Source organism: Phyllobates terribilis, unplaced genomic scaffold (genome assembly GCF_046119375.1).
Source record: "Phyllobates terribilis strain yellow unplaced genomic scaffold, ASM4611937v1 Scaffold_1__5_contigs__length_1240528914, whole genome shotgun sequence".
Classification (NCBI taxonomy): Eukaryota; Metazoa; Chordata; class Amphibia; order Anura; family Dendrobatidae; genus Phyllobates; species Phyllobates terribilis.
Window position 1 is genome coordinate 381,223,849 of NW_027362761.1, and position 72,089 is coordinate 381,295,937.

At 47.0% G+C, this 72,089-nt stretch overlaps 1 protein-coding gene and 1 long non-coding RNA gene across 2 annotated transcripts; both read left to right on the forward strand.

Annotated features, from left to right (window-relative positions):
* Positions 1-16,940: 16,940 nt before the first annotated feature.
* XBP1 (X-box binding protein 1) lies at positions 16,941-28,058 on the forward strand. The gene is given in 6 exon segments (XM_073676404.1): positions 16,941-17,266; positions 21,337-21,433; positions 22,649-22,774; positions 24,831-24,884; positions 24,887-24,994; positions 26,388-28,058. Coding segments are annotated over 6 exon segments (1,206 nt in total). The 5' UTR covers positions 16,941-17,072; the 3' UTR covers positions 27,015-28,058.
* A 2,724-nt stretch (positions 28,059-30,782) lies between these two features.
* On the forward strand, positions 30,783-35,968 carry LOC141167388 (uncharacterized). The gene is made up of 3 exons (XR_012251419.1): positions 30,783-31,971; positions 32,930-32,983; positions 35,424-35,968. It is a non-coding gene; the product is annotated as an uncharacterized lncRNA (long non-coding RNA).
* Positions 35,969-72,089: the final 36,121 nt, after the last annotated feature.

Consider the following 72,089-nt stretch of genomic DNA (forward strand, 5'->3'; position numbering starts at 1 on the left):
GGCTCACTATAAGCAGAGGGTGGATTCTCCTGTTCCGCTTGGGTGGAGTCTTCTGCCTCCTGGACCGGCTGCTCTTCCAGCTCTACCCGTTGCTCCGTAGGTTCTTGGGATGATGGTTGGAGGAAGGTGAGTACGGGTACCACAACTGCACCATTGACTTGAGTCCAAGACCGAGGGAAGTCCCCGAGCACGGTACTAACCATATCTTCCCTTTCTTCCACGGGTCGATGGTCTTCCTGTTCCTCCTCAGGGTTCCTCAGTTGTTCGGGGCACTTCTTCAGGTGGTCCCGGGATACAATGGCTGTGGTTTCCCCTCCGTCTTTACTGATGGTACAGACCTTCGGGTTCTCGTGGCTTGAGGGCAGTACGGTGTACGGGTCCTTCTCCCACTGGTCGTCCAACTTGTGGAGCCGTCTCTTCCTCTTCAAGACCTGCTCTCCGGGTACCAGGGGAACAGCGGGAGCATACTGGTTGTAAGTCTTCTCTTGTCTTTCCCTAGCCTGACAGAGACTTCGCTCCACGCTCTCCTGTACTTTCCGGTACTGCTGCTGCCTCTCTGTGTCCCAGTCCGTTTCTGGTGAAGTGTCCTCGGGCGTCAGGACTCCCATTTCCAGGTCAACAGGTAACTTACCAGGTCTTGCCCTCATTAGGTAAGCCGGGGTACAGTTGGTGGAACCTACCGGGATGTGGTTGTATAGGTCCACCAGATCGGGCAACTTCTCAGGCCACAGACTGCGTTCTTCCAGGGGCAACGTTTTTAGAAGATCCATTACCACCTGGTTCATTTTCTCACAAAGTCCATTAGTTTGCGGATGGTAGGGTGTCGTCCTTATCTTCCGGCAGCCATACAGATTGCAGAATTCCTGGAAGACCTCCGCTTCAAAGGCAGGTCCCTGGTCCGTCAGCACTTGGTCCGGGTACCCGTGTGGATGGCAAAAGTGCTGCTGGAAGGCTCTAGCTGCTGTTCGAGCCGTTAAGTCCTTGACGGGGACGACAACCAGAAACCGGGAGTAATGATCCACGATGGTTAACGCGTAGACGTAGCCACTTCTGCTGGGGGTCAGTTTTACATGATCCAAGGCTACCAGTTCCAACGGTTGCCGGGTGACGATGGACTGCAGGGGAGTCTTCTGGCTGGCCCGGTCCTTCCTTCTCAGATTGCACGGGCCACAGTCTCTGCACCACTTCTCGATGGTTCCCCTCATGCCTACCCAGTGGAACCGCTCGCGCAGCAGGAACTCCAGCTTTTTCCACCCGAAGTGTCCAGCTCCGTCGTGGTATGCCTCCATCACCATGGCTGCGTCTCTTCGTGGCACCACTACTTGCCAGAGTAGTTCATGCGTCCTGGAGTTAACCATTCTGCGGCACAACTTCCCCTTGTAAAGGAACAGTCGACTCTTCTCTGCCCATAGTTGTTTGGCTTCCTCTGGAGCGTCTGATTCCAGGCTAGCCTCCGGGCGAGTCAGCATCTCCTTCACCAGTCGGACGGCAGGGTCGCTGTCTTGCGTTTCCGCCCAGTTGTAGTGAGGTAAGGGGTTCAACGTAGCAGCCTGCTTACTCCTTACCCGGTGGGAATACTGGATAGTCCCATGACGGTGGAACGCAGGGAGTTCAACTTCTTCCAGTCCCTCCGGATCTTCTCCTCCGTCCGGCAGGTTGGGCATCCTGGACAGGGCGTCCGCGTTGGTATTGGAGCGCCCTGCCCGGTATTTAATTGTGAACTCGTAGTTGGACAGACGGGCCATCCACCTCTGCTCCAGGGCACCGAGTCTTGCCGTGTCCAGGTGTGTCAGCGGGTTGTTATCCGTGTATACGGTGAACCGGGAAGAAGCGAGGTAATGCCTAAAGCGCTCGGTGACTGCCCATACCACGGCCAGGAACTCTAGCTTAAATGAGCTGTAATTTTCGGGGTTCCTTTCGGTGGGTCGCAGTTTTCGGCTGGCATAGGAGATTACTCGTTCTCTCCCCTGCTGAATCTGGGACAGTACGGCTCCTAGCCCGATGTTACTGGCGTCGGTGTAGAGGATGAAGGGCTGGCTATAGTCCGGGTACGCCAAGATTTCATCCCCCGTGAGGGCCATCTTCAGCTGGCGGAAGGACTCTTCTTCTAGCTTTTCCCATTTGAAGGGCGGCTTCTGGTTCTTGGCCTTCCGGGACTGGCCTATCAGGAGGTCCTGCATAGGTGCTGCCTTTTTGGTGAAACCGGGAATAAACCTTCGGTAGTAGCCTACCAACCCTAGGAACTGCCGCACTTCTTTTACGCTGGAGGGGCTTGGCCATCCCTTAATTGCGGTGATCTTATCGGGGTCGGGAGCCACTCCGTCAGCGCTCACCACGTGTCCCAGGTATTGCACCTTTGGTTTCAGGAGGTGACACTTGGAGGGTTTCACCTTTAGGCCGTAACTCGCCAGAGCTTCGAACACCTCCGCCAGGTGTTTCAGGTGGTCCTCATAAGTTTTGGAGTATACGATGACATCGTCCAGGTACAACAGGACCGTCTCGAAGTTTCTGTGGCCCAGACAGCACTCCATTAATCGTTGGAAGGTTCCTGGGGCGTTGCAGAGTCCGAACGGCATGCAGGTGAACTCGCTAAGTCCCATCGGGGTGGTGAATGCGGTCTTCTCCCGGTCCGCCTCTGCTACAGGAACCTGCCAGTACCCGCTAGTGAGATCCAAGGTAGAGAAGAAGTTAGCAGATCTTAAAGCAGCCAATGACTCCTCTATCCTTGGTAAGGGGTACGCATCCTTGTGTGTGATACGGTTGATTTTCCGGTAATCTACACACATCCTCATGGTGTTGTCTTTCTTTTTGACTAAAACTAGTGGGGCTGCCCAGGGGCTACAGCTATCCCGGATTACCCCAGCCTCCTTCATGTCTCTAAGCATCCCCTTGGCGTGTTGGTAATGTGCAGGGGGTACGGGTCGATACCTCTCTTTTATGGGAGGATGATCTCCCGTGGGGATGCGGTGTTCTACCCCCTTGACTCGCCCGAAGTCTAACGGGTGTTTACTAAACACTCTCTCATACTCTTGAACCACCCGATAGACTCCTTGTTTCTGGTGTGAGGGAGTGGAGTCAGTACCCAGATGTAGTTGCTGACACCAGTCCTCCATGTCTTTCTTAGAGCCGTTACCTTCCTCCGGGTGAGATGGAGGCAAGGGTTCCACAGATTGTATAGAATTTTGATTAGTGGTATATAATTTGGCTAGCGTGGCATACCGGGGCAGGTACACTTCCCTCTCCCCGATATTTATTATGCGAACGGGCACCCTCCCATGGCGTACATTGACCACCCCCCGTGCTGTCAAAATGGTGGGCCTACTGTCTGAGTAAACTGGTTCTACCATTGCCTGGTAATCTCTACCTCTCAGACCAATAGCTGCCCGGCACCAAATCATCATTTCACTTTTTGGGGGCATGGCAATAGGAAAAGGGTCACACATTCTTACGCTACCAATCTCACCGCCGGAGAGTTCCACTTGTTGCCGTTGCATCAGTGCCCGGATCTCTTTCTGGAGCACCCGCTGCTCGCCGGAGCTGGCATTCTTGGCAACCTGCTGTAAAAGGAAAATCACCTCTGCAAGACAATTTTCAATTACATTAGTTCCTAGAGTTATTTTTGGGTGACTCTCATGTTTGTCAATATCTACAATGATCAGTCCCTGTGCGGCCAGTTCGACTCTACCAATTTTGATGGTCACCTCTTTAAATCCGATCTGTGGCACGGGCTGACCATTGCTGGCGATGATACTCAAGTCGTCGTCAGGGTAGCGGGTAATATCCGAGTCATTCCAGTACTGCTTGAAGAGCACGTACGGGATGGTGGTGACCTGTGACCCGGTGTCCAGTAGGGCACTCATGGGAATGCCATCCAGTACCACAGGCAAGACTGGACGTCCTCCCACATATCTGTCGCGCCAGTTCGATGGGCCTGGTGATCTTTTTCCTGGGGGTTGGCCCTCTACCCCAGGTTGTGCCCGTTTAAAGAACAGTACCTTTCCATATGTCCGGGTTGATTGCAGCGGCGGCAGATGGGTCGTCCGTCCTCGCTGTATCGGTCACTGGGTCTTCCTCTGGCCGGTGGGGTCCTCCTTGGTCGACGCCACGGGATGTCCTCCGGTCCGGATGCCAGCTGGATCTTCCCTGGAGTGGAAACCTGTAAAGACTGCACAGTTCGGGTTAGCGCAGCAACGCTTTTAGCTAGCTCTTGGACCTGATGGTGTAGGTCTGGAGCCGGGTCATTGTCCAAAGCCTGCGCATCAGCTCCCACAGGCCCTGCTGACAAGGGCGCCGCCTCCTGGTAGTAAGTGGTAGTGGGGCGTCTGTGGGTCACAACGCCACCTGGTGCCGGTTCTCGGAGCACCCGGATGGCTCTGTCCTTGAACTGTGCAAATTCTAGATGAGGGTCCTGTAAGGCCATTGCCCGCAACTGGGTGCGGTGGGCATTGCAATATAAACCCTCTATAAATTGTTCGGTCAACAGCCTGTCCTCGTTTCCCACTCCATTAGGGTCGGTCTGCTTAATGGCCCTCAGGGCCTCTTGTAGGTTGAGTGCATAGTCCCTTATACTCTCATGCGCTCGCTGCTTGCACCCGTAGAATCTAAGTTTAATCTCGGCTGAGGTGCGGGTATCAAAGGTGTCCTTCAGCCGGGTTAGTATCCCTGCGACAGTCTTCCTCCCAGGTGGCCAGGATTTTACTTCCCTTTTGGCTGCCCCAGTTAGTTGGGCCACCAGGATGCTCACTTTTTGCTCTTCTGTGAGGGGGTACACCTGGAAGAGGCTATCCAGCTTTTCTCTAAAGTCATGCAGGGTATGTGACTCCCCTGAGTACTGGGGTAGCCAAGCTGCTCCCGGGATATAGGGCATGGTGAAGGGCATAACTGCAACAGCGGTAGCGCTGGCGGGGGTTGAGGCAGTGGAGCTCTCCTCCGTATCCGACATCTTCCTCCCCCCTAGTGGACCGTGGCCTACCTTGCGATGATCCTGTTCCGTAGGCCGCGGCTCCGCAGTGGATCGTCAGGGTTGAGGACCTTCCGTCGCGCTCCTGTGACGTCGGCGTCTGCTGGGCTCCTTCCAGGACCTTACGCAACGTCCGGACGTGAGGCGGGGCTTCAGTTCTCGCGCGCTTTCGGAGTCCACGCCCCTCTTCTTCCCGCGCGGCGTCCTCAAGATGGCGTCCAATGGCGGGAAAACTCCACGGATGGCGGGAAGAAGGCTGAAGATGGCGCCGGATGGCGGGAAACTTCACCGATGGCGGGAAGAAGGCTGAAGATGGCGCCGGATGGCGGGAATCTTCACCGATGGCGGGAATCTTCACCACTGGTAAGTTTGAACAGTCTTTGCTTTTCAGGCACGCAGTACCCGGTGGTTGCGGGCACGTGATCCTGCCGACTACGCCAAAGTTGACGCGCCCCTGGGCCTGTGTCGCGCTGCGTTGCGCACGCGGGAGCTTACCCGGAGCCGGATCTGTTTAGGGTTGTAGTCTCGTGGCGGTGACCCGGTCCGTGCCCAGGGAGTCAAACTGGACGGCAGTCTGTTAGCGGTAGAAAATGGTTGATGACTACGCCACCCGTTGAATGCAGCCAGGGGGCTGCTGCTGCAGGGCAGACCGCTGAGGCCGGTGGAAGGATGGTGCAGCGTGATAGTATAACCCCCAACGGGAGGGGTATGGCCTCAGGGCAGCCGACGTGGATGATGGGGGTAGCAGGAACCACTCAGAGACGGTATGGTAGCGTTTAGGGTCTTTACTGGTAACAACGATAGACCCTCCCGGAGTACTTGCTAGCGAACGGGGCCTGGTCAGTCCTTGAGCAGATGGGATCTCCCCTGGCCAGGCGTAGTTGTAGGCCTCCCAAGCTGACTGTACTCTTCTGGCTACCTTGCTAGAAGCTGATGTAAGTAGCCCACGTCCCTGAGTGTACCGTGTGGTGCTCACCCGTATGGCCGGTGACTCGGGGCCTTCTAATGGCTTCCGCTCCACGATGGCGGTGCTGGTCCCACGCGTGTGACCGGGCCTTCGGGCTTCTGGGCCAGGGGACCTGAAATCCCCTGCCTGACGGATTCTGCTGCTGGGTAGAAGTTAGTCCCCACAGCCTCGGACTCCGGGTCCGGTAAAGAATCTTCTTAGTCAGGGCGAGCTCTTTAGCTGCCAGCCCCTGACTCCTTGTGACTCTGCTGCTTCCTATGCTGCTTTTGTCTCTACTCTTCCTGGACTCACTAACCCTGCCTCAGCCCCGGGTTTATACAGGGGAAGTTCTTCCCCTCCCAAGGCTGGGCAGGAGGTGTGGCATGCACAGGATCCCTGACCAAAGGACCTCCCACCTGCTCTCAGACGTAATATCTCTATCACTGTGACAACCAGACCCCTGGGGTGTCACATTGGTAATATCAGCTTCCTGTTTGTGGCACATTAGTATATGGGAGGGGGAAAACTCTGAAACAACAGATACTGGAAGCCTGTTCTAGCATTTCTTCTGCGGTGTTGCTATCAGTGTGTCAAGAGTGGGTGAAGAGGGTTGCATTGACAATCCAACACAATGGGCAGCACTTTGAACACATTTTATAAGTGGTCATAAACTTGTAAGAAACTCATGAAAGAATAAAGTTATGTTAAAACCAAGCACACCATTGTTTTTCTTTTGAAATTCTCAATAAGTTTGATGTGTCACATGACCCTCTTCCCATTGAAAAAAATAAAGTTGGATCCAAAATGGCCGACTTCAAAATGGCCACCATGGTCACCTCCCATCTGGAAAAGTTTTCCCCCTCCCATATACTAATGTGCTACAAACAGGAAGTTGATATCACCAATCATTCCCATTTAATTTAGGTGTATCCATATAAATGGCCCACCCTGTATATATGCACAGCCCATAGTCCTCCATATATAATACACAGTCCATATCCTTCATATAATATAATGCACAGCCCATAGTCATCCATGTAGTATAATTCACAGCCCATAGTCCTTCATATAGTATAATGTACCTCCATATATAATGCACAGCCCATAGTCATCCATGTAGTATAATGCACAGCCCATATTCCTCCATATAGTATAATGTACCTCCATATAAAAATGCACAACCCATAGTCATCCATGTAGTATAATGGAATATACTCTTTCTGTGGGGCTATGTCAATGACTCAGTATTTCCCCGCCAACCTCCTTCCCAACCACAAGATTTGAATGACCTGAGACAACATCACTGAAATAATAGTGTCCATATACCAATATGTGCTGGCACTTGTCTGGACACAACTGGACTACACATCTGCCATGTCATCAATGGAAATCACATTGAACATTTGTAGTGTAAAGATAAAACTTGGTTAGATAGTGTGTCTTTTCACTGTAATAAATTTGATAGGTTTCCTCGGATCTGAATACTGGGGCTATAATTTTGCTTTATCCTTTATGAATCACCCTGTAGCCTAAAGGTACATTCAGATAAGATGATCTTGGCCCATTAATGAGCGCCGATAGATTATTACTATTGATGGGAATAGAATGGTGGTTAATATGAATGTTCCGTCCCCAGACAGTATCGTGTTATTAGCATCACATCGCCTTTTTACATGGGATGATGTGATGCCAACAACAATGATTTTTAATGCTGTATAATAAATGATCTAATCACCTGATTACTGAGCATTTTTCTATTTTTTTGGGCGATTGATGCATGTTTACCCAGGCAAATAATCGGGAACACCTTTACGAACACTCATTCATGTTCTTACCCCTCTAAATGCTTCTTAAGACACCACCAGGAATTTCTAATATCAGTTTGTCAACTGTCAGAAGATAACATCCGGCATAATGAAAAATTACTTGACACATCCCTGTTTCTAAAATGAGGATAGCTAGGAGACCCTTATGGTGCTTTCACTTCGCATTTCGTGGACCCCTTTGGAACATACGTCCAAATCCCCACCCCGCAAAACAGGATTCAGACGTATGGGCCGACGAGGCCATAGACTGTAATGATGACGGCAGGGCGAACGTGCGCTTTGACGTGCATAATTTTCGGGAGTGTACGCCTACACTAGACGGACACTCAGATGTAGTAGACTGCGTCTCAGTGTCCACATCCTGTAGGCGTACACTCTCGTCGGGGAATACTGCACATCCGAATTCCGTTTTGTGGGGAGGTTCAGATATACCCCGACGGGGTCTCTAAACGCCCTTAAATACAGTATATTAGAAAACTAAAGTCTCCAGTGACAGGAAACAAATGGATAGCTTTAACCCAATCAATCTCCCATTAACCAGAGGCATTAGACTCAGCTCACAAGTGTTATAATCAAATTTCAGATTTGCTGCCATAAATGCTTCAAAATTACTTAATATTAGATAATATCTTTACCACTTTGATTGTAAGGCAAGTGTATAAATGATGCTGTTCCGGTGATATTTCATTGCCTATTTAAAAAAGTCAAAATGCCAGTCATGTACAAATAGGGCGGTCAGCAGCGCTCACATCAGGATGCCAGTCATGTAAAAATAGGGCGGTCAGCAGCGCTCACATCAGGATGCCAGTCATGTACAAATAGGGCGGTCAGCAGCGCTCACATCAGGATGCCAGTCATGTACAAATAGGGCGGTCAGCAAAGCTCACATCAGGATGCCAGTCATGTACAAATAGGGCGGTCAGCAGCGCTCACATCAGGATGCCAGTCATGTACAAATAGGGCGGTCAGCAGCGCTCACATCATGATGCCAGTCATGTACAAATAGGGAGGTCAGCAGCGCTCACATCAGGATGCCAGTCATGTACAAATAGGGCGGTCAGCAGCTCTCACATTAGGATGCCAGTCATGTACAAATAGGGCGGTCAGCAGGGCTCACATCAGGATGCCAGTTATGTACAAATAGGGCTGTCAGCAGCGCTCACATCAGGATGCCAGTCATATACAAATAGGGCGGTCAGCAGTGCTCACATCAGGATGCCAGTCATGTACAAATAGGGCGGTCAGCAGCGCTCACATCAGGATGCCAGTTATGTACAAATAGGGCGGTCAGCAACGCTCACATCAGGATGCCAGTTATGTACAAATAGAGCGGTCAGCAGCGCTCACATCAGGATGCCAGTCATGTACAAATAGGGAGGTCAAAATTGCTCACATCAGGATGCCAGTCATATACAAATAGGGCGGTCAGCAGTGCTCACATTAGGATGCCAGTCATGTACAAATAGGGCGGTCAGAAGCGCTCACATCAGGATGCCAGTCATGTACAAATAGGGCGGTCAGCAGCACTCAAATCAGGATGCCAGTCATGTACAAATAGGGCGGTGTTACGTACACACCCGGACTGACTGGCGTGAGCGTGGTTAGTGATCCCACTGGACCATGAACCGAGGAGTGCCTGGAGAGGCGTGACTAAGTATCAACTCGGTCCGACCAAGGTAGCACGGCGGCTCAATCGACTCTGTGAACCAGGGAGGAACCGAGCAGAGGGACCAGGTGCTACTCCAGGTCACAGCTGTTGACCCACACCGGGGAATGCAGGAACAGACAGGTCAGGCTGGCATACTGACAGGTGGGTACTGGCAGGCAGGGCTAGTATGCAGACAGGTGGATACTGGCAGGCACGGCTGGTATGCAGACAGGTGGGTACTGGCAGGTACGGCTGGTATGCAGACAGGTGGGTACTGGCAGGTAGGAACACAGGCAGAATAGGGACCGGTACAGAGTGGGATACAGGAACAGAGCTTCAGGTGCGGTAGACGAGCAGAGCAGAGCAAAACCTGCAGGTGCGGTAGACAAGCAGAGCAAAACCCGCAGGTGCAGTAGACAAGCAGAGCAGAGCAAAACCCGCAGGCGCGGTAGACAAGCAAAGCAAAACCCGCTGGCGCGGTAGACAAGCAGAGCAGAGCAAAACCCGCAGGCGCGGTAGACAAGCAAAGCAAAACCCGCAGGTGCGCTAGACAAGCAGAGCAGAGCAAAACTCACAGGCGCGGTAGACAAGTAGAGCAGAGCAAAACCAGCAGGCGAGGTAGACAAGCGGAGCAGAGCAAAACCCGCAGGTGCGGTAGACAAGCAGAGCAGAGCAAAACCCGCAGGCGCGGTAGACAAGCAGAGCAAAACCCGCAGGTGCGGTAGACAAGCAGAGCAGAGCAAAACCCGCAGGCGCGGTAGACAAGTAGAGCAGAGCAAAACCCGCAGGCGCGGTAGACAAGCAGAGCAGAGCAAAACCCGCAGGCGCGGTAGACAAGCAGAGCAAAACCCGCAGGCGCGGTAGATAAGCAGAGCAGAGCAAAACCCGCAGGCGCGGTAGACAAGCAGAGCAGAGCAAAACCTGCAGGCGTGGGAAAACAAGCAGAGCAGAGCAAAACCTGCAGGCACGGTAGACAAGCAGAGCAGAGCAAAACCCGCAGGCGCGGTAGACAAGCAGAGCAGAGCAAAACCCGCAGGCGCGGTAGACAAGCAGAGCAAAACCCGCAGGTGCGGTAGACGAGCAGAGCAGAGCAAAACCCGAAGATGCGGTAGACAAGCAGAGCAGAGCAAAACCCGCAGGTGCAGTAGACAAGCAGAGCAGAGCAAAACCGCAGGTGCGGTAGACAAGCAGAGCAGATACACACAAGGTACTTACAATGAAGTAGCGAGTGGACACTAAACTCACAAACAGAAGTACAGAGACAACGAGTTGGAGTTAGGTGCAGGTTCAGACACTGCAGGAAAAGGGAAGATACGAACATAGAGACAAACAAGTAACGGGCTAGGACACTGTTCAGACAGGAACTGAACCAAAAACAAGATACAGGAACGAGCCTGGGAATTCAGCCCCCAGGGTGGCGGAAACAGACTAGAAGTCACAGATACAGGTAACGGGCCTGGGTATACAGCCCCCAGGGTGGCGGAACAGACTAGAAGTCACAGACACAGGTAACTGGCCTGGGTATACAGCCCCCAGGGTGGCGGAACAGACTAGAAGTCACAGATACAGGTAACAGGCCTGGGTATACAGCCCCCAGGGTGGTGGAAACAGACAAGATACAGGACAGGACCTGGCAACTGAGTTGCACAGAACACACTGAAAGAAAGTGTTGGTCAGGCACCTCCTACTGGGTGGAGGGGGTTTATGTATCCAGTGACTCACAGCAATAGGCTGGGGAGGCAATAGGACTGCTCACACTGTAAGTTTAAGAATCAGGCAGTAACAGCGCCGCCGCCCTAAGCAATCAGACAAGACACATGCACACAGCAGGTACTGGAGCAAAGTGTGCAGCCTGGACTGATAGGTAAGATGGCGGTCTTGCATGGTGAGAGGTGGTAAGCCATGCCAGCACGCCGCCAGGGATGTTACAGGCGGTCAGCAGCGCTCACATCAGGATGCCAGTCATGTACAAATAGGGAGGTCAACAGCGCTCATATCAGGATGCCAGTCATGTACAAATATGGCGGTCAGCAGCTCTCACATCAGGATGCCAGTCATGTACAAATATGGCGGTCTGCAGCTCTCACATTAGGATGCCAGTCATGTACAACTAGGGAGGTCAGCAGCATTCACATCAGGATGCCAGTCATGTACAAATAGGGCGGTCAGCAGCGCTCACATCAGGATGCCAGTCATGTACAAATAGGACGGTCAGCAGCTCTCACATTAGGATGCCAGTCATGTACAAATAGGGCGGTCTGCAGCGCTCACATCAGGATGCCAGTCATGTACAAATAGGGCGGTCAGCAGCTCTCACATTAGGATGCCAGTCATCTACAAATAGGGCGGTCAGCAGTGCTCACATCAGGATGCCAGTCATGTACAAATAGAGCGGTCAGCAGCTCTCACATTAGGATGCCAGTCATCTACAAATAGGGCGGTCAGCAGTGCTCACATCAGGATGCCAGTCATGTAAAAATAGGGCGGTCAGCAGCTCTCACATTAGGATGCCAGTCATGTACAAATAGGGCGGTCAGCTGCGCTCACATCAGGATGCCAGTTATGTACAAATATGGCGGTCAGCAGCGCTCACATCAGGATGCCAGTCATGTCATTTCAAGTTATAAAACACTTTTTATGTTGTTATTCTAGAAATTTTTGCATTCTTTAAACTTCATCAATACTTAGAATGATCAATGCTTCATTGCCCCCCCCTCACATCCTGAAGAACTGAGTGCTGCTTGGGTTAATTCTGCACTTTCTTGCTTTGTTTTATTTTTGCAAATTGATTTCTCAGGTTACTGAGGTAATAGGCTTATAGTTAAACTCATAACCATAACTGAATTATCACTTCAAGTGTATAAGAGACACAGCCAGACAGCAGTGTTCTGCACACTACTTTTATGAAATGATGCAACAGCTCAGCAACGTTTCGCACAGGCTCAATAACAAGCAGCAGCCCTGGGTAACTGTGCATCAGTTATTTTATTTGCCATCTTCTTGACATCCCATTTATTTACACTTATGTTTTGCTAAAAAATCCCACTTGCTTTCATATTACATCAGAAACTAAATGCAAAGAAGAAAATCACAATGTGACCATGAACAATGGATTTTCCCAGCAAATCCTGTTGATTTGATAAGATCTGTAAGCAATCTCCATTAACTGATCTACAGGCAGCAGGTATCAGGCACTGGCTGTGCGATTTCAGCCAGGTATGTCTGACTGAAGCACTGCAGAGTTTCAGAGAAAAGCCTACTTTAAAAGCCACCAGGAACCGAGCCACGTGGGAGACTAGTCGGACAGGCAGGTCCACGGCAGCTTCTCCCTGCCCTATCACCCATCACTCCAGGGGAGCTGGCGGGGAGAAACTGCCGGGGACCTGCCTGTCCGACTAGTCCACATCGCGGCTCGGTCTCTGGCGGCTTTTAAAGTAGGCTTTTCTCTGAAACTCTGAAGCGCTTCACAGTCAAACATACCTGGCTGAGATCATACAGCCAGTGCTGGATACCTAGTGTCTGTAGCTGGGGCAGCATGTATCAGCTGTCAGGTTCCCTTGGCTTTTCATTGTTTAAAGCTTGAATTTCAGGGAAACATGAATCAAGCTGGATTTTTCTATACTTCCTCGATTATAAATGCACATTAACCCTGTCTTTACAGCCCTACCATGATTTATCAAGGCAAAAATGTGCAAATAATGTCTTCTCATATCTGTGTTCATTTTGCATCTGCAAAAAAAAAATACTATTTTTCATCTGTGTTGTGGTAATTTTTTATCCATTCTTTCTTTTCTTTTTGTTGACCCATTTACTGACCCCTGTGTATGGAGAAGCCGACGGAAATATGGGGAGCTGGTTATCGGCTAAACGATTGTTCAGCTGGCAGCTATCAAATGTGTATGAGGGGCTTTACTGTTTCGATTCCACATTTAACACATAAAAAGAATTTCATATCAATCCACTGTATGATAGAAGGGATCTAATAACAATGACTCTGGTCCGGAGTTAACTTTGAATCAAGTGCTCTTGCCTGGGTTAGGTGCATTATTTCCTTTTACCTTATGCTGTGAAGCTATTGCATAGCCAGTGTGCAAAAATACACAAACCACATTGGTATACAGGTAATTATTGTACATTATTTCCACTGGTAAAGGCCTCAGAACCGGTGTGAATAGATCTGAGGATACAATATGGGGCAGGACCACATGCTCTTACTATCTGCCACATCATAAGTAAGTACTTTACTAACCTCATTTCTTAGACACTTCTATACCCCACTAGGCGCGACATATACAGGTAATCTTACATTGGTATTCATTTGTTACCTTTAAAGAGGGACTTTACAATATATATATATATATATATATATATATATATATATATATATACAGTACAGACCAAAAGTTTGGACACACCTCATTTAAAGATTTTTCTGCATTTTCATGACTATGAAAATTGTACATTCACACTGAAGGCATCAAAACTATGAATTAACACATGTGGAATTATATACTTAACAAAAAAGTGTGAAACAACTGAAAATATGTCTTATATTCTAGGTTCTTCAAAGTAGTCACCTTTTGCTTTGATGACTGCTTTGCACACTCTTGGCATTCTCTTGATGAGCTTCAAGAGGTAGTCAACGGAAATGGTTTTCACTTCACAGGTGTCCCCTGTCAGGTTTAATAAGTGGAATTTCTTGCCTTATAAATGAGGTTGGGACCATCAGTTGTGTTGTGCAGAAGTCTGGTGGAAACACAGCTGATAGTCCTACTGAATAGACTGTTAGCTGCTTTTTTCTTGCCATAATACAAATTCTAAGTAAACAAAAACGAGTGGTCATCATTACTTTAAGAAATGAAGATCAGCCAGTGCGAAAAATTGGGAAAACTTTGAAAGTGTCCCCAAGTGAAGTTGCAAAAACCATCAAGCGCTACAAAGAAACTGGCTCACATGAGGACCGCCCCAGGAAAGGAAGACCAAGAGTCACCTCTGCTTCTGAGGCTAAGTTTATCCGAGTCACCAGCCTCAGAAATCGCAGGTTAACAGCAGCTCAGATTAGAGACCAGGTCAATGCCACACAGAGTTCTAGCAGCAGACACATCTCTTCAACAACTGTTAAGAGGAGACTTTGTGCAGCAGACCTTCATGGTAAAATAGCTGCTAGGAAACCACTGCTAAGGACAGGCAACAAGCAGAAGAGACTTGTTTGGACTAATGAACACAAGGAATGGACATTAGACCAGTGAAAATCTGCTTTGGTCTGATGAGTCCAAATTTGAGATCTTTGGTTCCAACCACAGTGTCTTTGGGCGACGCAGAAAAGGTGAACGGATGGACTCTACATGCCTGGTTCCCACCGTGAAGCATGGAGGAGGAGGTGTGATGGTGTGGGGGTGCTTTACTGGTGACACTGTTGGGAATTTATTCAAAATTGAAGGCATACTGAACCAGCATGGCTACCACAGCATCTTGCAGCGGCATGCTATTCCGTCCGGTTTGCGTTTAGTTGGACCATCATTTATTTTTCAACAGGACAATGACCCCAAACACACCTGCAGGCTGTGTAAGGGCTATTTGATCAAGAGAATGCCGAGAGTGTGCAAAGCAGTCATCAAAGCAAAAGGTGGCTACTTTGAAGAACCTAGAATATAAGACATATTTTCAGGTTTTTCACACTTTTTTGTTAAGTATATAATTCCACATGTGTTAATTCATAGTTTTGATGCCTTCAGTGTGAATGTACAATTTTCATAGTCATGAAAATACAGAAAAATCTTTAAATGAGAAGGTGTGTCCAAACTTTTGGTCTGTACTGTATATATATATATATATATATATATATATATATATATATATATATATATATATATATATAATCTCACCAGCATACTCTACATATTGAAATCTGTATAGTCCTATCTTGCTCCGACAGTATAATAGCCATCTCGTTAGCACTTTGCCCTGGGAAGGCTAACTATTTAGCTGTATATTAATCTACAGCATATGCATTTATTTATGTGGTCCTCCATTGGGGCTTTCCCTGTTTTATTATTTATTCCTGTTTTTATTGTGTATTTATTACTTAATAAAAGTTATATTTTATGAGATTCATATGCACCATCAGGATCTTGTGTTGGTAGTCAATATATACAAAATGGCTTGGAAATTGTCAGCCTCACCAAGACACGTCCATCATTAGTTAGGCCGGTTCAACATATCCAACTTTCATGGTCTGAGTGCAAACTGCCTGCAGGTCTCCTGAAAATTGAGCTGCCTCATATACTGTATGTTTAGGTGGCTGTTTAAGTCGGGTCAGGAGATTCATGGTTGGCATGGACATTGCGGTCAGTACTCGGTCCATAAAAGCCTCTTGTGTAAGACGAATATATGGGCTCTTTCCAGTCCAAGAACTCATCATAATGTACCATTTGGAGATGGTATTGGGCCCCCATTACGTTTTGGGCCCTGTGCGGCTGCATAGGTTGCACCAATGATATGTGTGCCCCTGCGCCTAACGATGGACATGTCTTTTGGTGAAGTTGACAAGTTCCAGCCCTTGTTGCTTATATTAGATTGTATTCTGTCCGTGAAAGATGAATACATGAAGGTGGCCTCACCGTGATAATAATCGGAGGTAATATTAATATAATATGTAGAATATTGTCTAAGATCATTGTCTGCATTATACTCCCACTTATAAACAGGCACCGGCTGGACACTGGTAGGCGATACAGAAGGAAAGACGAGCGACCTCAAAAGTGATCGAAATTACATATACAGACACGTCCTTCCATTGTTAATGACCCACCGTATCGTGCAGCATTGCTTCTTGTGTAAACAGGTGCTTGGCTTCAAATTGCATGAACAACTCCTAGCAAAGTTATACTAAAAATCATGGCAAGTTAATGCCACAAAATAATAAAATATTTACAGGATACAATACATTTTGTACAAGACAGAGCAGATTGTTTGCTGTTGATCTCTTCGTATGGGAGTGACTGAAAAGTTATTGCCTAAACTAATTTTTGGAGTTGGTGCAAATCGATTCGCACGTTCCATTCCATCGGTGACGGCAGGGGTCTGTGGGTGAGGCACAGGAGAGGGGGCATCACATCTTATCTCCGACCTACGCGGCTCTTTTTTTTGATTAGTCGGCCTGGTGCAACGTCATCGTTGCGGTGTGACGGACATGTGACATCGTGCCAGCCTTACTAATCAAAAGAATAGTGGTACCCCCTCTTCTGTGCCGCAGACCACTGCCGTGACAGATGGAATGGGACATGTGAATCAATTCACAGCAGCTCTACTAATTATAGGTTCTTATCTATGACCAGCCCTTGTCACATTTCATGGCTACAATGCAACTAAAAGGATAAGGACAAGGATGCTATAACTAATTGGCTCTGCAGCACAGTCCTTAATAGCAGCACTCATAATGCTAGTCCTGAAGAGGGAAGGGCCAGGGTAAAGGTCGCACCCCCACAGAAGGAGTGAGCCGTCCTGTTCTGCAGCGGCTCCTCCATAGAGCTGCATTATGCTTATCACGTGACATCACTGGGCTTGCCCAATAGGGAGGGGACACGCACTGTAGATATGAATGGCTGCAGTGCTCAGTTCAGTGTATAAGGTTCTGCCGGCTTGTTGTTCCCGGTCCTTCTCCCGTCCCCGGTCCTCCCCCAGCACCCAGACATGGTTGTCATGGGAGCCCCCAAAGTCATCTTTATCCCTGGAAACCAGTCGGAGCAAAGTGACTGCAACTCTCTGGCGTCCATCATGTTACCCATCCACAGTCCGTCCAGCCCGGAGTCAGCGAGCGGCGACGTCCCTCCGAGGAAAAGGCAGCGGCTGACACATCTGACGCCGGAGGAGAAGGCGCTGAGGAGGTGCGGCTACCCCTGACACTGTGTGTGTGTATAGTGTATATATACTGTGTGTATATATATAAAATGTGTGTGTGTATATATAATTATTAGTGTATGTAGTCTGTGCATATAGTGTGTGTGTGTGTAGTGTAAATACTGGGTATACTATGATGATATAGTGTGTACTGGGGAGAGGCTATCATACAGTGAGCATCCCCCATCACTGTATATAGTGTGTGTATACTGTGGGTATATAGCCTCTCCCCAGTGCACACTATCATACAGGGTGCATCGGCCCATTTGTGTCATCAGGTCTGGCAGACAGTGTGTGATGATTGTATTGAGCCTTCCACAAATAGCAGCTTCTCCTCATAGAAGTCTTATCTGTTGTGTCACGATTACATGATCTGTCCTTGTACTCTGAGCTGCGATCTCCCCCCTGAGCTGTGATCTCTCCCCTGGGCTGGGATCTCTCCCCTGAGCTGCGATCTCACCCTTGGGCTGTTATCTCCCATGACTTGCGATCTCCCCCCTGGGCTGCGATCTCCCCCCTGAGCTGTCACCCAGACATATGGTGATATGATCCAACTCATGATGCCTCCTGATTGTCATTAACTGCAATGTCTGGAAACTTATTAGCCCACAACTGGAATTTTGCTGGTATCTTGGTGGAAATAGTGACATTTTTAGATACATTGGTCCTTATCCCGCAGGGTAGGGGTTAAACAACTTCCCCTGTAATCCTGATCTTGTTACATTGTAACTTTTGTTTACATTTGAACCTTTCTACAGTTTATCCCACTGCCTGTGTGTCCTGGGGCAATGTAATCCCCCCTGCTTTATCCTGACTTCTGGACAGAGTAGAACTCCTCTCCCCTGTATCCTCTCCCCTGTATCCTGGCTTATGGGGGCTGCCGACATTCCAGTAAATGGCCTGCTGAGTGGGAGGGTGTTAGCTGATCTTGCCTGCGTGGCATGTAGGGGAGCTGGCTGGTTTGACGTCACTGAGAGCCATGAATAAATATCTGTATATCTACTGAGTTTAAGCCAATTATCTCTTCCTGGAACTTTTCACTTGCGCAATATGTGAAATTTCTTCACCATGTCCGGCCGCAGCACTGCAGGCTGTGCTGTACATAATACAATATTAATTTCTGGCCAAATGAGGATAAAGCTGAGACATCAGGGACCTTTTCTAGCGACTCCAGTTAAATGTCCCACTCCCACTTGATTGTCATGTCCGCCCTTTCATTTGCTGGAGTTTAACCTGTTTTTTTCCCCAGGATAATTACTATGTGAAGGTGTGCTTTTTACAAGTAGCTACATGTAGATTGTGTACCATGCCGAAGTGCCCTGTGATACCCTCATAGGTTTGTCAGTTACTTTTCTTTAATCCCCTGAAGACGAAAATAAACTTGCCGGCGTGGAGAATGCCCGGCTCCTGGGCCCAGAATAGCAGCATGGAACTGGCCGATCACGAGAATGAGGAAACGAGGCAAAGATTTTACAACCATTCCCCACCCTGAATGTATCTAGGTTCTTCCTTATGGTCAGGGCAGTTATCACTTAAGTCACATTGCATGCTCTGCTTACACAGAAACTGTTCAGTCATCCTGTATATTTTCATTTATGGGGTCCTTTCTGGGATTTCCTGTCCCTTGGGTTTCTGATAGCCGCCATTTCTAAATCTAAAGAATTCATTCGAAGTGTTCCAGGGCATAAATCACATGGATCATGGCCACAAAGTGCATAGACATCTGCAGAACCATCAGCTTGGTGACTGTCCTGTGTTTTGGAAACACAGATGTGTTAATATAAAAGAAGACAACAAATAGTATCACTGATGCTGTGAACATAATGGGGAGATATCCGCATGGTGCAGTAGCCCATAGCATCCTGTATGAATGCTACTTTTACCTTTAAAAGTACCTCTGTATAGTAAAAGTGAGAATCTGGTTTCCCATTGTACCAGTTTTGTAATGCGCCCCTGTATGATTTGCTTTTGCCATGTCAGCAGTTGAGTATCCTTAATTGGTTTTTATAACGCTGGTAACTCTTGAGTCTTGTGGTACAGTCATTTTGTTTTTTTCCCTTGACAATCTGTGGATGGAAAAGAAAAATATTCCAAAAATTGTTGTCAATTCTCTCACTAAACCTCCACTGTTTGTCTATCAGAAGCTTGAACTCGTCTCTTATGTTATAAAATAACCATTCCCGTCTATTGTTCATAGACATTAGTCACATCCATACTCAACTTTGTCAGTGACTTGACCTCTTCCTCAGCTGTACTTTGGTTTAAAAAAATAAAAAGCAAAAATATGTGCTGTATTCACTCTTCCTGGGTCCAGCGCTGAGTCTACTCCTGGTGTCCTTATTGTCTTCAGTGCTGATGTCACATCGACAGCGTCGCAGCCCTTAACTGTGGTCAACGGCTTGTGCCTTCAACTCCGGGCAGAGCCAGTGAGCTCAATTGTTGACCAGAGCGAAATTGACGCCAGCGCTGAAGACAATAACAGACACTGGGAGAAGTGGTCAATACTCCATGCTGGACCTGTGTAGAGCAAGTACAGCACTTTCTTTTTTTTTTACGAACTGCAGCTAGGGCAGAGGGGTTTTGCAAAACTAGAATACCCTTTTTAAGGATCATTTAAAATGGACCCTCAGAATGATACATGGAGAATGTCAGTAGTAAAGCACCTCTGGAAGAAGTCTTCATACGGCTGTTAATACTTCGTCATTAGAGTTTGGACCCTATAGTGGAACCCAGACGAGCCCCCATTATAGTTGGTGAGATGCTGTTAGGGTCCATCATGTAACGGTTCTTACACCTCTTCTTACGGAGAAGAAATGTGGGCATGAAAGGAGCTTAGCGTACAGATCCTACTAGGCCCATTGGTGTCTTATGTAAGGTTCCACTTCATATTGTCTCCTCAACAGTGAAATTGCAACACCGAGAAGGCAAAGTTGTGTAATTATGAAAACCGCAGGATGAATGACATGTTAATAATGTGTAATGATGAAAAAATGGAAACAACATTTCTTGGTTTCTTTAGTATATATAGTGTGAACGCCACACACAGAAATACCACACACAGAAATACATACACTTACATGCCTGGACTGCTATAAATTAGGTTATTAATGGTTGTATGAGGAAAGTTCACCCTGAATGCACTTAGCAAAATCATCAAGCTCCACTGCTGGCAGCTCCCTTTGCAATTCTGCGTATGTCGCTCATATTCAATACTGAATAAATCGAGATGTTTTGAAAATGTTGTTTCCATTTTTTTATCATTTGCGTATCATTAACATGTCTATTGATCCTATGATTTTCACAGTTCCACAACTTTTCTTTCTTGGTCTTTCAGTGTTGTAGAGCGTAGATAGGAAGAAACTGGAGCGTAGTGTTTCCTGTAAGTGAGTGGATATTCTCTCATGATCAACTACTTTATTTGGCCATCTTTTTCTGGAGACTCTGGATGACAGGCCATATGGCTGGTGTTGCAGTTCTGATTGATGTTTCAGCTTGGCTTTCCCATAGTCCTGAATGGTTAATCTGTACAGATACTCCGCATTGGGAAAGGAGGGATGTATTACTAAGCTAGTATACCACTTATTTATTGTAAGGTTGTGTAATAATATCCATGTTGGGAGGGGGAGGCACTGCTCTTAGCATTGATAAAGATTATATAAAAATACAATGTTGTTCCCTGGAAAACTCTTCCAGCTGTTCATAGCATTGCGTGAGGACCTTGTCCTTGAGCCTTTCTGTACGGTGCGGCCCCTGACTGGGTATATGCCATCTGTTTTCCTCTTACTCAGCAGTATCATTAAGCTGATGCAATACTATGTAATTTTACTATTAGACATGAAGGTACTTGCTCCTGGGATTGCACGTTGTGCGCAGGAATTGAGGCCTGTGTATTTCCTATCCTTGTAGCCTGCTAGATATTCCCCTGTTAGCTGTAACTACACGTATCCCATATGTAAACCTACACACCACAGCCGTCTTATCCTTATGTGGATAGCTTTTCATTGTCTGAACGTTCAGCTCCTTATCACAGACTTAATATATATTTGTATTTTAATAGGAAATTAAAGAACAGAGTAGCAGCTCAAACAGCACGTGACAGAAAAAAAGCCAGAATGAGCGAACTGGAGCAGCAAGTGTTGGATCTGGAGCTGGAGGTAATATAATGCATGTCTTGTCAGTCTTTAAAGGGATTTTCCATTTACAGAAAACTATTGTCTAAAAAAAAAAAATTGCTTTACCCACCCGCCCCGGGTCCAGCTGCTACACCCAGTGTCTATTATTGTCTGCAGCGCTGATATCACTTTGACAGCGTGGTAGAAAATCATTGAGCAGCTTGTGCAGTCTTCAAAGGCAGAGCCACTAAGCTCACCGATTGGCTGCAGTGCTGTCAACGTTGCAGACAATAACAATTACCCTGAGAACAGCGGCAGGTACTCCGCGCCGGATCCATGGAGGGTGAGTAAAGGACAGTTTGTTTGTTTTAAAACAAAAGCCTATAAGGAACGTTCGGCTTTTTAAAAACTCACCACCATTTATCAGCAGGTACTACTGAACAATAGATACATAGTTCATTTTTCAATTTTTTGCATATGTGGTTCAATTTCTGTGCATTTGCATGCATCTAGCCACACAGCCCTTCTTCACACACATGTTAAATAACCCTGTTTGATATGTTAAAGGGGTTGTTTGGCCTTAAGATACAAGTCTGCAGGGACTCTGTGACTGTAGACGTGTGAGTCCTCACACCGCACTGCAGGCTGTGAGGATTTTCTGGGAGCGGGCGGGAGGTCATTTGACCTCACATATGTGATATGCATACTTCCAGCTACATTCCGACTAGACTTTATCCGGCAAGTGCATTCAGCGATGACCGCATATATGCAAATCACATACTTCCAGTCACGCTCCTATCACTGGCACTGGAGAAATCATTGCAGTGCGTGAGATGTGAGGATTTACAAGTCTGCAGTCACATAGAGTGACTGCAGACTTCTATTTTAAGGATGGATTACCCCTTTAAGGTACATATGCCACTCTGCCTTCAGCCACCCTATAGAAAATATTTAGAATTTCACCTCTTGGTCTCCATCTTTTTTTTTACATGTAATATTACTTTCTCAGCATTCACATATTAATGCCTTGCACATGTCACCTGGAAAACTCTAGAGGGCCCCACTGAACCTCCCCTCCATATGCCTTCTATTCCAAATGGAGATTTATATGAATAGTACAGAAAAAACTATGATATTCTTCATCAGTCACCTTTTTACAGAGCTATTCTTCCCCTACAACCATTGCTCTGTAATATGGTGCCATATGGGGCACTATAGGTAAAATAAATTTAATGTTTATTTTTTTTGTTTTTCTAGAATGAGAAACTCCTGATCGAAAATAAGCTTTTACGAGAAAAGTCGCATGGCTTGTTAACGGAAAACCAAGAACTACGACAGAGATTGGGCCTTGAAGCCCTGGAGGTGAAAGATGAAGAAGTTGAGGTGATTATCTAGATCACACATGTCAAACTCTGGCCCTTGGGCCAAATTTGGCACTTATGGTGATTATATTTGGCCCGCAACTCCATATGGAGGACTATGTGGAGCCCATTATTCTGTATGGAGGACAATGTGGGGCCCATTATTCTGTATGGAGGATTATGTGGGGCCCATTATTCTGTATGGAGGACGATGTGGGGCCCATTATTCTGTATGGAGGACGATGTGGGGCCCATTATTCTGTATGGAGGACGATGTGGGGCCATTATTCTGTATGGAAGATTATGTGGGGCCCATTATTCTGTATGGAGGACGATGTGGGGCCCATTATTCTGTATAGAGGGCTATGTGGGGCCCATTATTCTGTATGTGGGACCATTATTCTGTATGGAGGATTTTGTGGGGTCATTATTCTGAATGGAGGACTATGTGGGGTTCATTATACTGTATGGGGATCACAGTTGGGACATCATACTGTGTGGGGGTCCCCATTCATTTCCTGGTGAATTGAGGGGGGGGGGTAGGGTCATGATACCATATTTGTGGAGGAATTCACTGTGGGGGTATCATACTGCGCTCGGGGGCACTTTTGTTGGCATCATAATTTATGGGGGCAATGAAAGGGCAATCTAGGGGCTTCAATAGGAGGCAAATTACTCTGTAAGGGCTGCAAAGTTCTGAGATCTGCTCCTTTGTGACCCAACTGAATATTATGTTTTATGGTTTTTTTTAATAAATCTCAAGGTTGCCTCGCGACTTTGTCCAAGTTTTTAATTTTGGCCTTCTGTGTATTTGAGTTTGACATCCCTGATCTAGACCATGAATGGAAGCTTTTTTTCCCATTTCTGTCGAGGAAGTATAGACCACAGACTCAGCCCTTTATCCAGATCCTGTGCCCTTATGAAAAGAATGTGACTATTCCTCCCACAGGAAGGCTTTTAATAAGAACACTGCTGGGTTTAGAGAGATATCCTAATCTGGTTCTAGGGAATCTTAAGGCCCCGTCACACTAAGCGAGATCGCTAGCGAGATCGCTGCTGAGTCACAAGTTTTGTGACGCAACAGCGACCTCAGTAGCGATATCGCTACGTTTGACATGTAGCAACGACCAGGCCCCTGCTGTGGGATCGCTGGTCGTGTCGGAATGGTCTGGACCTTTTTTTGATCGTTGAGGTCCCGCTGGGTAGCATGCATCGGTGTGTTTGACACCTTACCAACGACCTTGTTAACTACTCAGACACAGAAACACATAGGCGTGCATCGTTATACAGATCGTTACGGGTTTCCGCATCGTTGCTGCGTCGTTGGGAAGATCTGACTGTTTGACATCTCACCAGCGACCACATAGCGACGCAGCAACGATCCCTGACAGGTCGTATCGTTGTCGAAATCGCTGTAGCGTCGCTTAGTGTGACGGGGCCTTTAGACTCTTAGTCTGTTGCTAGGAGTAGAAGAGATTGGGTTGTTTTCTGCAGTGGATTTCACTATGTGAAACCAGTAGAACTGGCTGTAGGTTTGTCTCTAATTTGCAGAGGACGGGGAAAATGTTCACACGTCAGTCTCGCTTACAACATATTGTGCAAAGGTGGAGCGTTAAAATTAAGTCAATCTTTCATCATTTGAGAACAGCCCCCAGGCAATCATCTGCTTTATTTGCTCTCCTCCTTTGTCACACAAGCTGTACGTCTAGATTCCTCTTGCTTCCTTGAATTAGCAGGAAGTCGATTTCTTTGTACATGAAGTTACTCCAGTCACCAAGTCCAGTCATTCATTAGTTTTGCATACAATGCAAGGTGTGAGGAAGTTCTCCTAAAAAAACATGCACGATTTCATAACATGTCAAAGCAAAAACTTGGGCATATGCCAGGGTGGTCCTTTCTTCATTCAGTAAGCTTCCCACAGTCCAAAACTAGAGGCACAATGCTATTTTCCACTTTGTGGTTTCTTTGGATTTTAAAATACTATTTCTCCAGGGGAAACGTGTAGCTTATAACCTGTGTCCTGTCGGTTTTGCTGCATAGAGTCATTGTGTGGCTAAAATGTGTCTACTCTTCCATAGGTTCTGACACAGTCCAGAGAAGATGAGGTCAGGCCGGTGACCGGGTCCGCTGAGTCCGCAGCACTCAGACTATGTGCACCTCTGCAGCAGGAGCAGGCCCAGATGTCTCCGAACTTGACCATGTCTGCATGGATTCTGACAGCCCTGATTCTTCAGACTGTGAGGTGAGGACTCATTTGTAAAATATACTGTACATGTCTTAAATGCCTTTATTTTTTATAAAGTTGCGGTATCTATAAAATGACCGGACTAATATAATGCAATAGGGCCAGATGCCCTCTAAATAACAGTTTAAGCCTTTGCCAGATTCGTCTCCTTTTGATCGAGTCAAAAACACAGATTTCACCACTAACATATGTTGCCAAGACATTTTCACAACAGGTACCCTCTGTAATTTATGTTAGAGCCACAGCTTTAAGGGCTGATTGTACGATTTAGCATATAAATGAGTTGCATATAGGAAATTAAAATTTAAGGGGTATTCCTATCTCCAAAATCCTATCCCAGTATAATAATAATATTAGCAAATACCTCCAATTAGTAATGTAGTATAGTTTTTCTGATTCACTATGTCTCTTTCCTTGTGTGCAGGCATTGCAGGACCTTAGGTATCCATGGTTACGACCACTAGCAACTAGCTAACTAACTATCACTATATGGATACCTAAGGTCCTGCAATGCTTGCACATGAGGAAAGAGACATGTATTAGGTGTAATAATAATAATATTAACAAATACCTCCAATTAGAAATGTAGTATAGTTTTTCTGATTCACTATGTCTCTTTCCTCATGTGCAGGCATTGCAGGACCTTAGGTATCCATATAGTGACAGTTAGTTAGCTAGTTGCTAGTGGTCGTAACCATGGATACCTAAGGTCCAGCAATGACTGCACATAAGGAAAGAGACATAGTGAATCAGAAAAACTATACTACATTTCTAATTGGAGGTATTTGTTAATATTATTATTACATCTACTACATATTTGGATAGGATCTTGGAAATGGGAATAACCCTTTAAGGGTTTCTTTGCTGTCAGTAGCACATTCACTTGCTTTATTCATTTTTCCAATATTTCTGCATATTTTGACCTTACTATTTTCCTGTGAAGGGTAGTGATTAGTGTGACTGCATTTCCCCCTTGTATAATGGCCACTATTTCCTATGTGTGGCTATAACACTCACAACTGTCATGGGACTTCCTCATTGATTGCATTAACAGCCCCCGACCTTGCCATGATCCAACTGGTCAGCTTTTGCTAACAGGTTCTTTTTGTGGAAGGATACACATGGGTTATCAAGCAAGAACAACAAACAGACTGCTAAATCAATAAAAGGATTAAAACAATAAAGCATTTAGAAGGTCACATAATCTGCTACTGAACAATTGAATGACCTTTTAAAATGCTAGAAAATGCAGAATATTGAAGTAATGCCAAATATAACATGAGAATATTTTTCACAGATCCAGAACAAATGTGTTAATGGTCAACAATTGGGACATTGTCTTGGACGTTTTATCATTTTTAAATTTAATGATTTAATTTTTGTTTTTCAGTCTGATATCTTGCTGGGCTTATTGGAAAGCCTGGACTCAGACATGTTGCTTACCTATGAAGAAAACATGTCTTGGAACCAGCAAGAAATTAAAGAAGTCGAATCAGATTCCATACCCTCCGCCCCATCTTCTCCTATGGGGACCCCATCAATCAAGCTGGAGGCCATTAATGAACTGATCAAGTTTGATCACGTCTACACAAAACCTGTTTGCTCAGAGCAAGACTCCGAGCTAGGAATTGAGACCAACATTGTTATTAAAACGGAGGAAGCATCTTTAAATCCTTCCTGTATTGCCCCCATCAATGTGAAGCAGGAATCCCAAGAAGATGAAGTCCCACCTGTCGTTGACACACAGAGCTTTTTGCTGTCTGCTGAAGACATTGTGGAGAAACCAGCATGCCTTCTGGAGACAGGCAGTGACTCTGGATATGAGGGCTGCACATCACCCTTAAGTGATATGTCCTCTCCTTTGAACTCTGATCAGACATGGGAGGACTCTTTTGCCACCGAACTTTTCCCTCAGCTTCTCAATGTCCACATGCACCAGTCCTGTTCTCCTTCCCCTCTTGGTGACCCCAGTCTTTTCTGGAACCCCAGTCCAGACTTTGACAATGAATCCTTCTGAATGTTTTTCTCTGTTCTCCAACTGCCACAAATGGACTATTATTTATCTCCATATCAAAGTTTGTATTTTTATGATAAAGATTATATTACTAAAGTATTGTAAGGTCAAAACTCTAAAAGCAACAAGTATGTGCCATCCAACTGCTAATGAACTGGGCTTACGTTGCTTGTAAAACCCATTTTAACCTCTCGCCATGATGTGCGACCCCAGGAAATTCATGAAAATGTAATATGTAGTAGTAGACTTTGTGCACCAAGTGCTTGCTCTAGAGGGTTTATTGATGGATGGTCACTTCTGGCCAGGTTTTTCCACTAGTTGTAATACAAGAACAACCTGCTACCAAATATGAGGGTTTATCTGAATATCTAAGCCACATGTAATCAGTGAAAAGTACAGCACTTGCAGTTCTGTCTCTGCTTCCTGATAGCAGCCTGATAGGGCAGCCGGCTAGATGCCAGAGTTATCTTAGTTTCCTGTTCAGAGTTAAGCCTGCTGACATCTTTGTCATCCAGCGTATTCAGGATAATATACAAATATTGCATTATTATTGCCTGACAATGGAGGAAATATGACCTGTGGTCATCAAGTCAATATAAAACCTTGGACCTAACCTGTCAGCATGTTGCGTGGCTCAACAGGGAAATGTTTTGGATGTAATTTCAAATGTATACATTTCATACAGGTATAATATCCACACAACATCCCAAAACTTTCTATGACTTTTTTAACCTTGTTTACCATTTGTTGCCTTCTTGTTAAAGGCAGTTTTTCTTTTTTTTTCCTTTTTTACTTTGTATGACTTTATTCTTTGTATATAGATTAGTCCTGCAATAGGGGTAGCAAGCTTTTTAATGAAAGTCAGCAATTTAAAGAAGTTCAATTACCCCTTCCCAGCTCAAATCTATATTTTGTGAAATTTACTGTGTAAATGAATCCATCAAGTTTATACTTCCCTTATCCCTCCTGCCCCCCTGCTTATCTTAGATTTAAGTTGCTTCCTCCATTTTAATATTTAAAAATATATTAAAGAAAACAGAATACTTATTTTGTGTTTTGTCTTTTACGCTCTTTTCATGTGGCCTTTTTTGTGTAATTATGGTTCTGTTTCCTTGCTATCAAAAAATGGTGATTATCTTAAAGTGAGCTTGACATCTGATACATGCTGCCTGATCTACGGCAGCTTTATCAGATACTATCCACATGATTTCAGACAGGTATGTCTGACTCTGAGATGCTTTGGTGTTTCAGAGAAAAACCCTACTTTAAAAGCCACAGGGGATCAAGCCGCTCGGGAGACTAGTAGGACAGGCGGATCACCGGAGACTTCTCCTCGTCCACTCTAGGGAAGCAGGAAGGAAGAAGCCACTGGGGACTTACCTGTCAGACTATTTTCCCAGGCAGCTGTGTCCCTGGCAGCTCTTAAAGTATGTTTTTGTCTAAAACGCATCAGCGTCTCAGAGTTAAACATGTATGGCAGAAGTCATACAGTCAGTGTCTGATACTGCCCGATCCACAGATAGCATGTATGTGTCTACTGTCAGGTTCACTTTAAGTTAAAGCGCCTAAAAGCCTGTCAAATCACTACTGTTATCCTCAAATATCAGATCAGGTTCCACATGGCCATAATACAGTCACATTTTATCATCAGTATAGCAAATGAAATACTTAGCAAAGTACTCACCCAGCTTGCATCAGAGCTTACTTGATAATCCTTGGAGGGCACTGGCTTCTCAGTGGCTTTGAGGCATCTTCAGAAACACATGGGTTAGCAGTCCAGTACATCCATAAAATCCAAACTCTAGTATAGGTTGATCTATTAAAAATTGATGCAAAGTCATTGATCGATATGAAAGAAATGCCATCGTGCGACGCATTATAAACTATTGTAGTTCTTTGTCACTCTGACCCCACAGTTTTACTTTACTGAAATTCGAAGAAGCCAAAAAGTTCAGCCATACCTGGTGGGAGTAACGTGGGTTGGTCATCCAACTAAAATGCTAGTAGTGTCTAATTGTTTGAATCGCCATTAACACTGATGACTCCCTAGACACAAGCACTGCAACATGCACCCTCAGCAGAAGTGAAGTCTTTAGGGGTACAGAAATTAATAGCTATCAAGCATTGCAGACAGTTTAAGACACAACCCTCCGACTGTCATTCTCCACAAGTCAAACAATTAGTGGGTTCATAAAATGGGAACTGAGCAAGAATCCCAAAACTAAAGAAGTTAAAATTTTCCATGATAGCTGTTCTGAGTTGAATCTCCTCCTTGCGCCTAAAAGATTGAGCTTCTACCTGGCCCCTACCAGAGTATTCATTCCACCACTGGTTAGCCATGCTCATATCAAGTCCTGCAAACCACATCACTCCAATGAAATATAGTCCTGAAGTTCATGGGACACTTTTAGACATGTCCTAGTGTGTTGGTCGAAGTGGGGTCGTTAAGCACTTAGGTGAAGAGCATGGCCGCCCCTGCTCCAACCACTGTCTTGTCAGCTACCCCATAATGCTAAAATATTTATTAAGGGAGTGTTTTGCTGAGGAATGGCAACCAACTGGAAGCAGCTCAGAAACCGATGCATCTAATGTGCAAACTTGCTATTTACTGGGAACTTACCGATCTTTGCACATTAAACAAGAACAGACCTGCAATCTTGATCACTTGGGTGGAGAATATGATAATTCAGGCTACGTATAAGCTGAATCATCTAATCAGAGGCTGAAGACTTTGACTATCAATTAAAAATAAAATCATTTACATTCTTCATACCAATTCAGGTTTCTCATAATTGTAAGAAAACTGATTTAATAAGACACCAAAATATCTTGTTCATTCCTAATTAAGGCGTTTTTATGGTTCCTATTTAGTGTTTACCTTAAAGGGGTTAATCAACCAGAGCATAGATAAACTCCTCAAATCCCACCAAGGACAACATCTACAAGGAGTTTGTATGTTCTCCCTGTGTTTGTGTGGGTTTCCTCCGAGTTCTCCGGTTTCCTCCCACACTCCAAAGACATACTGATAGGGAATGTAGATTGTGAGCCCCAATTGGGACAGTGCCCATAATGTCTGAATTGTAAAGCGCTGTGGAATATGTTGGCGCTATATAAATAAAAAGATTATTATTATTATTATTATTATTAACTTCTAGAAAGGCAACCATCTACAGTTTTGGAGAGAACTTGCTCACAGCATGGAATAAGTTATATTTGGCTATACTGATTGAATTTAATAGTGTTCCACCATGTTCATACAGACATATTAGAACTGGCTGACACCATCCTTAGTTTATGTACTTACAGAATATTGTTTTATTTTGGATCAGCTTCTTCTCCAAAATCCATATTAAAAACCTCTTTATTCTTTGAATAAACTTCCTATTGATATTAATAGATAAACACACATAGTATTTTTGAAGGGAATTTTGGAGTGGATTCTGTTCTAAAGTAAAAATCCAAAAACCAAATCAAATACTATTTGACTAGGCTTCCCATTCATTTATAGAGGACCTTTCACCACTTTTTAGAAGTTGAACTGGATACCTCATGGTAAAGTGGCCGAAGAGCTGAATAAAACTTTAGTTTTCATTTTTGTATTTCTCCTCTACCTTACAGAGATATTGGCTTCTACACTTTAAGGCGCCTAATATTCTAATTTCCCCTTCAAGCGAGGGGGCCTTAATAGAGATTCTTCTCTGGGGGTGTTTACTTTTCCCCTGTATGATGTTGCCCAAACATAAGAAAGCAGCATCACACAGGGGAAAAAATGCAAATGCCCCCAGAGAAGGTGAGAACAGGTTTTTTAGTGTGATGTGAGACTGATGAGTCTAAACCTGATCACGCGGAGATCTCCTCACTACCCTCACTCGCTCTTATTACATGCGCCAGCTGTGGAGAAGAGCTGCACTGTGCATCACATAAAATGCTCTGGATCTGTCCCAGGTATCGGGGAATAATGCCTCGATACCTGGGATAGATCCAGGGCATTGTATGTATTGACAATACAGGACAGATCTCATCTTGTAATCAGAGTAATTACTGGGAGTGAGAAGATCCCAGATAAGGTTAGATACAGCCATCTCATAAGATCACAACGAAAAAGCCGGTTCTGTCCTTCTCTGGGGGCGTTTTTCTCCTTTATTTATGATTAAGCATGTCATATAAGGGAAAAAGTAAATGTCCCAGAGAAAAATCTCTTTTCCCCCCCATATTATTTGAAGGGGAAATTAGCATATTAGGCACCCCCAAACTTTATAAACCAATATCTCCACAATGGTGAGGAAAAAAAGAAAAAGTACATTTTATTCACCTCTTTAGCTACTGTATCATAAGGTAGCCAGTTTATTATGCAAAAAGTGGTGAAAGGTCTTTAAATAGGAAAACAGGCTCATAGTGCACATCGTGCTGTTTTTCTCCTTGTCGACAAGAGTTTTTTTCTGCTGAAAAAACACTCAGAATTTGACTACTAAATCAATTGAAGCAGAAAAACATCACATACTCAAAAACATCATCAATAACCACACTAAAAACTTTTATTTGGAAGCTTTTTTATATATATTTGTAGATTTTTCAGCTAGAAAAACCCATGTGTAAAAAAACTTACTGTGAATCCAGCCCTATAGTACACAGGATGCTGTTTTGTTTTTTTTTCAAGTGTTTTTTAAGCATGGAAAATGGAGCAATATGTCAATTATTGAGGCATGTAATCTGAGAACAGCATGATATAGGGGCTGAGACCCTGATTCCAGCAATGTGTCACTTGCTCATCTGCATGCTATAATTTTGATACAATCACTGTTTTCTCTGTTGCAGATCCAGCAGTGCTCAGAATGCTGAGCTGTATAATATCACCCACACCACTCATTGGCAGTTTTCTGTGTGCACTGCACATTGACAGAAAGCTGTTAGTCAGTGGAGGGGGCAGGGTTACACTGAGAAGATGACTAGGAGGCACGAGGTAGGTAGTCCAGTATTGATAATCTGTTGATAAAACACTAATTTTATTGAAACAGCAACACACAGCCCAGTAAGTGACACATCACTGGAATCAGGGTATCTTCCCCTACGTCATGCTGTTCTCAGATTACATTGCAAAAACCTGTTGACAGATAAAAAGCACCAGTACAAGTCTATGGGTCTAAGTAAATCACATACAGCACACAGATGGCAGCAGAATGCAATCCATGTGCTGTCTGTGATTAAAGGAAATCTGTCACCAGAATTTTCTACCCTCCCTGAGAAGAGCATAATGTAGGGGCAGATACCCTGATTCCAGTGATGTGTCACTTATATAACGTTATCATGCAAAACGTGGTGAAATGTCTTTAAATACCCTCATTCCAATGATGTGTCACTTATATAACTGGCTGCTGCAGTTTTGATTAAAAACTGTTTTCTCTCCTGCATATCTACCAGTTCTGGGAATGCTGAGCTCTGTATAACCCTGTCCACACCACTGATTGACAGCTTTCTGTGTACACTGTGCATAGGCAGAAAGATGCCAATCAGTGGTGGGTATGGGGTTGGACTTCCTGAATGATCTCCTGCTAATAAAACTAATTTTATAAAAACTACACTACGAAGATCAGTAAGTGACAACGCTGGAATCAGGGTTTCTGCATCTAGATCATGCTGCTATCAGATTAGGTAGCAAAAACCTGATAACAGATTCCCTTTAACATTGCAAAGAATGCAGAGAATCTTTGTAATTTATTTATCCATATATGAAAATCACTGATGAAACACTGATGATAAAAACTGATACACTGACCAAATACTAATGAAACTCACACCATTTTTTTACGTATGTGAAAAATCACGGATATCTGTACGAGGCCTAATACGTTTTACCATACTCAAGATTTTCATACTGTGTTGTATGTTTTTCTAACCAATACTATTATTTTTCACGACAGAGACTTTACACAGCCATGTGCCAATGACTAGCATCATGGAATATCTATTAAAAGGTAAACTTTCCTTTCACTGAGGTTTGCTATAAATTATATTTGTAATTTGCAACAAACTGCAAACTCACCACCATCCTCTCCTAAAGTATATCCGTTGTTTTAATTTTTATTTCATAAATCAACAGCGCACGTGAAAATAAGAAACTTTGTATTATTGTGTTCAGCACCCGGCACTTGGGAACAGCGCTACCTGTAGCGCTGATTCCCAGGCACCAGTCCGTGTCACACTGATGACTCACGGATGTCATCCATGTGTGTTCAGCGTGAGGCACTTTTGCAGACCGTGTATCCGCAAAAAAACGGACTTGTCTCCGTGTGGAGCACATGGACACACGGTCCGTGAAAGCACACTGAGATGTGCATAGTCCCATTCATTTGAATGGGTCTGTGTGTGTCAGTGTCTCGGATACGTGTGGAAACTGTCACCACTCCTACCGAAGATACCTTACTAACCTGTGAAAGAGACCCAAGAAAGATTTTACCATCACTGAGGGAGGAGATGACAATTAGTGCTTTTTTAAATTCTTTGGAGCTAGAAACAGAAGACTTAGACATTCCGCGCTAGTTACATAAAACTTTATGAGCACCAACTGTCATCTCCTTTCTCAGTTTTAGGAAAATCTGACTTTGCTGAATTGAGTATTTTGAGAATGAAAGATCGGTTTATGGGGTTAAAGAAGTGGATTTCTCTGATAAGATATCTTACAAAGTTTCCTATTTTCAATTGTACTATTGATTTCTGAAAAATAAAAAACAGTTAGGGTATGTGCACACGTTAAGTATTTGGTGCAGAAATTTCTGCATCTCTTGGCAGAAAAAATGCAGCAGCAAAAACGTGCGTTTTTGCTGCGTTCTTGGTGCAGATTTTTCTCCACTCATTAGTATGGGTGAAATCTGCAGCAAAAACGCTGAACGAATTGACATGCTGCAGATATGAATCTGCACCAAATCTGTAAATCAAAAATAAGCAACGTGTGCATAAGACTTCAGGATTCTCATTCACTTTGCTGGTATCAGGAAACCCTTTAGGTTTTGTGAGAAATCAGCACTGAAAAAACACAGTAAAAACGCAACGTGTGCACATAGCCTTATGTCCATCGCAGGACTGTATTGCTGTCTGCATTGTTCCATGCGGATGACCTTTTTTTTTGGTAGAGTATACATTTAAATATGTGTGAAGGTAAAGGGAGTATGGGCTCTTTCACACATCAGTGTGTCCGGTAAGTGTGATGACAGTTTACACACGTACTGGAGACACTGACACACGCAGACCCATTCAAATCCATGGGTCTGCGCACATGTCAGTGTGTTTCCACAGACCGTGTGTCAGTGGGTAAAACACGCTGACATATCCATTTTTTACACGATGCACGGTCTGGTCCCCAAAATGTCTCACGCTGAACACACACGAATGACATCTGTGTGTCATCAGTGTGACACGTACCGGGGCCTGGGAATCAGCTGTACAGTTAGCACTGTTCCCAAACGCCGGGTGCTGAATGCAGCCCTCATCATTGTCCCTTGCTCGCGCTGTGATCAGCACGAGCAAGGGACAATGTTGGGAGTAGTAGTCTGCTCCCACAGTGTCCATGTGTAAAAATAAGAATAAAATAATAAAATCTATATACTCACCTGTCCAGAGATGTCCCCCACTGTAATCCATTCGACTGCTCAGCAGAGGAGCCGGGGAGAATGACTCGTGCAGCAAGCGACCCGCACCTCCGCTGCATTCAGTGAGTGACAGGACACCTCTCTCTGAGCACAGCTCCGGGGCCCGCTCGCTGCAGGAGTCATTCTCCCCGACTCCTCGGCATGAGCGGTCACATGGTTTACAGTGGGGGACATGTGGGACAGGTGAGTATATGGATTTTTTTATTTTATTCTTATTTTTACAGGTAGAGACACCAGGAGCAGAATACTACTCTCATCATTAACCCCTGCTGGTGCTGATCGCAGCGTCGGCAGGGGACTATGATGAGGGCAGCGTTCAGCACCCGGCGCTTGGGAACTGCGTGAACTGTATCACTGATTCCCAAATGCCAGTACGTGTGCTCCTGGTGCGGCACTCATGCGGCACACATATACCACACAAGTGCACACGGATACGGATATCTCTGGTACAGGTTTTTCCGGTACCGGAAATATCCGGACGTGTGAAACCGACCGCAGTGTCAGAAAATTACCGATTATTTCAATCAGGTCTTATAACCATCTTCAGGGTTTCAAATATGGCCGTGGTAACAGGCACCCTTAGGGCATATGCACATGGCCATAAAATGGTTCTGTTTTTCTAGAGTTGTAAGAGGCTGTACTGGGCCTCCATAGAACTTTAATTTCATACAGAGGCATGCAATGATTTTATTCGTATTTTCGTAAAATAAAGTTGTGCCATGCACCATCCAACATTGTGTGATTGGTTATATTTTGTATTTTGATGCAGAATATATAAAACATATCAACATACACATAAAGTCGGACAAAGCCTGGACAGCTCTGTTCTAAGGACCCAAAAGGGTGCATGGACGGACTTCTCCACAAGAGGCCCTCATTACAAACAAACACCTCCACCGTTCCACCTCATACCACCAGAGGGAGCCCTATAGGGATATATATATTGAGGGTGGAGTTAGGCAGAGAGCAGAAAGTCAGAGAGTGTGCTGCCACTGAGAGCAGTGAAGACGCAGCACGTCTGCTGCTGAATTGAGGGCCCCGAGTGTGGCCGGAGGCAAGGAGGAGAGGAGAGAGAGTTGAGGGGGCAGAGGAGCATCATAGGCTCACCCCAAGACACAAACCAGACACCGGGTCCGCGCCTACAGGGTCCTTTATACCCAGTAGGGTCGACCTGAAGCTAAACCCTTGACAGGACTAGGAACCACGAAGGCCCCGGCATCCAGGAATAGTGGTTGCCAGAAAAAGGTCCTACTACCAAGCGACAGGTGAAGAACAGCACGACACAGAAGCTAGGCCCAGTTGCAGGCTGGCCAGGAGCTTAAAGAGAGGGAGACACGGACCAGGAGGCCTTATACCCGCTCACTGGGGAGAAGTCCTGAAGTGCACCCTTCCTACCAAGTACCCTGGACCGTACCTGACATCCACACCAGTAAAGATACTGAAGTGAATCCCCTGTCTCTGTCAGTTACTCCTTCTGCGCCATCTCTCCTGCACTGCAAGCCCCAGCATCACCACCATTTGCACCTACACTGCCCCGGGGGCCCGCTCCGCCTGTGGGGAGCAGAAACATCCCAGCTGCCATCCCATCATCCCCCAGAGGTCTGTTGCAGCGCCGGTAACCATTACCGGAAACCACAGGTGGCGTCACGAGAAAAACTGTACACTAAAACCCCTTTTTAAAGAGAGACCAAGAGTACGGGCCCGGGAGCCGACTGCCGTGACCTCCTAAACAAGGTAAAAGGCCCGAGTACCGAGTCCCCTATATTCCCCCGGGGTGACACACGTGCAGGACCCATTTATACACAATAATTCAACAAAATAAAATCTAAACTTCCTTTGCATTTTTCCTGGAAAGACTTCTCTTCTAGTTTTGGCTAAAAACTGCATCCAGATGAGTTCCTATGTTCCTACTTTAAACATATATAACGTAATCAAATACTTTTATTTCCAAGGGAGTCTTGGTCTCCTCATAACAGCCTTGGTCCTTGTCCACATCTGGTTTATTCTTGACACAGGACATTGGTATTTCATCAGTGCTGTCTATGTGTGGAGCAGGCTGGCTGACTGGCTCATTGCAATAGCTAAGCAAAAGCCAAGGGGGCAGGCTAATCTATTGTAAAGAGACAGTTAGCCAGCTCCCTTAACACTTCAGTCATGATGTGTGGACACAGGAAATCCTATCCTGTGTTGACCACAAACCAGAAAAGTGACTGCCTAGACCCAGTACTAAGGCCACTGCCCCATTATCAGTATTCGGTCAGTATTTTTTCTCAGGAGTGGGAGCCAAAACCAGGTGAGGAACAATCAGAGAAAAGGTATAATAGAAACAAGTCACCAATTCTGCATTTATCACCCACTCCTGGTTTTGTCTCACACTCCTGAGAAAAAATACTAACTGAATACTGACCAATCACTGATAGTGGGGCCTTGGCCTAAGGCTGTAATCAGTGACAAATGTGTTGAGCACGTCTATTCTTGAACTACAGGCATTGGTGTTTGACTTTTTTCTTGGAGGTACCCTCTTCTAACATGATCCATGGTATGTTGTTCTATTCCCTGTTTATCATCAGATATGCTGGTAACTTGATCTCAATACATCTACCCATGCTAACACTTTGAGGACTAAACCACATCTACATATGTGGTTGACACTGAAATTGACAGATGTACCCAGTACGCACGTACATCTTTAAAACATCTTTTATGCTGAGGTTTCACTTCCTTTCTTCTGAAAATCCAAAACTGATGTAATTTCAGGTTATTCACAATAACGTTTCATGGCTTTCTACAATGTGGTAGTAAAGGCTGTGGTATGCTTATGTGTGGAGTCATAGAACAAAGTCTACCGACGTCCAGCATTCCGTGTAGCAATAAAAGGGAAATCTCACTGCTGTGTGTAGTGGGTTTTCAATAGGTAATGAAGCCTAGGCTCGCTCCTGCTTAGTTAAAGGGGTTGTCTGGTCCAAATTGATAAATCTGCAGTGGGCTTGGCCTCGCTCTATACACTTGTATGAAGTGAGACTACGCCCTGTCCACTAACGCGTCCGTCCAGTGGGCGTGGCCGACTAGAGGGCGCGGCCTCACTCCATACAAGTGTATGGAGCGAGGCCACGCCCACTAGTAGGGCTCTACCAGGAGTACGTATAACTCATACACACTCTCCGGTCCCAGGTCAGAAACCAGAGAATCCCCCCAGTGCACAGTGCGAACAACCGTGCGAATACAGTGGTCTTTGTAGAGAATGGGATGTAGAGCAATCATTTGTCAGTATTTTATGGTTACTTACATCCACTATATCTCTACAGATCACTCAGTCCTAACCTCCACCTCAAATGGCCGATAGGACTGGATATTTAGGCCACCAAAAGTTGTGTAATATTTTTAAAGAGCAAGAAAAGCTTTCAAAATTCTGTCTTTGTTAAAGAACTGTTGTGGCCGGGTTCTGCACATCCACCACTCCCCTGCCGCAGCCGTTCCTGCGGCCTCGGCACTCTCGTTCCCGGTGCTCATGTGAGGTTGTTACATCAGTCATGTGAGCCCTGTGCCCAATCAGCAGAAAAAATATGACTACAATACAACGTTGGATATACCCTAAGGAGACATTCACACAACCAGGTGAATCAGGTGGAAACGGGCCGTTTTTTTAATTAAGGTGTCATCCCACATGTATGCATGTGGCATCCTAGTTGTATCTGTTTTTTTTTCTCATCCTATTTTTTCAATTATGAGATGTGTTTTTTACCAAGCCAATGAAAAGAACGCTGGAGGTTTTCTTTATTTTTTTTCTTTTATTTTTTTATTCAAATTATATTCAAATCTATCAATAAGCAATTGATGAAATCAATAAGCAATTGATGAAAAAAGCATATACAGAATGGGAGGAATAGAGCTAAGCAACAGTACATGTGAAAAAGACTTAGGTATACTAATAGATCATAGACTGAACATGAGTCAACAGTGTGATGCAGCAGCAAAAAAGGCAAATACAATTCTGGGATGTATTAACAGAAGCATACAGTCTAGATCACGTGAAGTCATTATCGGTCTTTACTCCTCTTTGGTCAGACCTCATCTGGAATACTGTGTACAGTTTTGGGCACCACATTTTAAAAAAGACATAGACAAACTGGAGCAAGTTCAGAGAAGAGCGACCAGAACGGTGACTGGTCTGCAAACCATGTCCTATGAGGAACGGTTGCAGGATTTGGGAATGTTTAGCTTGCAAAAAAGAAGACTGAGAGGAGACTTAATAGCTGTCTACAAATATGTCAAGGGCTGTCACATTGTAGAAGGATCATCTTTATTCTCATTTGCACAAGGAAAGACTAGAAGCAATGGGATGAAACTAAATGGGAGGAGACACAGATTAGATATTAGAAAAAACTTTTTGACAGTTAGGGTGATTAATGAGTGGAACAGGCTGCCACGAGAGGTGGTGAGTTCCCCTTCAATGGACGTCTTCAAACAGAGGCTGGACAGAAATCTGTCTGAGATGATTTAGTGAATCCTGCTTTGAGCAGGGGGTTGGACCAGATGACCCAGGAGGTCCCCTCCAACTCTACCATTCTATGATTCTATGATTCTATGATTCTATGATCCGTAACACATGGAAGCAAAACTGAAGCAATCCAGTTTGCATCCTTGTCACACTGATCCCCATTAACTGGTATGGTGGAGTCTGATCCTCACACATGGATCAGAATAGGACCTGCTCTAAGTCTCATGGATCTCACATGTGAATATGTGTGATGTCTGAGAACAAAATCGGACATTTTACACAGATGTATGAAATTAGACTAAGACATTGTTCATATGATGGATTCTTCTTAGGTCACGTGCACACGTTCAGTTTTTGGTCAGTATTTTATATTATTGTAAGCCAAAATCAGGAGTGGAACAATCAGAGGAAAAGTATAATAGAAACACGTCACCACTTCTGCATTTTACACCCATTCCTGGTTTTGGCTTACAAATACTGATGTAAAATACTGACCAAATACTTAACGTGTGAACGTGTCCTTATGTAAACGTCTGAATTTTCTGCTATACGTCCATTCAATGGGGCTAATCGACATATGGTTACCCTCCACTTTAAGGCTATGTTTACACATCATGTTTTTTCAGCGGTTTTTGATGCGTTTTTTATGCAAATTTTCAGCTGCATTTTACAGTACCAGAAAAGTCTATGAGATTCCAGAAATCTCATGCACACATCATGGTTTTTTTTGTTCTGGATTTTGTGCTTTGCATGTTTTTTTGCAAAATAGAGCATGTCACTTTTTTCAGCGTTTTTTTATGCAAATTTTCAGCTGCGTTTTACAGTATCAGCAAAGTCTATGAGATTCCAGAAATTTCATGCACACAACATGGTTTTTTTAGTTCAGAATTTTGTGCTTTACATGTTTCTTTGCAAAATCGAGCATGTCACTTTTTTTCAGTGTTTTTTTCACACATTGGAAGTAATGGGTATGAAAAAAACACACCAAAAACGCAGGTGTCAGTGTTTTCAACAGTTTTTGTGTCAAAACTAAAATAATGAGATTTTTTTTTCACTAAACTTTATGTACATGCATAAAAGAGACACAAGGACAGTGAAAAAAACGCACCAAAAACTAAGCAAAAAAGCAAGAAAAATCATGAACAACCTCCTGGCAAGAGATCAGGTTTTGCTGCAGAAAAGAAAAACGCTGAAAAAACCATGATGTGTGAACATAGCCTTATACCACAGCACAGCTGAAAATTCGTATGCAGATTCCCCCACTTAAAACAATAGGAAACTAGGAGTCTGTGTCAGACTTCAGTCTGTGTCCCTCAGCTTAAGTGTCCATGAGCTGAAGTGTTTGAAATTTGAATTAATCCTGAATTGAACCTGAAGTGAACTGAAGGTAACAGGATACTAAGTCACAGTAAACAATGTTTGTCTTTGTTTTCACTCTCACCCCCTTAATCCTTCACTTCTTTCAACCACCCCTAATCCCTACACCTAGTAAGGAACTCTTCATCTCTCCCTCCATTCTCCCCACCCATCTCACCTCCTCCTCAGAGCTATTCCACAACATACAATCCTTTGTCTCCAAACACAGACAGCCACCTCATGCCCTCTCCTGCTCCCACCTAATAACGCTTTCTCTGCTCCTCCTTACTGCCGGCGACATCTCTCCAAATCCCGGCCCTCCTCACCACATCCCTACAATCACTTCCACCTCCTACCCACGATCTATCCCAAACTCTCGTAACCCTTCTAACCTTATACCTATACGCCCAGCCCCCGCTTCCCCAGTTCCACTAACAGGAGCTCTATGGAACGCTCGCTCTGTCTGCAATAAACTTTCCTACATTCACGATCTCTTCATCACTAACAAGCTTTCCTTCCTCTGCATCACTGAAACCTGGCTCACCCCCTCCGACACAGCCTCTCATGCTGCACTTTCGTATGGCGGATTCCACCTCTCCCATACCCCCCGCCCCACCGGCAAGCACGGCGGAGGAATAGGTTTCCTCCTCTCAGATAACTGCTCCTTCACCCATATCCCACTGCCGCCCGCAATTACTCTCCCCTCTTTTGAAGTGCACTGCGTGCGCATCTACTCCCCATCCAACCTCCAACTAGCTGTCATTTACCGCCCCCCAGGATCAACCACCACTTTCTTTGACCACTTCACCACTTGGCTACTTCATTTCCTCTCCTTTGACATCCCCACTATCCTCATGGGCGACTTTAACATCCCCATTGACACTTACCTCTCAGCTGCCTCTAAGCTTCTATCCCTCACTTCCTCCTTTGGTCTTACTCAGTGGTCTTCCACACCCACCCACAAAGACGGCCACACACTGGACCTCATCTTCACCCGCCTCTGTTCCCTATCTAACCTCTCTAACTCACCTCTCCCTCTTTCTGACCACAACCTACTCACATTCTCTTCTCTCTCCTCCCCGGGGCAACAATCCCCACTCCACAAACTTGCATACCCTCGTAGAAATCTCAAACACCTTGACCTACACTCTCTCTCTGAATCTCTCCTCCCTCTTACAGACATTAGTTCCTTACATGATGCAGATGCTGCTGCCACTTTATACAACACCACAACAGCTGCAGCTCTCGATTCGGTCGCCCCCCTCACGCATACCAAGGCTCGCACAATCAACAGACAACCCTGGCACACCAGCCTAACTAAAGAACTGCGACGGGCCTCCAGGGTTGCTGAACGTAGATGGAAAAGGTCTCACTCCCATGAGCACTTCATCGCATTCAAACAGTCCCTCACTACCTTCAAGTCCACACTCACTGCAGCAAAACAAACATACTTTGCATCTCTCATATCCTCCCTGTCTCACAACCCTAAACAACTATTCAACACCTTCAATTATCTCCTCCGTCCCCCAGTGCCTCCTCCCTCTCCTCTTATTTCAACTGAAGACTTTGCCTCATTCTTCAAGCAGAAGATTGACACCATCAGACAAAGTTTTTGCCTAAAACCCCCACCACCCCTCCCCACACCTACTTAACCCTCCTCCTCCAAAACTACATTCTCCACCATTTCTGAAGATCAACTTTCCTCCTTACTCTCCAAATCACACCTCACCACCTGTAAACTTGACCCAATCCCGTCCCACCTCATCCCAAACGTTACCACTATCTTCATCCCAGCCCTAGCCCACCTCTTCAACCTGTCACTAACAACTGGTGTCTTCCCCTCATGCTTCAAACATGCCTCAATCATACCCATCCTCAAAAAGCCCTCCCTTGACCCATCCTCCGTGTCTAGCTATCGCCCCATATCACTTCTCCCCTATGCCTCAAAACTACTGGAACAACATGTCCATTCTGAACTGTCCTCCCACCTCTCCTCCTGTTCCCTCTTTGACCGCCTACAATCTGGTTTCCGACCGCACCATTCTACTGAAACTGCACTGACTAAAGTCACAAACGACCTACTAACCGCCAAATCTAATCGACACTACTCTGTCCTACTCCTCCTAGACCTGTCATCTGCCTTTGACACAGTGGACCATTCCCTCTTACTCCAGTCTCTCTCTTCTCTCGGCATCACAGACTTGGCCCTATCCTGGATCTCCTCATACCTAACAGACCGGACATTCAGTGTCTCCCACTCACAGACCACCTCCTCATCTCGCCCCCTATCCGTCGGTGTCCCCCAAGGTTCAGTTCTAGGACCCCTGCTCTTCTCCATCTACACCTTAGGCCTGGGACAGCTCATAGAGTCTCATGGCTTTCATTATCACCTCTATGCTGATGACACACAGATCTACCTCTCTGGACCCCATATCACCTCCTTATTAACCAAAATCCCACAATGTCTGTCTACTATTTCAGCATTCTTCTCTGCCAGATTTCTAAAACTTAACATGGACAAAACAGAATTCATCATCTTTCCGCCATCTCATTCAACCCTCCCAACTGACCTATCTATCAACGTCAATGGCTGCCCATTCTCCCCAGTCCCTCAAGCTCGCTGCCTTGGGGTAACCGTGGACTCAGAACTCTCCTTCAAACCACATATCCAAGCCCTTTCCACTTCCTGCCGACTCCAACTCAAAAATATCTCCCGGATCCGCACATTCCTAATCCATGAATCTGCAAAAACACTAGTGCACGCCCTCATCTTCTCCCGCCTTGACTACTGCTACCTCCTGCTCTGTGGCCTCCCCTCTAACACTCTCGCACCCCTCCAATCGATCCTAAACTCTGCTGCTCGACTAATCAACCTGTCCCCCCGCTATTCCCCGGCCTCTCCTCTCTGTCAATCTCTTCACTGGCTCCCCATTGCCCAGAGACTCCAGTTCAAAACCCTAACCATGACATACAAAGCCATTCACAACCTGTCTCCTCCATATATCTCCCACCTAGTCTCCCGTTACATACCTGCACGCAACCTCCGATCCTCACAAGATCTCCTGCTCTACTCCCCTCTTATCTCCTCCTCCCACAACCGTATACAAGATTTCACCCGTGCTTCCGCCCTACTCTGGAACGCTCTACTCCAACGTATCAGACTCTCGCCTACCGTGGAAACCTTCAAAAGGAACCTGAAGACCCACCTCTTCCGACAAGCCTACAACCTGCAGTAACCACCGCTCCACCATACAGCTGCACGACCAGCTCTACCCTCACCTACTGTATCCTCACCCATCCCTCGTAGATTGTGAGCCCTCGCGGGCAGGGTCCTCGCTCCTCCTGTACCAGTCGCTGTCACATTGTGTTCAAGATTATTGTAATTGTTCTTGTATTATACCCCTTTTTCACATGTAAAGCGCCATGGAAAAAATGGCGCTATAATAATAAATAATAATAATAATAATAAGGAAGGGTTTCTAGGTGGGTTTTATGTGTTTTTAGTGCAGAAATTCTGCTGTCAGAAAATGCCCTTTAAGTATCAACTTGTGCCACGATGGCAGAACCACTAATAGCTGAGATTTATATTATGTCAATCAGCCGATTTCAGGTTTCATCACAACTGTAGACACTAAAGGTTTACATCTGCGGGACTGATTGAGTTGTACATGTTTAGAATGAATTGTTATGGAGCGCCTTAAGCAGCGAGTGTGTTTCCTCCTAAGAAAAACTTTGAAAAATGCTTTTGAACTTCAAGAGAAAGGTAGCACCTTGGCCAATGGCAATATAAGTAAGTTCTGCGCTGATCGTTCCAACATCAGCAGATGCTTCAGTGACTCCGCGACCTGCAGAATGTGACTGCCCCGCAGCTTCTTATTACAATTTTATACTGCTTTAGTAACTTGTGACTAGGATTAGTGAGAATGTGTTCAGCTTCTGAATTCAGACGAGAACCTTCCTTCTTTCCTATTAGTTATTTTTATTGCAAATCTTCTGAAGAGTATATTGAATTTAGACTGATAACCAGGAGTCAGAGGTCATTTGTGGCGTACTTTGACCATCTTCTTTATACTCATGGCCTTCCTACTATATTATGTCTCTAATTCCATGAGCAGCCATGAATTCTGAAGACTTGAATGTTCTTACCAACTGGCGTGTCTATTCATTAGCTGTAATTTACTGTATATATTATTATGCTATGGAGACCCAGCTATAACTGTGAGCTGCCATAGCTATAAAGTTAGGGTGGGTTGGGGGAAACTTAGACCTTAACCATCATAAGGTATGTTCACATGTTGTGTTTTTTGCAGTGTTGTTCCGCGCTTTTTTTCTGTGAAAAAAACCTTACTGTATCAGCAAAGTGAATGAGATTTTCAGGAAAGCGCACCAATCTTGATCATGGACTGTTTCTAGTACTGAGGCTTACTTTAATTCAATGCTGGGTTGCAATGACTGGCATAGCCTATGGCCAAGAGTGAAGCTGTAAAATTCAGACTCCTTTTTTTTTTAATTCTCTATAACCTCTCTGAAGGGGTTGTCCACTTTCAAAGAAAATTCTGCCCACAGGTTCAGCTACGATTAAAAAATAAATGGAGCTTTACTTACCCTCCCCAGGTTAAGAGCTGGAACTCCGCCACTGCCCAAGTCTCTGTTGTTTGACTGCAGCATTTTCGGCACATTAACAGCACTATGGTCTATCACTGAGATCAGCAGCTTGTGCCGTCTACATTGAAAAGCCACTGAGCTGCATGATGTCACTGCTGCAGCCAAAGAACAGAGACTCAGGCACCAGCAGAAACACAACACCGGGCCCATGTAGGGTAAGTAAAGTTTCTTATTTTACACCTATCTGAGCCTGCGGACTGAAGATTTTTTTAAAGGGGAGAGCCTGTTTTGGGTACGTGTGTGGCACCCCTGCGGGTCCAGTAGCCTCAGAGGTACTGCATCTCACCCAGAGGTGTGGTGCCCCACTCTCAGGTAAGGACGGAGTACCACCCGGGACCCACACACCCACATCCAATACACTCAACTTCAGGAGGGAAGCAAGAGATTGCGCCTAAGGGAGAGCTCAGTCCCTGGTCCCTAGCTGGAGGGTGAAACTAGGTAGAGGAGGTGGGTGGAGGAAGAAGATCAGGGGAGCACAGACAGAGTGTAAAAGGCAGATAGAAACATCTAGAAAGGGTTCAAGGTTCAGGTTCAGAGGAGAGACAGTTGGGAGTGGGAGCTCAGAAGGAGCTCCGCCCAGGAGAGCAAGGGGGGAGAGAGAGAGAGAGAGAGAGGAGTCGGGCCTAGTGAGAGAGGCCGAGGAGGAGAGTGAGGAGAGGAGAGAGAAGCAGTGGGACAGGCTCCAGAGACAGAAGGGATCCCAGGGGCACGGCGAGTGAAGGATGCCACCCGTGCGCCCGAATTCACGCTGACGTGGAGGGATCAGGCCGTAGAAGGGAACCGGCTCCAGACTATGGGAAAACAACCAGGCTCAGCTAGCCAACCGGAGGCTGCAGCATTTTTAAGGTGTTGCAGCCGAAATCCACAATTACATCACTGAAAAGGTGGCCATATAGGGTCCAGGGGACTGAGAGTAAGTCGCCTGACAAGGCCCGAGGCCACAGGCTTGGAACACTGATTGTGAGGCGCAGGGCAGGAGGGTGAGAGCCAGCACAGTGAGACGACCTGGAAAGGTACATAGAACGGGGTCCTGTCCAAGTGCTCCTGAGATACCGGAGAGTTTGCTGGATCACTACCCCGGAGGACATAGGACGATGTGGGCTGTTGCACACCGGTAACTGTAACTTGGAGAACTTAAGAACTGTGAGTAAAACCTGAAGACTGCACCCCACTGTGCCCTTGAATAATTCCGGCGCCATCACCTGCACTACACTGCACCAAGAACATCTACCTCCACGATTCTTCATATACTGCCCTGGAGCTTAGCTCTGCCTGTGGAGAGCTGAACCAACTCAGCTGTGTCACCACCAGCTACAGTGGATCTGCACCGCAGCGGCGGCCCCATACAGCCGCATACCACAGGTGGCATCATGAACATTATCTCTAAAAACTTTATTCCCCTTTCAATTTTCCAATTATTTGACCTCCCGGGGCCACGAACCGGGTCACTGTCACCGTGACATCCCCAGCACCGACCGGCCTGGCTACCGAGTACCCCAGAGGGCGCGTCAACTTGGCGTCACGAACAGGATGAACCGACCCGTTATCACGGGTCCTGTGCGCCTGTAGACTGTGCTTGTTACTAAAGCAGTGGCCCCCGCCCCAGAAGAACGGGCGCAATTATGTGTGTGATAAAGGACGAAAAGAAACCTCCCATCGTGGGCCGGGTCCCGGAATGGCGCCAAAAGCGGAGCCTGCCCCATGCACCTGTGGCCATATACCTAGACTTGTCCATCAGTCTGGGGGCACAGCCCCCTGGTGTGGCCAACAGCAAGCTGCAGTGGAACCGCCCCACCCAGAAAGGGGAGAGAAGGAGAAAACCCTTACAGACAGGGCGGGGCCCCAAGCAGTGGAGACAGAGTGCACCCGGCAGGCGCCATGGAAGGAGGTAAAGACCAGACTCCTCCAGCCCGTGGCCTACAGCCAACAGATTTTCCCCTCAATCTGGACGGGGTCCTGGGCAAGCTACCCCGGGAGGATATGGGGTTCCTCCGCCGAGGTACAGGAGCTGAGCCGGCGGATGGAAGAAGCCCAGGAGGCTGCCGTCGCGCAGTGGAAGGACGAGCTGCTGAAATAAATGATGACCCAGCAGCAGACCACGCTAAGTCCTACCACTAGCACCCCATCCCCAGCGGGGCCTGCCCTGAACCCGGAGGCGCCGCGCAGTACCGAAGCGGCCGCAAGAGCATTTAATGACAACATCCCTGCCCCGGGCGCCGACAGCGCTGACACCCTCCTAAGCCCCCTGGAGGAGCCACCTGCCCCTACACCCGAATGGGTGTACGGGCGCACTGATTGGGACTGGTTTGCAAAAATAGAGGATCAGCAGAGTGCCCCTTTACTGCCCGCACCCGCACCTCTGGTTGCCTGCAAAGGAGAAGGAGAGGAGTTCAGGTGGGACAACCCGGCGGGCGACCTGATGGGATTCCCGCGAGAGACTCAGATGGAGACCCTGAGGAGAGAGGAGTACTGCCGGCGGGAATTCCTAAAGTTGGAGGTGGAGCGGTGGGAACGGCAAGTGCGCTGAGAGGCGATGGAGGCCCGCAATATGCAGGCTAAGACCCGGGCCCACAAAATCAAGCGTGCCACACACAGGCCTCGCGCCGAGGGAACCGTGGTCAAGTTTGATCTGGAAGCAGGATGGGGTTTCATCCGAGAGCCTCAAATGGCCACAGACCTCTTTGTCAACCGGCGTGACGTGGAGTCCCACCTACAACAGGGACACCCAGGACGGGATCTTTACACTGGTGACAGGGTCACCTACACCCATCACCGCGGAGAACGTGGGTGGTACGCCCTGCATGTCCATAGAGTGGTGGAGGAGGAACACGTACACCTACCGTCCAAAGAAGATGACCCGGCTGGGCCATCTAGTGGTGAACCATTGTTCACCCGGAGGGCGCACCACAACTGAACTATTCAGTTAAAAGTTAAAAACTGTATATAGTTACCCGGAAGAGTATTGAAATAATCTTGTGTGCTTAAAAAAAAAAAAAAAATAGTTTTTATAGTTACCCAGTTAAGTAAAAAAAAAGACTTATAGGTTGTGGACGTTGAACAGCCAAAAAACTTATATTGTAAAAAGTTAGCACTTCTTAAGGTGCTTCTTGTATGTTTTATCGACCACTGAACAAAAACCCGTTAGGCGTGGCCGAAGACGTGGTCCAACGAGTGGATCAGCTATGCCCTGCAGCCACACCCAGGGCCTACGTTGGGGGTTTGTTGTGGACGGGTCCCCCCACTTAGCACTTACACCAGTGAGATGGATACCCTGGAAGGGATCTCACACAGCCTGTTGACATTTACTTGAAGAAGCAAAAGAATGTTTAATGTTTGATAAAAAGTTATTTAAAGTGATTTTATATTGAATAATATATCAAGTAGTTCTATGAAACGTTCAAGAAAATGTGCCTCCCATAAAGGGAAGAAAAGTTATCGCTTACTGTCTTCTATGTGAATGCATTCCAAAAATTTTGCATGTCTTAAAATTTGTTTTACTCTGTTCCAGCACGCGGACGTGCTGTGTTTAACGGGGGTGGGGGTGGCCCCCCTGCGGGTCCAGTAGCCACAGAGGTACTGCATCTCACCCAGAGGTGTGATACCCCACTCTCAGGTAAGGACGGAGTACCACCCGGGACCCACACACCCACATCCAATACACTCCACTTCAGGAGGGAAGGGCAAGATTGCTCCTAAGGGAGAGTACAGTCCCTGGTCCCTAGCTGGAGGGTGGAACTAGGTAGAGGAGGTGGGTGGAGGAAGAAGATCAAGGGAGCACAGACAGAGTATAAAAGGCAGATAGAAACATCTAGAAAGGGTTCAAGGTTCAGGTTCAGAGGAGAGACAGTTGGGAGTGGGAGCTCAGAAGGAGCTCCGCCCAGGAGAGCAAGGGGAGAGAGAGAGAGGAGTCGGGCCTAGTGAGAGAGGCCCAGGAGGAGAGTGAGGAGAGGAGAGAGGAGCAGTGGGACAGGCTCCAGAGACAGAAGGGATCCCAGGGGCACGGCGAGTGCAGGATGCCACCCGTGCGCCCGAATTCACGCTGACGTGGAGGGATCAGGCCACAGAAGGGGACCGGCCCCAGACTAGTGGAGAACAACCAGGCTCAACTAGCCAACCGGAGGCTGCAGCATTTTCAAGGTGTTGCAGCCGAAATCCACAATTACATCGCTGAAAAGATAGCCACATAGGGTCCAGGGGACTGAGAATAAGTTGCCCGACAAGGCCCGGGGCCACTGGCTTGGGACACTGATTGTGAGGTGCAGGGCAGGAGGGTGAGAGCCAGCGCAGTGAGACGACCTGGAAAGGTACATAGAACGGGGTCCCGTCCAAGTGCTCCTGAGATACCTGAGAGATTGCTGGATCACTACCCCGGAGGACATAGGACGACGTGGGCGGTTACACACCGGTAACTGTAAATTGGAGAATTAAGAACTGTGAGTAAAACCTGAAGACTGTACGCCACTGTGTCCTTGAATAATTGCTGCGCCATCACCTGCACTACACTGCACCAAGAACATCTACCTCCACGATTCTTCATATACTGCCCTGGAGCTTAGCTCTGCCTGTGGAGAGCTGAACCAACTCTGCTGCGTCACCACCAGCTCCAGTGGATCTGCACCACAGCGGTGACCCCATATAGCCGCATACCACAGGTGGCGTCACGAACATTATCTCTAAAAACTTTATTCCCCTTCTTACTTTTCCAATTATTTGACCACCCAGGGCCACGGACCGGGTCACCGCCACCGTGACATCCCCAGCACCGACCGGCCCGGCTACCGAGTACCCCATGGCCCCAGGGGGTGCGTCACGTGCACATGACATAATAGCACCCAGTAAGCACTCAAAAGAATGAACATATGAATTTCTAAGTAAGAATGACTTGCTGTGGATATGATCGGTCTTTTGAGCATCTTTTAAGGGTATGTGCACATGGTCTGGAGCCGCTGCGGATTTGAAGCTACGTGCCTATGCAGCGTCAAACTTGCAGCAGCCAGATGTTACACTATAGTGGATGGGATTTCTAGAAATCCCATGTCCACTATGCGTATCTGTACACCTGCGGATCACCCGCGGAAACTGACATGCGATACGTCTTTCAGACCCGCAGCATGTCCACTAGTAGACTTTCCCCATAGATTTACCTCTATGAGGAAAGCCTGCATGTGAAAAGAAAAATCGCGCCACTCATTTGCATATGAAGGTGGAAGCCGCGTGGCTATTACGCAGCGTCGGGGCCGCAGGCGGCTCCTGACCGTGGGCACATGCGGTAACAGTTGTAGGTTTCCAAAGACGCCAAGCAGTTAAAAGAAGTGAGTAGACCATTCTTCAGGTTTCTTCCGCTCTGAAATTTCTCTATACCTACAAAGATAACGTGAAGGCTCAAAAGATGCCCGGGCAAGCGTTTTTTCAGTGCTTTTGCTTTAAAAAAAACGCCAGCGGTTTCTTCATTGTGGAATAGAAAAAACATCTGGTAAACGCCAGGAAAAAAAGACATCTCAAAATCACTGTAAAAATGCTAAAAAAAAAACTGTCAGCAGTCAAAAACATTAAAAAAGCACTGAGGAAACAACCAAAAAAGCTCATAACTAGCTGATTCATATAAAGAATTCCTGCACTTCCTGAAACGTCTCCCGTCTAAAAAATACTTGACAGGTTTGCCCACCTTGAAAAGACATCATATGCACACACCATTCTTTATAAATAAGCATACTGAATAGCCACTTTATTATAAACACCTGCCCTTTCACGATTACAGTGTCACTGTATAAAAATTAGCCGGTGACCTCAGAGCGCAGCATAGAATCAAGTGAGCATTATTTTCTATGGATCAGTTTCAATGTGATTGTTAACAGGTACGCTGATGCAACAGCGCAGACAATGAGGAGACAGTGATACTTAACCAACACTATTTATCCGATTAACACAAAAAAAGGGATGCTTCTGCACAATATCAGGGGATAGTGCACACAGTGAAAATGAAACAGGTTATGTAACAAGAAGAATACAGCAATTCAGATGAACAAGGTATTGACACAATACTATTTACACACTATCGTTCTATTATTACCATTAAATAACCGTTATCGTCAGTGATGTCTTAGTCCTAATACCCCAACCCACAGGGCGTCCATGTCACTACTGAGCCCGTCACCGTCGTCACTCTCTAGGTAACACAAAACGTCACACAGGCCATAATGAGGGTCGACGATACTGCCCACAAGGCCACAAGTTCCAGGCTAGTGAGTTACTCGTCACCCTGCCCACCTTCATTCCCTGAAGCACGGCCCCGGTCCCCACTCTGTACTGTACATCTACATTGGAAGCAACTGCCCACACAAACGTCCCTCCAATGCGGCCTAGTCGTCTCACTCTGCTCAGCTCTTCTGGCTCTGGTATTCATTCAGGTTTGGTCTCTCTCGGGTCTTCACTCAGGTCTGGTGTCTCTCGATTCCTATACTCCGGTCTAGTCTCTCGTAATGGCGGCTATAAGCCAGTTCGTTGTACCACATGTCTGTCCTGATACACGTTCGGGGACGCCAACTCTTCCCCTCCACTGTCCACCTTGGCCTTTTAAAATTAATAACTGCGTCACAGCTACCACATGACCTGGTGTCTCCTCCATCCTCTTCCCCAAGGGAACTTCACCCTTGAGTTTCTGCTAATGCAATTCTTTCTGCTTTCCCTTTCTCTATTATCTTTGACCAGCAGATGGAAGTATCCACTTGCAGACACTTTGTTAGGCATGAACTTTGTGCGTCTTCTCACTTGTCTATCTCCTTACATGAATTCACATTAGAATGGGAGAATTGAGTTACTTTCAAATAAGGCATGGTGGTCATTGGTGCTAGAGTAACCATGGGACCAGTGTATTAAAATCTTGTCAGATGTTTCAATGTAGTGATGTGACCGTATGCAGAGAATGGTATGATCGGGAAAAAGCATCCAGCAAAAGCGGATCTTGTGAACGTAAACAACTTGTCGACAAAATGGGTCAGAGGAGTCTGTCAGGAATCGGTCTGATAAACAGGCGGTGCATAGTCAAGCAATTTGCAGCCAACCATAACACCGGTGCCCCAACAACATGTCCAAACATCATGGATTGCTACTAGGAACATGACAGCAAGTTATTCTTGATTCACTGACCTTCAGTCCCCAGATCCTACATTGTGTCTCTAGGTTGAGGGAGAACGGCTGTTCAGAGCACCTCTATCTAATTTGCAGAAAAATGACAGAAGTTATCCTGCCCACATGGGCTAATATTCCTGCAGAATTGCTGTGGTTCTGAAAGTGAAAGAAGGTCCAACATGCTACTACGGGAGTGTCTCTCATAAAGTGTGAATTTAGTATGAAAATAGTATTTGACATTCATTGAAATATGAACGATTGTGATAAATTTCTTGTGTGTTTTTTTTTGCTTTTCAGTTGGCAGGTCCCCTAATGCTTATCCACCAAAAAGGTTTTCACCTCCTACACTTCATTTACAGCTTCTCAGCAACTGCCCCGCTCCTCCCAGATCCAGTAATTCCTCTGAGAAGTGTCATCTCAACACAGTGATTAACATGACAATGTTATTTGACATTACATGGTGTAATAGGCAGTGTGTGCATGAGGGAGAGGTAGATCATTGTGTGTATGTGTGTGTATGTATGTGTGGCGCCCCTGAGGGTTCAGTCGCCACAGAAGTACTGCACCTCACCCAGAGGTGTGGCATCTCCTTCTCTCAGGTGAGGATGGAGTACTGCCCGGGACCCCAACACCTGCACTCAACACTACACTACTCCAGGCCGGCTGGAAGGGCATTATGCACTTCTTCTGCTGCCCCGTCCCTGGCTGGAGTGGGGGGAACCAAAAGTGAGGGGGAACCATGTAGTGGGTGTGGGTGGAGGATGAAGAACAGGGGAGCACTTAAAGAATATATATAAAAAGGGAAGCCATCTTAGAGAAGTGAGTGATTCAGTGAGAGAGAAGAGGAGAGGAGCAGTCTGAGGAGCAGAGTCTCTTCAGGAGCTCTGCTCCAGACTGGGGCCTAGTAAGAGAGGCCCAAGAGTGAGAGGAGAGCGGAGGAGAAAGGCTCTAGTAGCAGAAGGGATCACAGGGGGTACGGTGAGTGTAGGACGGCACCCGTACGCCCGAATCTGCCAAGCGTCAGAGGGATCAGGCCGCAAGAAGGGCACCGGTCCCTGGACTAGTTGAGTTACTTCAGGTCTCGGCTGGAAAACCGGAGGCTTCTGCACTTTCAAGGTGCAGTTGCCACATCCGCACCTAAGCCGCCGAAAAGGGCACCAAGCCAGGTCGGGGAACTTCAAGTTGCCCAGAGAGATCTCAAGGTACCTGATCGGGACTTTGTGTGGCGGGGCGCAGGGCAGGAGGGAGAGACCCAGCGCAGGAAGTCGGCTAAGCAAGGAACATAAAGAGAGGGGTCCCGTTAAGTGCTCTTGAGATACTTGAGGGAGTGCTGAACCCCTGCCTGACAAACGCAGCGCGACGTGGGAGGCTGACACCTGTACAGTGCCACCTGAAGAACCTAAATAACTGTGAGTAAACTCGGATGACTGCACCCCACTGTTTCTGTCAGTTATTTCTACCACGCTATCGCTCCTGCACTACAACGTCCAGCATCACCATCTGCACTTATACTTCCCTGGAGCTGTGCTCTGCCTGTGGGGAGCCGCACCAACCCAGCAGCCCTAACATCTGCTCCAGAGGTCTGCAGCAGCTCTGGTACTCATTACCAGGAACCACAGGTGGCGTCACGAGACAAAACTAATATTCATCCCAGCAAGTGACAAACCCCTTTTTAAAGAGTGACCCCAGGGTACGGGCCCGGGAGCCAACTGCTGTGATATCCCAAGGAGGTAAAGGCCCGGGTACCGAGTTTCCCCCATATCCCCCTGGGCGAGTCATATGTATGTATGTGTGTATGTATATATATATATATATATATATTGTAATGCAGCGGCATTATTGTAAAGATCCAGTGTGTATTTTGGCTGAACATGTACCTTTCCCTCAGGTGACTGGTCACATGACTGTGACATATCTCAGGTCCTGTGCGCACAGAATGTCTGTCTGATCACATGACTGTGACATCAGCAAGGTCCTGTCTGTGTGTGTGTGTGCTACAGGATATATAAACCCTGGGTGATTTGAGACAGTTGTGTTGTGTAAGGCCTGAGGCCTGCACCGGTGTGAAAGGCATGAGGCCTGTTCCCGTGCAGACACCGTGTGTGAGTGAGAGGCCTGGTGGACTCCTGGAGGGTGAAGCCTGGATCCTTGTGTGAAAGTGATGCCAGTAAGCCTTGGAGGGCCAGAGGCTTACTAAAATAAGTGCCCTGGAAGGCAGAGCCTGGATCTGTGCGTATGAGAGATGCCAGTGGCCTTGGACGGGATAAGGGCTGGAGACCACGCTTGGTAAGCCCTATAGCCACAGTGGTGGCGGGACAAAGCGGACTGAAGCAGCTACAACCCCTCAAAGGTAAAACACTGCTTGATATGGACATTGATGTGGACATTGATATAAGTGACTTTGTTGAGGGATGTAACTAGAGCCAAGAGGGCCTGTCTACTAGTTCCAGGGCTCCTGGATATTATATGTGTAATATGCCGGTGAGCCACTAAGATGGACATTTTGATCAGCAGCTTATGAAGATTAATAAACTGCTGAAGTGTGAAATATCGGAAAATATGGCTGGTGTGCGTTAATTGACCCGGCGCAGCGAGTATCCCCCAGGATGATGACAAGCGCTATCTTACATGTGGTTCGAGAATGCGGACAACTGCAGTCTGGTTGCTAGGGGCAACTGCAGTCTGGTTGCTAGCGGCAACGACAGCCCGGTTGCTAGGGGCAACGGCACAGGTCGACTAGTGTGGTAAAGCATCTGGCTGCAACTCGGCGGGGTTGCGAAGATAGTCGTCGCACTCAAACCTGGTTTGCTGTGGCTCGGCGGGGCTCACGAAGTTTAAAGCATCTGGCTGCAACTCGGCGGGGTTGCGAAGGTTGTCGTCGCACTCAAATCCGGTTTTGCGGTGGTTCGGCGGGGCCACAAAATTTTTTTCGGGGAGAGCGGTATAAAGTGTCTAGTGTGTACCGCGATGGCCAAGAATGGTGCAGTATCTCCAGACGGAATGGAGAAGGGGTTAGATGACCGTGTGCAATCGCTCTTTGGCATAACAGAGTGTCCTGAAGATATGCAGGAGCTGATAAAGATGGCTGTGAAAGGAGCAGCAAATGAGTGTGAAGCTGTTGAGCGATTAAAGTGCCTGTCAAAAGTACAGCAGCAGGCATTTGAGAAAATACAGCAACAGGACATGGTGCAGGAACGGCAAGAGCTGTGGGCACCATATAGAATGGCGGCAGTGGACCATTCGGTGGACTCTCCGGGGGCGCTAGTATTATCCCAGAGTGCCCGGGGAGGTGGTAAGAGATGTTGTGAACCCAGTCCTAAGACTATTGCTGTTTTTTTTTGTGAAAATCCCCCTACAGGTGTGGGTGTCCAAAAGGGGGCGGAGTCTCAAAAGGGGGCGGATTTTCACAAGAGTATGGAGTGTAGAAAACTGAAAATTGTTACTGGTGGTGGGTTGGTACCCCCTAAAAATGACAATTTGACCGTTGATAACGGGGTGACTCCAGTGGAGGGGGTTGACGTCAAGGTAGGAGGTGACCTGTTAGTCCACAACACCAGGGGGAGTGACACAGACCCCGTAGCTGACGGTGACACTACGGAAGTAGAAGGTGAGGTCAGTCAGGAGGGGCTAGACGAGGTGGGAAAGTCCCCATCTCGAAGACGGCGCAGGGGCCACAAAAAGGGTGCTCCTGTAGTCTTGACTAAAAGTGAAAATAAAGAAAATATAATGGTGTGTGCCATTGTTTCAAGTGTGGATCCTCTTTTCGAAGAAGAGGAGGTGACGATGCCAGTAGCAACCTCCGATACCGAACTGGAAGAAAGCAACGAGGAAGTTAATCAATGGAAGGAGATGTTCCAGGAAATTAAGGAGGACCGCCGCAAACTCAAGGAGGAGGTTTTGCAGTTGAAACTTGAGAAGGAGGCGCAGCAGGATGGAGTTTCTGGGCGTGAACAAAAACTAGAACGACTGCGCGCACAGTTCAACCAGGAACTGTGTGACTCCAAGAAGGAGTGTGGTGCACTCAGTAAGAAACTCCAACAGATTAAAAGAGCCTATGAGGATCTCCTCAGGGGTAAAGGAAAACTAGAGGATGATAAGGCGGATGCAGAGCACATGCGCCAAGTGGTTGAGACCACTCTGCAGGAGACCCATGAGGAGAATGATGATCTCCGTAGAAAGACCCTAGGTCTGGAAGCTCAGGTGAAGGAGCTACAGGTGTCCTGTGATAATCTCCAGAGGGCAGAGACGTGCCTTAAGGAAAGGCTAAGCAAGATGGAAGCTGAGCGGGAAAAAATGGACGAGTCCATCGGAGAAGCCACAGACCAGGGCCAGGAGTTGGTCGCTGGTGATGGGAGGTATGAAGCAGATACCTCCTCGAGTGATGTGAGCTCGGATGATTCGGTGGATGTAGGAGCCGAGATCAAGAAGCTCAAGGAGTTGCTACAAGCCCAGTGGACGCAAGAGAAGCTTGAGAGACTGGCTGTTGAGAGCCGAGTGAGTGCCTTGGAGACAGAGAGGTCTGAGGGAACTCTACTGATGAAGGAGCAGTTGAAGCAGGAAGAGCTTCAGAGATGGGCTGCTGAGAGGCGAGTAGCTGAGCTAGAAGAAGAAGTTTTAGAGCTCAAAGGTCGCCTAGCAAAGTGTCACTCAGTGAACGAGGCCTCCTGGGAGAAGGGAGAAGGCAAACAAGTGACACTCACTACCGTAGACCATGAGAAGGTGGACCTGAGGAGAGCTAAGAGAGTGTCAACAAATGATCGTTTGGAGACCACTGGTGAGACCGAAACGGCTCGGTACAAATGCCTCATAGATGTACCTGAGGATTTGAGGGAAGAATGCACCAGTGAGTCCGTGCATGACCAGTTTAAGAAGGCCGTGGGAGCCTGTAAGGTGTACTCGACCTCAGAAGCTAAACAGCTGGTGGTCTGTCCACGACCGAAGTCACAGTGAAGAGGGTGGCGATCCTAAGTGACATACATTGGCGATGTATTCGCACGAAGCGGTTTCTCCAGTTGAAGACGGAACAAGCCGCCAGACAACTGGAGCTGATGAGAAAAGCTCACAGTCTGCGGGAAGAGGTCGTCCGGGTGCCTCATGTGCTGGTGAGCAAGCTCGTTGGGAGAAATGGTCGAGCCATGCAGATGATGGTCAAGAAGTCTGGTGTGGTGAGAGTAAGCAGTCCACGTGATCGTCAGGACTGGATACCAGATGAAGACGGCATGGTGTCATTCTCCGCTGTAGGAAAGGAGGAAAATCTTGCATATATACGTATGCTGGTGGCGTACCGAGTGACCTACCTGCGAGAGGTGGAACAGTTAAATCTTGCTCGACTGCGAGTGGATAGACGGCATCATCTGAATAGCAGGGGATGGCGGCCGTCTAGAAGTTGTGAGACCGGACAGAGAAAGGGCCCCCTAGATAGCAGAACAGCTACAGCTGAAGTTAGGGACCTTTCAAGATGTCCTGAGAGTAGTGGGTGTGGGTTTAGAGGTAGTGAGACCTCCAGTGACTCAGGTTTGAGCAGCCCATACAAACGACCCAATAGAGTGCATGACAGTACGGAGTCAAACCAGACCTTAGATACCAGGGCATGTGAGTCGCACTGCTGTATTGACCGCTGGGTGCGGGGGAGACCTGACAGGGTTTCGACTGACCGCTGGGAGCGGGGGAGACCTGACAGGGTTTCGACTGACCGCTGGGAGCGGGGGAGGTCTGACAAGGTTATGACTGACCGCTGGGAGCGGGGGAGGTCGGACAAGTTTACGACCCGGAAATGTGACTTGACGAAGTCAGTGACAATGGCAGATAGTAGGTCCCTGAGGAATGGGCTGATGTCATTGACTAATGTTCCAGGGGCTGAGCAGCGCAATTGTCAAGTGCATGGTCTCTGTGTGAACTGTGGGTTGTAAACCGTTTGTGTTTGTTGTGTGTTCAACCCCACAGGTTTGAACAAAGGGGGGGAATATGTAATGCAGCGGCATTATTGTAATGATCCAGTGTGTATTTTGGCTGAACATGTACCTTTCCCTCAGGTGACTGGTCACATGACTGTGACATAGCTCAGGTCCTGTGCGCACAGAATGTCTGTCTAATCACATGACTGTGACATCAGCAAGGTCCTGTCTGTGTGTGTGTGTGCTACAGGATATATAAACCCTGGGTGATTTGAGACAGGTGTGTTGTGTAAGGCCTGAGGCCTGCTCCGGTGTGAAAGGCATGAGGCCTGCTCCGGCGTGAAAGGCATGAGGCCTGTTCCCGTGCGGACACCGTGTGTGAGTGAGAGGCCTGGTGAGGCCTGGTGAAGCCTGGTGGACTCCTGGAGGGTGAAGCCTGGATTCTTGTGTGGAAGCGATGCCAGTAAGCCTTGGAGGGCCAGAGGCTTACTAAAATAAGCGTCCTGGAAGGCAGCTCCTGGATCTGTGCGTATGAGAGATGCCAGTGGCCTTGGACGGGATAAGGGCTGGAGACCACGCTTGGTAAGCCCTATAGCCACAGCGGTGGCGGGACAAAGCGGACTGAAGCAGCTACAACCCCTCAAAGGTAAAACACTGCTTGATATGGACATTGATGTGGACATTGTATAAGTGACTTTGTTGAGGGATGTAACTAGAGCCAAGAGGGCCTGTCTGCTAGTTGCAGGGCTCCTGGATATTATATGTGTAATATGCCGGTGAGCCACTAAGATGGACTGTGTGATCAGCAGCTTATGAAGATTAATAAACTGCTGAAGTGTGAAATATCGGAAAATATGGCTGGTGTGCGTTAATTGACCAGGCGCAGTGAGTATCGCCCAGGATGATGACAAGCGCTATCTTACAATATATATATATATATATATATGTGATGCCCAGCTGCGCTTGGTATCACAGATCCTGGAAGAGTGCATTGATGGATTCCTCCACAAGAGGCCCCCATAAACATTCACACATCTCCACCTTCCACCTCAGACCAGCAGAGGGAGCCCGTTAGGGAGATAAATAGGGAAGGTGGAGCCAGGCAGTTCAGTTCCTGCAGGAGATGATCCAAAGAAAGGTCAGTCTGCAGTGGAGCTCAGAGATTCAGCAGTTCCTCTGGAGAGTTCAGTTAGCATACACTTGAATACAGAGTTGAGCTCAGTAGTCGTAGCTCAAAATAGTGAGCTTTAGGTGTGCCGGCGCCATAAGATCGGTGAAGCGCGGCAAGCTGCCGTTAGTGTGAGTAGCCTAGTGAGGGCCCGAGTAGGCCGAAGGCGAGTGGAGAGTTAGTACATAGGGGGCAGAGGAGCTTAACCAGCTCACCCCGAAGAATTTACCGGACACCGGGTCCGAAGCTTACCGGGATCACTATGACCCAGTAAGGCATAACCGGAATCTCTGGAGAACTACAGGTCCCAGGATCGCTAAAGTGCTGATACGTAACAGAGCCGGGAGACACATAGGCCCCGCAAGCTGAGGAGCGTGTATTCCAAGAGGAGGCCCTACCACAAGGTCAGCCAGCGCAGGACAGAGACAAAGTTGGGCCTAGCTCCAGGCAGGTCAGAAACTTACTACGTAGAGGCAAGAATCAGGAGGCCCTACACCTGCTCATTGGGGAGGATCCTCACATGCACCCTTCACCGTACAGTGCTCCGGGACGTGCCTGAATTTCCATCAGTAAAAGGTACTGAAGTGACTATCGTGTCTGTCCCTGTTCTTGCTCTGACCCAGCTGGGTCTCGCCTGTCCTGCATTCCCCCTGCATACGCTGCCCTGAGGCCTTGCTCCACCTGTGGGGAGCTATACCATCGAGCTGCCTTATCACCGGCCTCAGTGGACTGCTGCAGCGCTGGTGTTTCTCACCAGAAACCACAGGTGGCGTCACGAACTTTCATAAAATTAACAAATTATCCACCCTATTTTTTAAAGAGTGACCCCAGGGTACGGGCCCGGAAGCTGACCACCGCGACGTCTCAAAGGCCCGGGTACCGAGTCATCCCCATCCCCTGGGCTAGTCTGCTTCTTCCTGGCGTCACGAACAGGATCCCGTGCCCGCTGCAACGACGCAGAGTTGTGCCCGTTGCCACCGGGTACTGTGCTCCTTTATTGAAGTGACCTGTATATTTGACTGTGGTGAAGACAGCCGCCATTATTGGACCGCTGAGCGAGAAGAAGGGCGTAACCGCGGGAAAGTTAGGGGCGCACCTGCCAAAGAGCGCGAAGCCCAGGACTCGCCCCACGCTTTGACGTCAAACCAGGAAGCGCCAGATCCTGTAAGGAGCGTTGCTGAATGCTCTGACGTAGGACGCGAGCGACGCAAGGTCCTGAAGATGACCATCACCTGCGGAGCTGCGGCCTACCAGAAGAAAAGAAAAGAAGGCAGGCCACGGTTAGCTAGGGGGGCTCCAAAATGTCCGACGAACAGCAGAACGCCGACATACCGGTTAACAGCCCTGATGTCCATCCCGCGCCCGACGCCGGGCAGGCCGAGGCGGCCGCGCCACCAGCAGCGCCTGTAACCCCTGTCATTCCCATGACGCTACCGTATACTCCTGGAGCAAAGTGGCTCCCCCAGTACAACGGCAAACCAGATACCCTGTCTGGATTCAAACGGAAGATATGTGGTATCTTAGACATGTACTCCATGACAGGCAAGCAAAGAGCCGCTGTCGTATTAGGACAACTGACCGGTGCTGAGGAACGGGAAGTGGAAACATGGTCAGCCGCAGACCAGGAGTCAGTGTCCGCAATCTTTAAAAAACTACAGACTGTCTTTGAGGATCTTACTGAGGCAGACCTCCGGATGAGGTTCTAGAACTGTTCTCAACAGCCGGAGGACAATGTTCGGGACTACGGCTGGCGTCTACAAGGGGCCCTGCAGGCTCTGAAACAGGTTAGTCCGACCAGCATCGAAAATTAGAACAGAATGCTGAAGGAACAGTTTGTCCGGGGACTGAGGTCTCCAGAGGAGAGCAGGACTGTGCGTTGGTGGTCCCTGGATCATCCAGATGCCACCTTTGACAATCTTAAGGACATGGCTATAAAAGGACTGCAGCCCCTGGAAACAAATGCCATCCAATGTTACTAGGGTGGGGCTACCCCAGTGCCTGCTACACCCACCTTTTCCCCAGTGGCTGCTGAAGCCAAGGTACCAGCAACATCCCCTAGGGAGCTGGACAGTCTGCGCTCTGAAGTGCGTCAGTTGAGCAAAACCCTGACCACTGTGCTGAGTGCCCTGCAGCTGCGGACGGAGCCCGAGGAAGGAGGGAAAATCCTGCTAGCCGATAGCCTTGAGGATGTCCCCTGGATGCGAAGGAGGAGGCCAACACCACCCTCTACGAGGACCAGTGACCAGCGCCGTCCACAGAAGGACCCTTCCTGCTACCGCTGCCGCAAGACCGGACACACCGCCCAGAATTTTCCTTTAAACGAGAAAACCCTGGGGCCGAGGGCCGACACCCAGGAATAAATTCCCCAGGCCCTACAGACTGGTACAACAGGTTCATCGGAGGAAGACCTTTCCTGTCCATTATGTTGGACAGGATCCCGACGCATGCTCTGCTGGACACAGGATCTCAGGTAACAATAATGCCTGATGTCCTCTACAAGAGGTTCTGGTCCATGGACGACCTACGTCCGCCAGCTCCAAATCTTTTTGTTTATGCCTCAAACGAACTCCCCCCTTAACCTAATCGGGGTTAAGAATGTGACTGTAAAGGTGGGGAGAGTGGAGCTGAAGGACCAGGGGCTAATTGTAGTAGAGACTAATCCTGATGACACCGATCCGTATATGGTACTTGGCACTAACATTGTTGGTAACTGTTTGGGAGAGGTTGTGTTCTTGCTCCAACAGATAGCTGACACCGCCAGACCAGGACAGAGGAGGGCGCTGCAGAAGGAGATCCGATTTATGATGTACCAACAGCAAGTAAGGTTAACAGACAGTGAAATCGGTAACGTGCGTGTGACTGACCCCATACACATTGTCATCCCCCCAATGAGTGAAATGCTCATCTGGTGTAGAGCTGCTATAGGTCTTAGAGGACAGAGCTACCAGGCGGTAGTAGAACCCCTTTGCTCCGAGCACAGACCCACGCTCTTAACCGCCAGGGGAGTGGTAGATGTACCTAATGGGAGGGTGCCCATCCGTCTTCTCAATTGTGGGGAAGATGAGGTCAGATTGCCACGTTATGCTACTGTTGCCAAATTACATGCTGTAAATAACAACTGCATTCACAAGGCGGAGTCCTTAACCTCACCAGATGAAGTGGAGGATAATGACCCTTCAACCCAGGTGGAGTATTGGTGTCAACAGCTCCATGTTGGGACAGACACCACTCCTGCCCATCAAAAACAGGGTGTACACCGGGTGGTTCAAGAATACTCACAGGTGTTCAGTAAACATCCGCTTGACTTCAGGAGGATTAAGGGGGTTCAACATCTTATCCCCACAGGCGACCATCCCCCAATCAAAGAACGTTACAGGCCTATACCACCAGCACACTACCAGAAGGCTAAGGAAATGTTGCAGGACATGAGAAAGGCGGGGGTAGTAAGGGATAGTTGTAGTCCCTGGGCTGCTCCCCTAGTGCTAGTTAGGAAAAAGGACAGGAGCATGAGAATGTGTGTAGATTACCGACAAGTAAATCGTATTACACATAAAGATGCATACCCTTTACCACGCATAGAGGAGTCCCTAGCTGCCTTAAAGTCTGCAAATTACTTTTCCACCCTTGACCTCACTAGTGGGTACTGGCAAGTAGCTGTGGCGGAGGAGGATCGGGAGAAGACGGCCTTTACCACACCGATGGGACTCTGCGAGTTCAATAGCATGCCGTTTGGACTCTGCAATGCCCCCGGAACGTTCCAGAGATTGATGGAGTGTTGCCTGGGACACCGCAACTTCGAGACTGTGTTACTTTACCTGGACGATGTGATAGTGTACTCTAAGACGTACGAGGACCACTTGAAGCACCTGGCAGAGGTATTTGAGTCACTGTCCCGGTACGGAATGAAGTTGAAGCCCTCAAAGTGCCACCTGCTCAAGAGAAAGGTACAGTACCTTGGGCACATTGTCAGTCCAGAAGGGGTAGCACCAGACCCAGAGAAAGTCACTGCCATCCAGAAGTGGCCGGAGCCGAAGAACCTCAAGGAGGTGCGTCAGTTCTTGGGACTAGCAGGATACTACCGGAGGTTTGTAAAAGACTACACTAAGAAAGCAGCCCCTCTGCAAGACCTTCTGGTAGGGCAGTCCCCCAAAGGCAGAAACCCCCCATTCCACTGGGGTAAGGAGCAAGCCGAGTCGTTTTAGGAGATGAAGGAGATCCTGACTGGTGATGAGATCCTAGATTACCCTGATTACAGCCAACCGTTCTTTCTGTATACAGATGCCAGCAACGAAGGACTGGGCGCTGTTCTAAGTCAGAAGCAGAATGTCCAAGAGAAAGTGATCGCATACGCAAGCAGGAAGCTCCGCCCGACCGAGAGAAACCCAGAGAACTATAGCAGCTTCAAGTTGGAGTTCCTGGCCTTGGTCTGGGCCATCACTGAAAGGTTTAAGCACTACCTGGCCACCAGCAAGTTCACTGCCTTCACTGATAACAACCCCTTGACCCATCTTGAAACAGCTAAGTTGGGGGCACTGGAACAACGATGGATGGCTCGGCGGTCAAACTACCAATTTGCAATTAAATACCGGGCGGGCCGCAAGAACGCGAACGCCGATGCCCTGTCCAGGATGCCTCACCAGTCAGACACAGAAGAAGAAGTGGATGACCTGGAAGAGATAGAGCTACCTGCCTTTCACCGGAATGGGATAATAAACGAGCAACGAGCCTCCAGGAAACAGCGTGGGAAGACGTTAAACCCCCTGCCTCACCACAGCTGGAAAGAGACCCAGGACAGTGACCCGGTTGTCAGCCGCATTAAGGAGCTGATAACCCAAGAAGGTTCCTCCCTGGAAAAAGACGCGTCTCTGCAAGCAAAGCAGCTGTGGAACGAGAGAAGCCGGCTGTTTATCTACCGTGAGAAGCTGTGCTGGAGGTACATTAATCCAAAAACCCATGAGATGGTATGGCAGATAATGGTCCCGAAGACACACATCCAGATGGTATTAGAAGCTTACCACGATCAGGCAGGGCACTTTGGCTGGAAAAAGCTAGAAACCCTGCTGAAGTGTCGATTCTACTGGATAGGAATATGCAGCTCCATTGAGAGGTGGTGCCGAGACTGTGGACCCTGTGGCCTAAGAAGAAAAGACTTCAGCAGCCAGAAGGCACCCCTGCAACCCATCAAGACGACTTGACCCCTGGACCATGTCAAGCTGTCCCCCAGCAGGTCAGGGTACTCTTATGCTCTGACCATGGTGGATCACTACTCACGTTTCCTGGTGGTCGCCCCCGTCAAAGACCTGACGGCAGAGACAGCAGCAAAGACATTCCAAGCGTATTTCTGTAGACCCCATGGTTATCCTGAGCAGGTGCTGACGGACCAAGGCACGGCCTTTGAGGCTGAGTTGTTCAAGGAGTTCTGCCATCTCTACTGGTGTAAAAAGATCAGAACTACACCGTACCATCCACAAACAAACGGTCTCTGTGAAAAGATGAACAACATCATCATCGACCTGCTAAAGACCATACCACTTGAGAAGAGAAATCAGTGGCCAGACCTACTGCCTGATCTGTATAATCATATACCAGTAAGTTCCACCAATTGCACTCCGGCATATCTCATGCGGGCAAGGCCAGGAAAGCTGCCCATGGACCTGGAGCTTGGTGTTGTTAAGCCTGAAGCTGATATGACCACTAAGGACTGGGACATGACCAGACAAGAGCAGTACAGGAGGGTACAAGCCTGTGTCGAGGACAGTCTCACTCGGGTGAGAGAAAAGCAGGAGGCGCACTACAACAAAAACGCGTCCGCCGAACCCTTCACACCTGGTGAAACAGTATTGAAAAGGAAAAGACGAAATCATAAACTTGATGACCAGTGGGAAAAAGAACCCTACACTGTGTTACCGTCAAGGTTCGATAATAAGAAGACCTGCTTAATTAGTCAAGATGGTGGAAGAACGTCTGCAACAGTGTCCAGGGACCACCTAAAGTTGTGTCCAGACCTACTAAAACCTCAAGAAGAAACGCCTCTTACTGTACCGGAGGAACCTGAGGAAGCAGTGATACACACTGACTTAGGAGACTTCCCAGCAGATTGGCCTCAAATAGGAGGAGCAGTAATCATCCCAGTACTCCAATTCTACGAACAGCCAGAAAACCCTCCACAGCAAGTTGAACCTGTAAGTGCTGCAGAAGAGCCAGCTCAAGAAGTATCCCCGGACGAAGGATCCCCGGTAGGAGCAGAGCAAGAGGGCCCAGCCAATGGTGAAATTGCCATTCCCAGAGAGAGGTTAAGGCAGTTTTACAACTTGGTCACACATAGAACTGGTAGGGCAACTGACAATGCACACTCTGATACCCCACAGACCACCGCACTACGCAGATCAACATGTAGCACAAGAGGTAAACCCCCTGTCAGATACACATAGTAAGATAGTTACCCCTGAGGTATTGTGTATGATTATACTGTATTATTGTGTATTTTCATGCATATGTATACTGCTTTGTGTTTTGCCTAATGACTTCTTTATTGTTAACCTAAGAACTCCGTGGCTGAGGACTATGTGCAGCCCAAAAACTGCTTTTTGTATATAATTGCACTCCCTGGAGTGCCCCTTCTAGGTGACCTCAGAAGGAAAATCTGTCTGGAGTGGCTCTCTTGGAGGTCCAACTCGGGATCTTCATGCCCTGCAGCCACCCCAGGGCCTACATTGAGGGTTTGGGACAGGTCCCTCAAACCACCAAGTACTCTACCCTGTGAGATAGACATCCTGTCTGGGAACCTCACCACAAGAGACTTGACTTCTGAGGACGCTTTCTACTTGTTAATATTGTTATGCAACGTTTAAGCTTGGTGCCTCCCATAAAGGGAAGATTGTTATTGCATTGTCATGTTTCCTATTGTTGTTGTTATAAAATGTACTTCAGCCCGGGAGTGCTGAGCTTTGCTAGGGGGGAATGTGACGCCCAGCTGCACTGGGTATCACAGATCCTGGAAGAGTGCATTGATGGATTCCTCCACAAGAGGCCCCCATAAACATTCACACATCTCCACCTTCCACCTCAGACCAGCAGAGGGAGCCCGTTAGGGAGATAAATAGGGAAGGTGGAGCCAGGCAGTTCAGTTCCTGCAGAAGATGATCCAAAGAAAGGTCAGTCTGCAGTGGAGCTCAGAGATTCAGCAGTTCCTCTGGAGAGTTCAGTTAGCATACACTTGAATACAGAGTTGAGCTCAGTAGTCGTAGCTCAGAATAGTGAGCTTTAGGTGTGCTGGCGCCATAAGATCGGTGAAACACGGCAAGCTGCCGTTAGTGTGAGTAGCCTAGTGAGGGCCCGAGTAGGCCGAAGGCGAGTGGAGAGTTAGTACATAGGGAGCAGAGGAGCTTAACCAGCTCACCCCGAAGAATTTACCGGACACCGGGTCCGAAGCTTACCGGGATCTCTATGACCCAGTAAGGCATAACCGGAATCCCTGGAGAACTATAGGTCCCAGGATCGCTAAAGAGCTGATACGTAACAGAGCCGGGAGACACATAGGCCCTGCAAGATGAGGAGCGTGTATTCCAAGAGGAGGCCCTACCACAAGGTCAGCCAGCGCAGGACAGAGACAAAGTTGGGCCTAGCTCCAGGCAGGTCAGAAACTTACTACGTAGAGGCAAGAATCAGGAGGCCCTACACCTGCTCATTGGGGAGGATCCTGACATGCACCCTTCACCTTACAGTGCTCCGGGACGTGCCTGAATTTCCATCAGTAAAAGGTACTGAAGTGACTATATTGTCTGTCCCTGTTCTTGCTCTGACCCGGCTGGGTCTCGCCTGTCCTGCATTCCCCCCTGCATACGTTGCCCTGAGGCCTAGCTCCACCAGTGGGGAGCTATACCATCGAACTGCCTTATCACCAGCCTCAGTGGACTGCTGCAGCGCTGGTGTTTCTCACCAGAAACCACAGGTGGCGTCACAAACTTTCATAAAATGAACAAATTATCCATCCTTTTTTTTAAAGAGTGACCCCAGGGTACGGGCCCGGGAGCCGACCACCGCGACATCTCAAAGGCCCGGGTACCGAGTCATCCCCATCCCCTGGGCTAGTCATATATATATATTATAAATTATTATTCATTTTTTTTTCTTTAAAAAAGGTTGTCCACTACTTTTACATTGATGAACGCCGAGGGGTACTGCACATCCGCATCCTATTGATTAGAATAGGAGGCAGATGTGTAGTACTAAGCATTGGCTACTACCAGAAGACGGAGCAGCTCCGCAAGTAAGTAGCTCTGGCTGGCGGCCGCCGCCACCAATAACAGCTGATCGGCGGGGGGTGCCGGGTGTCGGACCCCAGCCACTCAGACATTGATGACCTATACAAAGGATAGGCCATCTATATAAAGGTTGTGAGCAACCTCTTTAATCTAGAATAAAAAGAATGCATTGAAACCCTACATTAAGTAAATAGTAACACACAGGGCCGGACTGGGACTAAAAAGCAGCCCTAGGACACAAAGTTCACAAGCCCACATACAATAAGTGACCCAATCCAAATTCTCACAGGACATGCACTGCACACTTTTAGGATTCTCCCTTGCTGGTGGCAAGAGTGGACTGTCATGTGAGCACAAATGTGCAATTTGTCTAGTTGGCACGTGACCATATGTATGCAAATGGCATACTTGCAGTTTCGTGATCTCCCACTCTCACTGCCGACACCAGAGAATCCTGACAGCAGTGTGCACTGTGAGAATTCAGAAGACTCAACACAAACTTGGACAACCCCTTTAATGCTCCAAGCATAAATATAGTAACCCTTAACTTTAATGGCATAACACTTTATTAACATAGCCAGCCATGCATAACATAATCTTACAAGTTATGGATTGTTACGTTACAGGACCAGAACCAATAACAGAACAAGAATCCATCATGAGAACCACCAGCAGTACAGAAATACATAATTAAAACTGCAATCTGTAGAGAAACACAGCATCTCTACCCTCATCAGTACAGAATTTCTGCACTGCTGGTGGTTCTGATGATGAATTTCATCATCAGAACCACCAGCAGTACAGAAATACATCTGTATAACCCCCAGCATCAAAACCCTCATCAGTAGAGGAATACATTACAAGAACAACCATCAGAACATGAATACATTACCAGGTCCACCATCAGTACATGAATACATCACTAGGACCACTATCAGTACATGAATTCAGTACCAGGACCACCATCAGTACATGGTACATCAATTGTAATATCAGGTCAGACATTTGTATTGCATGAACCTACAACTCCCAGTATGTCCTCAACAATGGTAAGGAGATACTGGAAGTTGTTATTATCAGTCATCATCAGACTGCGGACCATTCAAGAACCACAGTACTGATGAGAATTACTCAGTATGACAAAAAAAACATTTACATCCAGGTATCTTATAAATGACGTAGTCTCTGATTGGAGTCGTTCTCGTTCTTTTCTTTATCTTTTCAAGACGCCATGATGACTTTTCACAGCCACAGCTCGTCTTTACTGACTACCATCTTCTCCGGTCTTGTTCAGCACATCCTGACATGGTGCCCTTAAAAATAGCATTGTCATTGTAAAGCTCCTGAATAAAAATATCTGTCCTATGCTATGCCCCTGAATAAACAATTGCCCCTCACTATATTCCCTGCACAAAATATGACCCACACATTGTCCCTTTTATGGTACATGCCCTCCATGCTGCCCTCTCCTTTCCATACTGGGCCACCTCTTCACACTTTGGTCTCCCACAATGCCCCCCTATAAGGCCCAATCTCTATACTGTGCCCACTCCTCACACTTCCCCCACCTTGGCATATTGTCCTCCTGGCTGTGCCTTTACACTGTCCCTCCATGCTACCCCACCCCCACACTATTCAGTTTCTATTCTGTTTACACTCACACTTTTCTCCCCCCTATACTGTCTCCTCACACTACTCCTCTCAGTCTCCTCACACATTTCTCTGTCCCTCCTCATACTCTCCTTCATTTCTCCCCAAACTGTGTCCTCAAATCTCCCCCATACAATAAATCTCTAGTGTCTTCAGCTACACTGGAGCACTTACCACCAATATTTTTTATGCCTCTGCGGTATCTGCGAGTGACGCCTGCAACGAAATCATATAACCTGATCACACTACTGATGTCGCCCTGATCCAGCGGTCAGGGCTTCAATTGTACTTGAATCTGAAAGACGTGAGTAAAATTGATCACTGGGAGCCAGCGCGCTGCACCTTCTCTGAGCTGGCTGCCCCGTCCAGATATGCCTTTGCATATGGACACTACCAAAACCATGTCTCACTGTAGACAGCATGCATTTTTCTTTGTACTCCTCACCTTTGTGACACCATACAGTTTTGAAGCCATCATTTCCAAGAACATTTACTTTGGTCTCATCATTCCAGAGTATAGAGTCCCTGTAGTCTTCATATTTTTCAGCATGGGCCCTGGCAACTTGGAAGCGGTCTTTTTTGTGCCTTGGCTTTAGAAGTGGGCGACAACTATGCCTGCCATTCCTCTGCATCAGGGGCATACATAGAAATCATGGAGCCCCATAGCAGAAGTTCTAATTGCGCCCCCCGCCCCACCCCCAGAAAATATATTTTTTTTACATTCAGTGGGGTCACAAAAGAGCATATCTCACAACTTTGCAGCCTTACAAAGTAGATTTCCTCATATTGAAGCCCCTAGATTGCCCTTTGATTACCCCTATGAAGGATGATGCCAACAATCGTATTCTCACAAAACACAGTATGATACTGTAGGTTGCTGTGTTGTCCCAGAATACATGTTATACTTGTATATCCTTGAGGATATATAATGCCTGATATATACAGCCTTATAACAGCTCCAAAACAGTCAATCGTTATTAGATATATGTACACAACAAGTAAAAATACATTAAAAAAGAGGTCACATGTTCTTTATTCATAGAGTATTTCAATGTGCTTTCTAAAAATTACAATCTAGAGACCACCGGAATATTTGTCTCTGCAGATAACCTCTTTTTTAATGTATTTTTAATTGTTATATACATATATCTAATAGATTGTTTTTGATTTGATTTGCTATATGTGGAGGAGTTTTTCCTGTTGTTTTTTTCTGTTTTTGTGAACTCCTATACTATAACCATTTTTTGGGAACTTCTAACAGCTCCATAGAGCTTGTATGGAGATCTAATGACAGAAAAAAATTGTCATGTAATAGATGCCATATTACGGGGATTGCCTCTTCTAGGAACTTTGCTTCTGGAGTCAGTTTTAAAGTGAACCTGTCAGCAGGATTTTCCTAAGTAAACTACAGGCATTGTCATGTTGGGGCTGCTGCACTGATTAATATGATATCTGAGGTGAAGAAACCCGTCTTGTGGTTCTTGTGTAATCAGTGTTTGCAGTTTTGAGTTAATGATATGCCCAGGTGGGACTGTAGGCAGGGTCTTTCCTTGGTGCTCTATGCCAGATTAGCAAGAAAAGAACTGCCCACAGGCCGCCCCGAAGCACAAGTATGTTCCTCATCACAGAGACAGACAGAGAGACAGATAGGAGCGGTCTTATCTTGCTGATCCGGCCTAGAGCACCAAGGAAAGACCCTGCTTACAGTCCTGCCCCGAAGCACAAGCATCTCATTAACTCAAAACTGCAAACACTGATTACACAAGAACCACAAGACGGATTTCTTAATCAGTGGAACAGTGCCAACATAACAATGTCTATAATTTACTTAACAAAATCCTGCTGACAGGTTCGCTTTAAGCCTCATGCATAGCCATACTCTGGTTCTGTGTTGTACTGAGCTATAATAGGGCACCCATAGTTTTCTTTGGAACACAGTTGTACCTTCCCATGTCTTAGATGGAAAACAGAGGTAGATATGTTAAATCACATTACTTCTACATGAGAATATTTCTGAGATATGCCATATCATGATATAGTGGTACATAGTCTATGTAGTATAGAGGCACAGAGAACTCTGTGTCACCCTACAGCCTTCTACATATGGATCTGTAATGTTCTTTAGACCTAAAGGTGCCCATAACCTTAGATGACTGTCAGCTGATTGCTTGCTCTTTAAATCGCTATTTCTACTGAGTCCTCTTTACACCGGAACACTCAGCTTGGCCAAACGTTCATGTGTTTTCAAGAGATAGACCGGAAAAAGCAGCTTCCAAAAGAGTATTATCGCCCAGTAGAACATAAGGATCAGGGTTGAGGCCCACATGCATGTTAGCTGGTTGGTGTATGGCTTTGGCCAAATATGAACATGAGCATTAACTCCTACTTAGATTAATCCCATTCTCAAGTTGGATTAAAGAAAGTAAAGTAAATTTATAGATGTGCTGCACTGATAGTGAGTGTTGCACAAAGTTATTTAAAGGGAATCTGTGAGTAGGATCAATCCTTCCAAGCCGTCTATATGGGCATACGTAGCTGAATAATATGATATCTTGATATCTGCGCTCCGATGTTTTATCCCAGAGATATAAATATTTTTCTTATGTGTAAATGAGGTGTACAGGACTATGGACCGGACACAGAGCTGCATGAGAATCTGCCTCCAGAGACTATTTTTAATGAAAAGGGGCATTACCAGTGTGAAAAAAGTAACTAACACAGAACAGTAGAACTGAACCTTGTCCCCTTACAAACACATTTGCTACTCTCACAGCTCTGTTGTACTGCAACCCTGTCTGCCTGTGAGATGGAA